This window comes from Chelonia mydas, chromosome 2, assembly GCF_015237465.2.
Source record: "Chelonia mydas isolate rCheMyd1 chromosome 2, rCheMyd1.pri.v2, whole genome shotgun sequence".
Taxonomy (NCBI): Eukaryota; Metazoa; Chordata; order Testudines; family Cheloniidae; genus Chelonia; species Chelonia mydas.
The window spans coordinates 19,760,426-19,832,514 of record NC_057850.1 but is presented as its reverse complement, the minus strand read 5'-3'; the positions used below and the strand labels follow the sequence as shown (position 1 = coordinate 19,832,514).

Here is a 72,089-nt window from a genome sequence, read left to right as displayed (position 1 = left end):
AGAGACACCACCTTCCACATTTGTCCAGGTGAATCCCTTGCTAGAGTTAAATTTTCTGCTTCTGTATTATCGCTTTATCTTCTGCATCCTGTCCTACAAATCCTCTCACCATCAGTTTAGTCTTTAGCCTCCAAGCATCACTCCAACTGTCCCGGTTTATCAAATATTTCAGGCTCCTAACTGATGCATCTTCCTGCCAATCAGTACTGGCCTAAGGGCAGCACTTGCTCTAATGCTGTCTTCTGACACGACAGGAACATACCTGGCACATAGCCAGGCGCAGCACAGTAGGGGTCATTCTACCTTGGCCCATAGGTACCTGGAAAGTTTGGCTGCAGTCAGCTGGTTAATATTTATTGTTTGATATTGATTTTATTTTTCTTTAATAGTCAAATAAGGAGCCCCATTGTGGGCTGCTGTGACTCTGTGACCTTCCAGGAAATTGTAAGGTTAGCCCAGAAGGTCATCTCACCTTTCAGCACTGGACACCTAATCAAAGAACAGGTAGGGGAAAGCAATATCTGACATTTATCTTGGAGGCTCGGCTAGTCTTGGAAATGAAATAGAATAGTCATCGATTTGCACCTGGCTTCATTAAATTAACTGTCTCTCTCCAAAAGCAAAGGTTAAGCAAGGAATGAAAACATTTTTAGAGCTACTTAGCATGCCAAGAATAGCTACAAACAAAAGAAGGGGATGGTTCTGCCTGTGGGGCACTGCTCCACTCAGGACACGAGAAAAACAAAATCATCCTCCCCATGCTGTGTGCCATTCACAACTGCTCATGTACCAGCACTGCACTTCCATCTCCCGAATGATGGAGCCCCCGTCGGACAGCTGCATCAGGCACCCAAACCAGGTCATTCATACACATTGTAATAGAGGGCATCCCAGCATTTGTGTTGCTCAGGGAGAACCTCACCGAGCAGCTCAGAAGCCACAGTGCAGCAGTGAGGGGAACTTTCTAGCGTGCCCCTAAATACAGGCCAAACTATGCTATCCTGGGGCAAATCCTATGGGAGACTGGGAGTTTCAGTTCTCAGGGTTCCTGTCATTATCTGTCCCAGGAAGGAAGGCTGGGACTAGATGACCCATAGATGGGGCAGGTAACAAGTTGTATAATTCTACGGAGGACAGCATAACCATCAGAGGCACAGAGTAGCTCTAGGGAGCCACTAATAGATGATCCAGAGAGGGGCAGGTGAGCGGAGCACTGGAGGGAAATGGCATCCCCTGCCCAAAGGCAGTGATACTATAGGGGCACATGAAGCCCTCCTGAAGTAGCCTACAGCTCATTTCTCAAAGAGATTTGGTTAACTTAATGCTGACAATCTTATCCACTGTTTACCGGTATAGCTTAGTGTACTTTGCTGGGGAATGGGCACCTACAGGGCCTCATAGAGGCACACATAGGTGCCCAGCAGTGACCGCACTATGGAGATGACGCATCCGGTAGGGGCTTCACAGATTCAGGGAGAAAAGCAGAAACGAGGCCACTTAGTGACAAAAAAATTCTCCTCAGAGCCTTCAAAGCAAAGTTATGGGGTGTTCTTTCGGTGCCCTGCCTGAGAGCATTTAAAACACAACCAAACACGTCAAGGGATGCTGCTGTTTGTAAAAGCATTTAGCAGGAACCATGGAACATTTTAAAATTAAGTTTTGAGGTAACACTAGACACTATGAGCCTAGTTATGCAATCCTTCCACACATGCGTCAATAGGACTCCTCACTTGGACAGGGACTCGGGTAAGGAAAGGTGGCAATGGCCCTCAATGGCATATGTTCACATATCTCTGGGGAATTATTAGGAATTCTACACACTAAATGTAATACTAACGGCGACAGGCGCACCATTGTGCTAGGTGCTGTACAAACATATCCTAAGAGCCTGCACCATTCCAGGAGTTATTCTAAATCAGGGGTCGGCAACCTTTTAGAAGTGGTGTGCTGAGTCTTCATTTATTCACTTTAATTTAAGGTTTCGCGTGCCAGTAATACATTTTAACGTTTTTAGAAGATCTCTCTCTATAAGTCTATATATTATATAACTAAACTATTGTCGTATGTAAACAAGGTTTTCAAAATGTTTAAGAAGCTTCATTTAAAATTAAATTAAAATGCTGCTCTTACACCGCTGGCCCGCTCAGCCCGCTGCCGGCCTGGGGTTCTGTTCACCTAGGCTGGCAGCGGGCTGAGCGGAGCCTGCAGCCAGGACCCCAGCTGGCAAGGGGCCAGCAGCCAGAACCCCAGACCGGCAGCGGGCTGAGTGGGGCTGGCAGCCGGGACCCCAGACCAGCAGTGGGCTGAGTGGCTCAACTCGCTGCCGGTCAGGGGTTCCATCCGCCGGCTCCTGCCAGCCAGGGTCCCGGCTGCCAGCCCCGCTCAGTCTGCTGCCGGTCTGGGGTCCCGGCCCTGTCCACACAGAGTAGGTACCTACTTTCTCCCTGGTTCTAGCCCATTCTCTTCCTCTCTCTGCACTGAGATGAGGGTGGGAGTGCACTGAGCACAGGGCTGGGGGTGACGGAGCAGGCTGGGGACTGGGGTGCAGGGTCTGGCCAGGAGCGAGAATGAGGGAGGAGGCTCAGGGTTGGATCTGGAGGTTTGGGTGTGGAGCGCTTACCTGGGCAGTTCCCATTTGGCGCAAGGGGTGCAGGTGGGAATGTGGGTGTGTGTGTGCAGGAGCTCCCATTTGGTGCTCAGGGTGGGGGTGGGGATGTGAATGTGGGGGGTGCAAGAGTCAGGGCAGGGGGCTGGGGGGGGGGCTGGGTATGTGTGAGGGGTGCCAGAGTCAGGGCTGGGGTTGTGGGGGGGTGCAGGGGTGAGGGCAGGGGGCTGGGGTTTGTGGGGGGTTCAGGGGTCAAGGCAGAGGGCTGAGGGTGTGTGAGGGGGGTGCGGCGGCTCACGGCAGGGGGCTGGAGAGGATATGCCAATTCCACCCCCTTCCCCAAGGTCTCCGGAGCAGAGAGCGCGCTGCGGCTCCGCTTTTACCTCTCCCCTCTGTAGCAAGGGCCATCAGCTGATCAGCCGCAGGGAGGGAAGAGAAGGAAGGGAAGGAACCCTGCATGCTGGGGGAAGAGGCGGGGGGAGGAGGAAGCTTGCCTGCCCTGCGAGTAAAGAGCGGTGGGCAGAGAAGAGTGGGCTGGGCCAGGCAGGATTTTTAATTGCACACTGCTGTCCCCGGCAGACAGCAGCATGCCATTAAAAATTGGCTCGCGTGCAGTCTGTTCTAAACAGACAAGATAGACCAAAACAAGGATTATCATCCCCATTTTACAGCTAAGAACTCAGGCACAGAGAGATTAAATGACTTGCCCATGGTCACAGAACAAATCAGTGGCAGATTTTGCAACAGAACTGATTCCCAGGCCCTTGCTCAAAACGTTTGGTTGCATTCAGCAGTACTTTGTGGTCTTTTCTTTCCATTTGTGTATGTAAATCCTATTGAGGAGTCTTACATGTACCACTAGACAGACTAGACCCCTTCTGCGTGCCAGATTAGATGCACACTTCCCATCATCAATCAATGTTATTTACCCTACAGAGTACAAGAATTAGCCCAAAGGGCTAAAATCTGCCCCAATTTACTCCTGTGTGACTTTGTTGGAACTACAGGGAAGTACATGGAGGCAGAATTTCTCACTGTGTGTTAACGTTTAAATAAACGAGGCCATCCGAACAGTTTAGAATTAGTTTAAAATTAACTTAAAAGTACCTTTCTTTTATTTTCACTTTTGTTTTGAATGAGTGACAAAGCCAGCATGACAAGGCAGGTAATTCAGTTTTATCTGACTGTTCAATTAACAGCAGTGAAATAAATGTATTATCTTGCAATTTACAAGAAAGCAGGTGCAAGTAAGGTCATGATAATGGATAGTTCCCAGAATACTGTGCCTCCTTATTTAAGCAGTAAGTTTAACTGAATTGAATTGAACTGGTGAAGCCAATTGAGTTCAAATCCATAAATCTGGCCCTTTAGGTCTACCCACAAGAGAGGTTTCACTAGGATGGGTTTATAAATTAAACTTTAAAGATTTACATAGCTGACTTTATTTTTAATGAAACTCTTATTCTTGGCTTTATTCCTGCTCTTTTGGAATAGGGGAACCTTAGACATGCCATGTAAATGTGAAGCAGTGATCTGTCTATGAATCTATTTTTAATTTTTTTTCCAAGAAAGCAGACTAAATTCATATTTTGGCACCTGTGAAAATATCTTATTTCTTGTGAATCTTGAATAGCACTGATTCACTTTTTTCCCATTCCAAACCCGACAATTCTGCCATTTTTCTAAACTGTTCTCAAACAATTCAACTTCTCTCAACGTTCCAGTTTTTGAATTTTCTAAATGAAGTTCTTCTTCCTTTTTTTTTTCGTTTTTGGGAGAAGGGGGGAGGGAATGGCACCCTGCCAATTGTGGTGGGCTTTTTTTCCCCCTAAAACTGAGATGATTTTTTTTCCCCACCCACCTTTGAAAATGTTCAATTTCAGTTTGAAAAAATTTAAAAAGTCCAATTTCCAAAGATGAGAGGGGAAAAAACACTTTAAGAAATATCAGGGGAAGTTTAGGGGTGAGGAAGTGGTTACTTTTCTCTTTTCCTTCACGCAGGCAGAGCTAGAGCAAGAGGGAATGAAGCTGATGGGAGGTCTGACTAACCCTCTTGCAGAAATCTTTCAACTGGTTGTGAAAGAAAGAACATGCCAAGACCTGAACTACTAAATGACCTGAGAAAGTAGTAATCGTTAAGGAGGAAATGCTCCAAGACAGCCTGCAGCAGCAGCTGAGCAGGGAAGATGAACAATGGTAACTGTAGGAAGATTTATCCAGCCTGGCTTTTGGCCCACTGCTGCCTCAGTTTCTCTTCTTCACCAGCTAATCACATGCACGTTGCAGGTGTTTTCTCACTAATCCAGCCCTGTTGGGCATCTGAGTTATCAACTTAAAGTTCACACCACAAAATTCTTCCACCCAGCTTTCCTTGCTGACTCAGACTTCGGTTTCAGATTCTCAGTCCTGTCTCTAGTGAAGCTTCCTCCCTTTCCCCTCCAGCCTTCCTACAGGGATCCAGCTCTGGCTCCCTGCAAACTCCTCTCCCAGACCTTCTAACTAGGAGCCATGGAGAGTTACTCAGCCTAGGCCTCCTCATGGGTCCTTTCCTGGCTGTTCTACCCACTCTTTAATGGAGTACTGTTCCCAAGTCTGCTCACGTGCCCTCATGTCCCTCTCATTCGTAGTCACATGCTCCCAGTCCTGTGATCTTTGTATTGATTTCCTCCACCTGGGAGGGGTGGGCTTCACAGTGACAAATGTGTAAGGTGGGAATGGAGAGACAAACTCTTCCCTTAAATACCATGGTAACCTTATTCAGCATTCCCACTAGCAATGCATTACATTTGGTTATTTTATTGAAGCAGTGTGGCATACACCAGGGGCTCCTTACATTCCTCCATTCCCCCTCAAATTCAATATGAGACACCCTCCTATGCCATTCTACTCCAGGGAGTCCCTTGCTACTCCCCTCACCCTCTCCCTCATGCCAGGGCTCTCTTCCATGTCCCTCTCCACCAACACCATTGCTCCCATTCTCTTCCTCCCCCTCACCATGCCAGGGGCTGTGTGCCCCCCATTTTCCCCACTGCCTCCTTATTCCCCATGCTGGGGTCTCTGTGTTCTGCCCCAGCCCCCCAAATATAGCCGAGGGCCCTGCTATCCATTACCCATCTTCACTCTCCCTCTCGCACCCCATCCCTCTGGTGCTTCCCTTCCCTCTCTAGGTCCCCACTTTCCCCACACACTCCGCTCTTCCCCCCCCACCTAATTGCCTTCTATGATGAGATAACTGGCTCTGTGGATGAGGGGAAAGCAGTGAACGTGTTATTCCTTGACTTTAGCAAAGCTTTTGATACGGTCTCCAGAAGTATTCTTGCCAGCAAGTTAAAGTAGTATGGGCTGGATGAATGGACTATAAGGTGGATAGAAAGCTGGCTAGATCATCGGGTTCAACGGGTAGTGATCAATGGCTCCATGTCTACTTGGCAGCCGGTATCAAGTGGAGTGCCCCAAGGGTCGGTCCTCGGGCTGGTTTTGTTCAATATCTTCATTAACGATCTGGAGGATGGCGTGGATTGTACCCTCAGTAAGTTTGCAGATGACACTAACCTGCGAGGAGTGGTAGATATGCTGGAGGGTAGGGATAGGATACAGAGGGACCTAGACAAATTAGAGGATTGGGCCAAAAGCAATCTGATGAGGTTCAACAAGGACAAGCCAAACTATTCACAGAAATTTGCCCAAAACTCCCAGCCTGAGGCAGAAATTTGGCATGGAAAATTTAGTCCCAAACAGTTAAAGTCTGGCAAAGTTAAAAGCGATTGAATAGAGGATCTCCTTATTGTTGCCCAACACTTCCCATTATAGGTGCTGCTACCAGCCCTGCCTATAGGTCTGAGTATCTACTCTCTGCCCCTCTTACGCCCCAGAAATCTATTACGCACAGTTTTAAGCTATACAGGCAGACACCATGTTGTATTATGCTTCTATTACCAGTTTTGTTCTCTCGTCCTTCATTTCTGGCTTCTTCCTGATGGAGCAGCTCCTCTCCCCTTCCCTCATTGACTCCCCTGACCACAAACCACACCTTTCGCTCCATCCTTAATCCCTCCCACTTCATGTCCCTTCTTTCCTCTGCAGTGAACATTGCCAAAGTCTTCAAAAAGCAAGTTGGCAAAATGCACTTTGATTTGCCCAATCAAAGTTTGAACTACTCAAACTAGCCACCGAATAATCATATTTCTATAGCAGAGATACATATATGAGATATATATACACACACATCTATGTATTTGTGTACATGTGTGTAGAATTTATTTTGTCTCATGGATTACTATATAATATTTTGTAATTAAGGAGCCTAAGTCTGTCTATAAATCATGTATTTAAAAATTTTATATATAAATAAAATGTTAATGTCCTTGCCTTTGTTACTACTACTACCTTGGATGATTAAAGCTGAAAGACTTTTAAATGTAATTTATTTTTAACTCTTGTGATGCTGTTTGTTAACTTTTTGCATTTCTCACAGTTTTAACAATGTAAATAGAAGAGTCAATTTCACTAATGATTCTAGTTAATTTCTAGTCAGTTTCACTTTCGGCTTCCCCTGGATCAGGGCAACACTGCATTGTTTGGGCTGCAAACCCTTAAGGGAGCTGTTTCTCTCTCGAAAAAAAAAAAAAGTCTGGAAACACTTCTCTTTTCACTAGGTTCTGTTCAGTCTTGTTTTTAACATGCCTAATTTTGGGGGCAAATTTGAACTGAGATTGGGGATTTCCCTACACGTCCCCTGAATTTCCCCAACAACCCCAGGTTTGGGAACTAGTTACATGCAGTGTTGCCAATTTAGTGATTCTTTGGAAATGTGAATTGAAATTGAAACATTAATACACACTTTAAAAGCATATAAAGGGTATGATAAAAAAAAGTATAATAGATTTGAAAAGTATGAACCAAGACTAGCTTCCTTATACAGCTGTTGTTTTTTATGACAATGTCCATGCATTCATTTCCGTGACGTTGGCCAACCTAATAATTTCAAATGATGATTTGTAAGCAAACTCTAAATGAGCTCTCCCTGACAGCTAGTGATGGGCTGGGGGGAAAAGGCTTCAGGACCAGATTGTATTTACATTCACACCTAATCTACCTAGGTATCCAGCAAACAGAGCTGTGTTGCCCAAGGGATAGATTTTGGCTAGGGTTGGGTTACAAATCACTTGAATGCAGAGGGGTAAAGAAATGTTGTTATTCTTATTGTACGAGTAAAGGGCAGTAGAACTGTACTTAGCCTCTGCTGATTGAGGGCATCAAGAGAGAATATCTTGGAAAATATAGAAGATACACTGGGACTGAAGTTCAAATTAGTCCAACCTGGGAAAACCCTCTGGCTTTCTCATGAGCGATCCTTGGCTGTTGTCTTAAAATTACTCCAGCCATTATTACTGGCTTTGGAAAGTATCTACCAAGATGGGATGGAGCTAAGTAGTGAGGCTCGTGGATTACTTTTGCTACTACATTCAGAGAAGACTATTGCCATTCCCTCTCTTCTAAGTCTATTGTTGAAACCACTTGGGTCATTAAACAATGCCATCCAGGCATCTGCTACAACAGTAGTAGATCTTTGTCCAGCAATAGAAGCTACATTTGGATCAATCAGAGAGGTATCCATTGAAAAAGTACTAGAAGAAGCAAAGACTTCTGTCCAGAAGTTGATTAATGAAGACATTTATACCGAATCCTTAAGTGAAGAGGACAAGAAGTGTTTGTTAAGACAACTGAAAAAGTACACAGACTTGATTCTTAAAAATCTACAACAGCCACTTCTAGATTCTACTCAACCTCTACGTAGCTTTTACAGATCCCTGTCTTATAAAACACTAACAGTTGAGTGAAGCACTACCAGCAAAGGAGGTGCCATGTGCTCAGGACAGAATAGAGAATTTGAACACAGAGTGGAATATCATACGACGACTGAATGAAGATTTGACTTCAACTTCTTTTTTATCATCACTAGTGGCGCGACCCGATCTTTCTGCTGTGTTTCCTGGGCTGAAAGAAGTAGGAATTCATCTCTTGCTACTCCCAGTCACAACAGCTACCGCTGAGCATTCTTTTTCATCATTGAATAGAATTTTGTGTTTTGAAAGAAGTCGCCTTCTGCCTGATCATGTGAATGAACTAATGAGCATATCAGTTGAAGGAATGGAAGTACCGGACACATGAGAAGCCACCGGAGATGAACGCATTGCATTCAAGAAGTTCATTAACAGAGTTGTGCAAAATTATAACAAGAAACCAAGAAGGATGTAGATGTAGTGCTTCATAGAAGGCTTGAGTAACCAACTTTAATTTGTGTGATGATTTTAAAATCTAATAAAATGGTCATGAAACATTTTTCAGTTTTTACTATGGTGCCATACAGTCCACCTTCACCCTCACAGTCTCACCCCTCATCGGCCCTGACACCTCCCCGCCCCCATAAATTTGAACACACCCCTGTGTGTTCAATTCCTGGGGAAAACACTGGCTGAGATAGTGTCATTTTGAAAAAAAGAAAAGGAGTACTTGTGGCACCTTAGAGACTAACAAATTTATTTAAGCATAAGCTTTCTAGAGCTACAGCCGATGAAGTGAGCTGTAGCTCACAATAGCTTACGCTCAAATAAATTTGTTAGTCTCGAAGGTGCCACAAGTACTCCTTTTCTTTTTGCGAATACAGACTAACACGGCTGCTACTCTGAAACCTGTCATTTTGAAGTCACTTTTCTTTGATGCTGGAATGAATGAAATCCAATAAATGACATCTCACAAGAAGTTAAAATACATGGATACACTGTGTACATGCTATGCAGACACACTACCAGTGAAATGCTATATATAAAAATAAAGCATGTATTCCCTCTTTGGAACAAACTTTTGGCTCCTTTTTGTAAGTGAGCACACTTAGATGAATTGCTAAAATCAGAGTGTTGTGAAAAGAACGTTTTCAGAATCAGCACATGTATTTTGGACTAGAACATGGAGCACTGCGTAACAGAACTTTGGAGGTATGTCTGCATCTCTTATCTGAGTGATTCAGTTGATGAGACTGTAAAATTTTGAACAAGATCATATGTATCAGAGAACTTATTGTTATAATTCTTTGCACTTATGTAGTACTATTACTCTGCTCCTTCCTCTTTTAAGAAGCGTGCTGCACATTGGCTGTAAGGGGAACTACTGGGTGAGGCCCAGCGCCAGCAAAGCATTAAGCACATGCTTAACTTTAAACATGTGAATACTCTCTTTGAAGTCAATGGGACTACTAACATGATTAAAGTTAAGAATCTGCTTAAATGTGTGCTAGCATAGAGCCTTAATTCACAACCTTGATGGTATAAGTATGTTGGTTAGCTCTATGCAGCTATATTGAGAGACACCCTGGCATCCAATCTTCCGTCTAGCTAAGTGACACCCATCTCTATTCGTATCCACGTGCATCTGCAAGTAGCCAGCTGCAGCAATCAGCCATCATCTGCAAACCCGCCCTTTAAAGCAAAAACTTTCTCCTTCCGACAAATTTACACCAAACCAGATTTTTACCTTCAAACAATTTCACAGATCACTACCTGACTTCATGCGCATAAAATGATAAATATTCCCTCTCCGACTCCCAACTATTCTAGATCCCACAGTGAATCATTCCTAAAGTAAGACACTGGACTTCAAGACAGCTCCTTCTTTCCATTCCATAAAATGTTATGATTTGTTAATCGTACAACTATTTAAAACAGTCACTCCCAGGACCTGTACCTGAGTTCGGAGCCTATAATTTATAATCTACCCACCCACACACATACATTGAAATCAGATTACTGTTCCCACAGAAAATAAATGAGCTGTAACACAAGTCCCAACATTGTTCCAAACAGTGATAAAAATATTAAAAGGAAAGGTATAAGGTGGTTTGACACAGTTACAGGGTGGCACAGGATAGCTGCTAGATTGTCCTCAACAGGGCAGGGGAGGTAAACATAGAGAGGTGCAAAGATGTGGAGTAATAAGCACTTGCTTTTGATCTCACCCATTACATTTTACAAACCAGCTTCTGTCCTTATATAAATGTGCTTATCTATGCCAAAATGTTTAACAAAGCATTTCAGTTAATGGGACTAGGGCGGGTCGAAAAATTCTGAATGAAACATATCCCTGCCAGAAAATTAATCTAAAATCAAAAAACTCTGTGTGGGGGGGGGGGGCTCAATTTTGGGGGAATTATCCATCAGGAAAATCAAAGCAAAATGTTTTCTTAAGGGTCGACATTAAATTCTGTGTCTACTTGAGCCACTGTGGTGCTTAAGGGTAATTATGGTTCTGGATCCCTTGTGTCCTGATTCTTCCCTATAGGCCTTGTTCTCCAGCTGGACTACATCTCCCATGATGCACCACATTCTCTTCTGCAGTGCATTATAGGATGTTTCTAGTTATAGTTAAGTTTAGCTATTTTGACTTTTTGTCCTGATGTAGGATGGAAATGAATGTCAAAATACTGGAATTTTTTTCATGGTCTAGAAATTCCATTTCTAACAGGGACACTGCCAACTGCAAGCCCAATTATGTTCCATCTTGAAAAAAATGAGCCTTGAAGTATTTGGGCATCCTCTCTCTGGGTACATTCGTATAAAGGACCCCAGCACTGTAATTTCTGAGCACCTCAGACAACATTAATGAATCTATCCTCACAACAATCCTGTGAGATAACACAGCTTTATTATCCCCATTTTACAGACAGGAAACTGAATTTCAAAACAGCTTGCCTAAGGCCACACAGCAATTCTGTGGCTGTGCCAGAAAGTGAGCCCAGGTCACCTGAGTCCTAATCCAGTGCCTATCTTTCCTCCCTGGCCCTTTTACAACAGGCAGACTAGATTTCTTCCTCTTTTAGTAGCCTGTGTTGACCTGTTTCTAAAATAATCTCTTATACACAGTCACAGAATATCCAAATCACACTAAAAAACAAGTTCTTGTGGCCTGTGGGCAGTGAACTGAGCTTCCAGGAAGGGGGCATTGGTTCAATTCCCAGTCTCACTTGCTAGCTTCAGGTTGGCTGCGAACATGCACAGCCAAGCCCCTGGGGAAAAGGAGTGTTCTGTATTGCTCAAACAATGATTGCTCTAGATGATTAAAAAGAGTGGTGTTAATACATTGCAAGGGTGAGCTATCCAATCTTCCTTAGCTAGGAAATGCTGGGCCTCACTTGAGCGTGCTGGAGGATTGGAGAGCCTCCTTGGAAAAAAAGTTTATGTCCACATTTGCACTTTGAGTGCACGTATATTCAATACCCACTTGTCGCACGTTTGGGAGTAAAACTCCACCGTAACATGACATACCAACCTTCCTGAAACACCTCAAAATGCAGATCTCTTCCCATACCACCTTGATACGAAAATTATCAGGAACTTCCTGGGGAGCAGACTCTTCGGTCCTGCATATGTCTACATTGGCCCTGGTGTTTACTCCATCTGAAAACTGTTCTGTGGTTTGGGGGCACAGCCGCCACATTCAGCTTGTCGACACGGACTTGAATTCGGCCACTCATATAATTATTGGCTGTTCAAACGATACACCACTCTCCAGTCTGCATGTGCTAGAGCACGTAGCAATGCTAGACCTTTGACAAGATGCTATTATTGTTAAATCTGTTTGGAGAACTACAACAAATGAAACTAATTTATTTAATCTCCGGCTGGCTGATGCCCCATTCTCAGACAGGAACAACATGCTGCACCATCTCAAAAGGTCTGCTCATATTCAGGGGAGGAATCCCACTCCTGTGGTCCAGGGTTTTACACCAGATCTGATCTCTGAACACCCCTTTTGCTCTGGTAGCTCATACACTCTCGGACAAAAGTGCTACTGACTCTTTACTATGCCTGGGTGATCAGTGCTACCAGGGAGCCAAAAATTATGTCCTTACAGAACGGAAGCATCGGTGAGAAACGGTGTCTCCCCCCCACTAAATAAATTCAAGAGTCCATCGCTGTACCTTCCCTCCTTGTTCACTTGATCACAGATCCTGGACCAAGTTCAACAGACTACTCTGTGGCTCAGCCAGAATTGCCACGACCATGCACCGACTGGGCCTGGCTTTCTCCCCATGCTGTGACTGTAGGGCAAACAATAACTCATCTGGTGGAGGAGTGCCAAACCCAACATCTGGAGGGCAGTCTACAATGTCTAGTCCCCTAGTTATGGAAACTGGGCATTGAGCTCTGTGTCTGCATATGAGAGAGAAAGAGATATTCAGTACCCAACCACATACCAAGTACCCAGTAAGCAGCAGAAGTCTGCACAGCTCAGCCATTATGGTTTGCATGAACTTTGGTTTCAACATCCCCTGAACGTTGCTTTGAATTTCCTGAACTCAAAGACTCAAACTGAAACTCAGCCAAAGCTGCCATGTTTTGCCCAGTCTGGGGCAAAAACTATTGAGTTGCCCATGGGCTCCACCTAAACTGTAACTCTACAGGTTTGCTCAAACTTCAGCCAATATTGCCTCAGAATTCAGCAAACCTGGTCCAAGGTTCAGGTATGTTACAAAATCCACAAGTAGGCAGATGGATCCTGACTAAATGGAAGTTTCCCAGAGCTCTTCCAAACATACACCTGCCCTTGATGCTTATGGGTGCTGCCCAACTTCTGTGACTTAAGGTATTAAAAATATAGGCCAAATTTTTCAAAGTTGGGTGCTGAAATACAGATTTTGGAGCTTAACTTTAGTCATTCAAAACTGAAAATCCTTGTCATAGTCACAAGCTGGTATTTTGGGGAGCTTTCAAGACTTAGTTATTGATATTTTGAAGCAAGAAGATGTGTCTGGGCTTATTAAAAGAGGCAGAAATCAAGTTGATATACAACTGGTCAATGAACTGATCCTCCACTCTTCTGAGCAGACCACACATCTGACAAGTTCAAGAACAAAACCAACTGGAAATGTCTGTAGTTATGACTATCTTTTCCATTCTAGGTACTTACAAGACTCCTGCCACTGTTGTGTCTAAACCTCTCCCAAACATGACTGAGTTTATGACTTTCATTCTTTATGTACTATAATGCCTTTATAAACACAGAAAGGAAAATAATTTCTAAATTATAACCTTAGATCAAATGTCCCCTGTAAAGTGCCTACTGTAGTTGACTAATTTTTTCCATGTACACAATGTTTCAAAGATGCAGAAAGATTCACAGTAATGGTTATGTCACTTGGTTTCTTTTGTCTGGGGCCCAAGATTGGGGCTCACCCAAAAACAAAAATTCTGTATTGCGAAAATGTTTCAAGGCTTTATTATTTGGTTTTATTCCAAATTGGAACAAACCAAAAGCCATTCGAACTCCTGTAGGGGCAGACTGGCTCAGTTTCATTACCAGCCCTAGGCAGTCTATATGGGACAATCCACTCCATAATGCTTAGGTCATATAGATATATTTCTTTGCATACTTATTAATTAAGGTGTAATGAATTAATTAGGTGTAATATGACCCAAAAGCTATGATGTGCCATGGATCTTGTCTGCTAATAGCATGGGAGTATCTAACATAAGTGAATCACCCTTTCTGTTTCCAAAATAAACAATTATGTAGTGCCCTATAGCTGAATACCTTTGATATAAAATATTCCCAGGACTTCTGCTGAGAACATTTGAGACAGCATTTAAAATAGCACTAATTTGCCTTCTCATACTTTACTTGTAACCCTTTAGGAACTCATTTTGAACTATATTGTGATATGTTTGCTCACAGATAATACTTTATTTGTAGATTAGTCCCACTGATTTCAACAGAGCTACTTAAGACGCAGACACTACTCACTGTGAACAAGGACACCTTAATCCAGACCTTTTGAAACAGAACTTTCTGGCAGGTTGAAAAAGCAAATGGTGTTGAAAAACAATTTATAACATGGGCTCATAATGGAAGAGACCATATCCAAACAAGAGGCGATGTTTAGCATGCTTAGAGACATTAAACTTTCAAATACTGTTCGACATTTACATGAATAAGAATGTCACCTGTAATTACACCAGGTAGACTAGGAATGGCATGGGTCCCGCCCCCACCAGCATGACCTCACACACAGGATGTGTGTGAGGTCACATTTCACGGAGGATGCCATTTGCAAGAGCACTCCCGTGACCTCACATGCATGGTGCAAGGTCATGCCGACCAGGGTAGAGCAGCATGCTTTTCAAAATGGTGTCTCCCACGCGCAATACTGGGCAACACCACATCCAGTTTTCTCTCAATACCAAACAGAGAATAAAACCAAAGAAAAAGAGGTCTTCCCAACTTACAACAAGATGAATGGACTGCTTAGGCCATCATGCCTCCAGCCCCAGGAATCAAGAAATCAATGGGGATTACAGTTGCTCAGCAACTCTGAAAATCAGGCCACTTATTTGGGTGCCTTGTTCTGTTTTTAACTGCCTGATGTTAGGCACACCGGTATGAAAATGTTGGCCCCATGTCTGGAAAATCTGACCTGTTTGTTCTTCAGTTTATCCATATTTAAAATGGTTTTAATAATGCTTTCCTCGATGTAGAAATAAAATTTTACCTAAGCAATGGTTATAATCCACTCCTTAGCGAGCACAGGTTTCTTCTGAGGTCATAAATTAACGCATGGAAGGTGCTTTGAGTACCTCTGGTGAAAAGGTGCTATACGAGTGCAAGGTACAATTATGAATAAATCAGTGTCAACTCCATTTGGGAAATTCAGCTCTGCTTTAAAAGAAAAACTGCAACAAGCCAACTGGAGCATCATCTCTGCTGGAATAAGGTAGAGTCAGTCATAAAGCTTAGAATACAGGGAAATGGTGCTGTGAGAGAAATGATCTTCCTTGATCTCTATAACTAAGGTACTTATACGGCCACCATTACTGTAGTCCCTGAACACCTGGCAATCTTTGAGGTATTTGTCCTCCTAACACCTCTGTGAGGCCAGGAATAGCTATTGTCTCCATTTTACAGATGGGGTATTGTGGCACAGAAAGACTAAGTGGCTTGTCCAAGGTCACACAGGAAATCAGTGATGGAGCACGGAATTGAACTAGGTCTCCTGAGTCTCAGGCTAGTGGCCAAATCAGTGAATCATCCTTTCCTTCTGATAGCGAACTTATTCTCACCTGCTGGCCTGCAATGGACTAGGTCATCAACTGGTGTAAACCAGTGTATTTAGACCAGCTGAGAATCCGCTCCTGATGTGCTTTTATTCTTCTTATCCATACATCCAAGCAAAGGCTCTCTATGAAAAGCAGCTGATACAAACAGGCTAATTAACCAGCTTGTAGTCTGTCCAGTGTTTGAAAAAGCTGTGTACATTATTAATCCATCCAGGGCCTTATCCACTGTGGTCAGTGGGAGTCTTTCCATTCACTTCAACGGGGTTTGAATCAGGCCCCTATTGAGAACGGTTACAGGTGTTGGACAGGGTGAACCACCAAAGGAGGGCTACACTTCTAAGCATCCCCCTGCCAACACGGGCCAATGATCTTCCTCATATACAGGTTTTCAACTCTGTTGCTTGGGTGTTTTGTAAACTACCCTGTTCCCTGTGTAGCTCAGTTCCTTTGTTATGAAAACCAAAAACACCTTCTGAGCCAGGAAACCAGGACTCTCCAGAAGTAACCAGGTGTGTTTACACACATTAGACAGAGAAGGAGAGGAATGCATATGGCTAAAGGGTTTAAATCCAGATCTCCCTGGGCCAACAAAGGGTGAGGTAAGCAGCGGAGAAAGAAAGAAAGAGTGAATTGGAGACAATTATGACTTGCAAACTTTAATTTTTTCCCCCATTTTATTAAGTTTAAAAAAAATAAAAAGACTAATACATTAGCTGGACTCAGTCACGTTCACTTATACGTTAAAGCAAAATAAGCATAGAAGTAGAATAGCCCTTAGAACAGAAGTAATCCTGACCCCTCAACCTACCAGAGATCATTAATAATAGTATTTCGCTCTTATGTAACGCTCCCCCTCCAGAGCTCTCAAAGCACTGATACTTTCCTTCCTTTGCACATTCTCATTGTACAGGTAAGGAAAATGAACCAGTCAGTGGCAGAGTTGGGAATAAAACTGAATCCCCACAAACAAAAATAATTTGCATATAATATGAAAGACGCTATTAAAAAGAAGGGGAAAAGAAAAGGAATTCTCAATTAATTACAAAGCTGATTCCAGATTCTGATCCCCTTACTTAATGGGACCATTCATGGAGTAAATTGTCACTCAAAGCAATAGTATCAGAGGATGGCCCCAGATTCTATGTTTTGTCCATTCAAATTTTCATCAGAACCAGTGGCCTGATGTGCTAGAGCATAAACTAGATGTTACATAGATGTTAAAGAGACATAAAATTTGCACTCTTGATTTTGTGTGTAAAATGTTAGTGCGTGTAGGGACTTGCATGCAGTCTGGGATTTTTATGCTTAAATATTTTGCAAAAAACCGTAGACTCAAGTTTGGAGATTGTTTTACACCATCCACCTGTCCCCAAGTTGAGTTTGTGAAGCTGCCAGCTATGGGGGAAAAAAACAACACAAAACCATCTTTTTCTTGCAAACGAAGCAGCTGTGCTCTGAAGGTCACAGTAAAGCCTTTAAAACTGTGGCAGGAAGCTCGAGAGGTGAGAGTCTGGGAAAATTCTAGAGGGAAAATACACAGCAAGTGGGTGAGAAAAAGTGTAGATTACGGGGTAATTCTCTTTTCCTCATTCAAATAAAGTTCCTTGTTCAGTATTAGAGGAAAATTACTCTCTTTTTGTGATTCCTTACCATTGTCACATGACAAACAGCGAACTCCGCAATACCATTTTTTCAGAGTCATTTTAAAGATTAGTCACTCGCTGCTGGAGTGAAAACAAGAGGAAAAGTAAATAGCTAACACTTTTGGCAGAAGTATGCAAGAACCTGTGTGGGAAAGGATGTGATATAAGAGCCTGAGTGATCATACATCCATTCATTAAAAAAATACCTTTCACAACAATTCCCAACATGAATATTTTTAAGTATCACCACTCATTAAACAAAGCTCCGCTGTACAATTATCGAATATGTAAGACATGTGATATCAGGTAGCTCTTATGTGGGTGTATTTCAAGTTGTCATTGTTTAATTATTAACTGATTCAATAGTTTTCTTCTGATATGTGTTCTTTATTCAGGAATATGGACTACAGAATTGAAAGAAAAGCTAAGCTGATTTAATAACCAGCAGAATAAGAAGGAAAATTAGTCTGCAAATGGGTCCCCACCCAACTGTCTTTGATTCAACTTAAAAACAAACATGCACCAGAAGCTAAAGGAAATCACAGTGAGAAGTTCCAGCAACTTAGGAGCTAATGCTGCAAGCTTCAACCCAACATGTTCTCATCCCAACCACTAGCTGGGCTGGACACTAGGAAAGCAGAGATGCTGCCCTATCGAGGTTCAGTGAAGACAAGGCTTGGAACAGAGTTGTCACCTGTCTACAGCTGGTCCTGCTGCCCAAATTACAGCACTACCTCCCTCGGCAACTCCAAAATGCCCAATGAACAGGAGGGGTGGCAGGCTACATACCCAATGGACTCTGCATGAGAAAAGCTTGGGGGTAGATGCATATTTACCCAGTACTGCTCTTTGGAACCTTTCCAGGTAGATGGAACAGACCTACACAAATAGATATATCTAATATTAATAACAGATACACTTCCATCCACATGTCAGTATCAGCAACGGAGTCTCCATAAAGCTTTCTGGATAGGGAGAAGAGTTTTCTGGGAGTGTCTTATTGCACATGCTTACGTCACCTGTTGTGGGGGTTAAAATGCTGCTAGGGTTCCCAATCTATGTCTTTCCTCTTCCCTTCTCTCCTTGCGAGAGACACTTTTGAGTTTTGTTCTTTGACGAGGCTTGTTCTGAGCACCCTGCCCCTACCTGGGTAGCAAGTTCAGATCACCCGTAGCATTATCAAAGCAGTAATGCAGGGGTACTGCATACTGCAGACCACTGACACTTCCATTCTGAACAAAAAGCCTATACACAGCACAAATTACACAATAAATCAGCTAAACTAATTTCCTTTAACTTTGTCCAACCGATTAGAGCCTGGCAATGGAGAAACATTATCTCAAAACGATTAAGGGATAAAATGTATCTCAAAATGATTTTCAGAGGTGCAGAGCAGCTCCCACTGATTTCAGCTAGAGTTGTGGGCAATCAGCCCTCTGCCTTTTGCAGATCACTTTCTCTGGGTCTGACAGGGTAGCACTTTCACTTGGTGGTTTTTGGTTTGTTGGGGTTTTGGGGGGTGGGGTGGTGGTGGTTGTTTTTTGGTCCATCAAATAAAAGTCCCCAGTATGACGACATTTCTCTCTTTACCATCTGGATTGGGGAGCAGCACTTGCATTTGGCACCTCTAACACTTCCATAGAATGAACCCACTACAGGGTTTTGATTCTGAACTCATACTTTCCATTGACGTCCTGATGATTTTTGGTCGCAGGAGAAACTAAAACAATTATCTTTTGTTTAAGTCACTAGACAGGGACTCAAAATATTTGGGTTCAGTTCCTGGCTCTGCCACTGACTTCCTGTGTGACTTTGGACAAGATCTATGCCTCTGTAAAATGGTAATAATAATATTTTATTTATTTCACCTTTTATCTCTCCTGTCTATTTGTACTGTAAGGTCTTCTGAGCAAGGATTATCTCTGCATATTTGTCAGTTGGGCATAACAGGTCCCCAATCTCGGTTGGGGGTCTCTGGGTGCTAACATAATACATCACTGTCCACCATGCTGTCTTATTGTTTCCTTGTGTTCCTGCATCTCTCTGTATCCATCTGTTGTCTATGGTCGTATATGTAGATTTTAAACCCTTTGGGGCAGGGACTATCTTTTTGTTCTGCGTCTGTACAGCTCTTAGCACAGTGGGTTCTCTAGTCCACGATTAGGCCTCCTAGGCACAATGATAATACAAAACATAAATAATAATTGTATTAGTTCTAAATTGCAAATGAGAGATTTCAGTGGTTCAAAGGCCCATCATGAACCAAATACAGGCTCACGACAGAAATACCACTCCCAAACCAACACACATGTGATGCAAAACACTGCTATTGTACCCCCATCTTTTGGTTAACAGACTCCCCAATGCAGATTATCCATACTAAGAGAACAAATAATCTGCATGGATTTAGTGTCCAAAGGGGACATGGATGGATCAAGGAGAGGAAGTGCCTCTGTAGTTCTTGTTGCACAGGGCCTGTATTTCCACTGATTCTCGAGGAGAGATGTGCCAGGATTAAGATGGGCACATTTCTCTCTCTGTATATGGTCATGTTTGTTGGAAAGTGTCTGACAGGATATGCTTGTCACTACTAAAGAGAAGAAAATGAAGAAACAAACTAGTCCTTGCGAAAAGCAACAGGTGATGTTTGGCTGGAAGTCATTGTACATGCCTCTGCCTTGCAGTACAATGCAGAGGGAAGCTCCAACTCATGCTTTCCTGTGCTTTTCTTTCCACTTGTCTTCATTTCACATGACCCGAGGGCTCTCGCATCAGGACAGAATGTTTGTTCTCAAGATGATTCTGCGTTGGTTACACAACTTCAAACCAGAAAAGGATAAATGGGGAACAAAAATAAGGCTTTAATTTGGTGGAAACTTGGTTTGGAGGAAGTTTTTCAATCTTTTTTTTTTTTTCCCCTTGGTGGCGGGGGTGGCTGGACAGCAGAAGAAGCTGAGGTAATTATATTTGGAGTAATTATATTTCAACCAAAACTAGAAAAGGTAAATCAGCACAGCAGTGTTCTTTACAATAGGTTAGAGCCTGCATACCTTAGGGGGTCAAAATTCCTGTAGTCAGGTTTGAAAATTTAGGCCAACATTCTTATGACTACAAGAGCACCAGATTTGAAGAAAGAGGATGGACTTCACTGTAATATTTTTTTTCCTATAAAATAGTCTATTTGCATCAGTTACCATTAAAAGGTCAACATTTATCCCCAGTCTCAGCACCACTACAACATTTGCCACGAACCTTGTTGGTACTACGTTATCTGAGGTACTGCCGTTATTAACTATTTTAAGTATAGGAGAATGCTCTTTTGTATCTGTTAGTAAACAGTGACTTTTTAATGTCAAATCACTATTTGTATTTATTTAAAGAAAGCTCATCTATGCATTACTCTAGGAAGAAGAGGTTACAGTTGTGTGCATCCATTTGTATTGAAAAACTCAATAGGCAGGGAAATAAATAATAAATTAAAGAAATGATAAAGAAATGGAAAGACTCCTATTGGCTTCCATGGGATTTTAATCGGTGCAAATGAAAAATACTGCTGTCACGGGTGAATATGCGCTTTTTAAATCGGAAATATTTTTTTGAGCATTTTTGCAGTGTGAATTATGGGTCTCTCCCTAAGGCTGACCCCTCATAGTTTTGAAGTTCCTCTTTCACATGCTGTGGGAACATATTATTGTATATACTGTGAGATTTCCACTTTCAGTGCATCAAGAGTAAATGGGACCAAAAAAATTAAATTGAAGAGGCCAGTGAATTACATAGCATCTATTTCACAGTGCAATAAAGAAGGGGCATTCTATGCTTTATTTTTATGGGGTAGACCATTCAGGAAATCCTGGTAAATAAATCATTTTTTAAAAAATTATTTGACCATGAATTATTGATACCTGGCTGCCTGAGTGTCTGCTCCTTTCACCATTTGATACAAACTGCATTATGATCAACTGAGTTGCCTGAAATAACTTTCCCCGTTTTAAAGGGAGGTGAGCTGGTGGCAAGACATTTTGTGTTTGGTGGTAGTGGGGTTTTGATTCTGGAGCTCATGCATGTTTGCCCTTTGCTCTGACAGAAGCAGAATTTGTTGACTTTCAGGGCATGCTGAATCTATTCTCTTCATGCTCATCTACTTTCTTGGGATTTTGTTGGAGGAAATGGGTTAAGGGAAATGGAAGGTTAATATTACAATTAGATGGATATGATTTTTTTAATCTGGACCGGTTTGTATGGCCAGTTCCTTTGATCTTGCATACAGATACTTTAAAGAATTATAAATGTAATATTATTGGAATTCACCAAATGGCATTATTGCTGATGGTTTTAGTTCTACTCACCTGAATATATATATAGCAGGTAGATCTTGAAAAAAATTCTTCTTAATAAGCTGTGGTGCAATTCTTTTTACATATTGAGCATATGACTACTCATGTTAGTGCCTATAGGTTATAATGCAAGCAAACAAAATAATACAATAAATTCATATATAAAACAAAGAATTACAGGAAATAACAGTCATATACCTACAGGTATAATGTATATATCTGTAGAGGAGTAAAATTCTGGAGGGTTTTAATTAATTAGGACCATCATGGCTTTTTGGAGGAGTGGGGGAAAATAGGAAAGACGAACATATCTGGGTACTAGCTGAGAGGATTAACAGACCTTTCTAGGGTGACCAGATAGAAAGTGTGAAAAATCAGGACATGGGGTGGGGGGGTAATAGACACCTACATGAGAAAAAGCCCCGAATATCGGGACTGCCCCTATAAAATTTGGGACATCTGGTCACCCTAGACCTTTGAGAGGTTGGAACTAATGGAGGGGGGAATGTGAATGTGTATTTTAACCATTTTTGTAACTAACTATAGTAACATCCATGAACCCTGGATTGTCCCTGCCTCCTCTTTCATGTCCATCCATGAATGAAAGTCCAAGGTCTATAAGTAGACCTCCTGGGATGAGGCTTTTCTCCTATGCTCCTAAAGTAAGAGCCATCAAGTTCTGTCACTATCTGGATAGAAGACTTTTAAGGAAAACTTATGGAGTGCAGGGGGGGAAAAAAAAAAAAGCTTGTGGGTTGGTAATGAGTAGATTTCTGCTCACCCCCAAATAGTTAGGAACGTCGTATAGACAAAACCGATGAATTTCTTTCCAATTGCCCAAGGTTTGCACTTTCAGCTGCTTTTGACTGATAAACAGTCCTCAAATCTCAACACGAATGAGTGCTAGACTCAAAGTGAAACCTGGAGAAAGGCCAGGAAGCAGAACCGGCAAGTTTTGCAAAGTTCTAGAATTGGCTCAACAAGAAATTTAGTTAAGAACATATGAAAGTGCAAATGTCAGATAACTGGAGGGAAAGCCATAAATCAGGCCCCAGTTCATGAACTTTTTGACAAAAGTGGTTTGAGTTTTAAGTTTAATATAACTTCCCACCCCGCAAAAAAATCATCAAGATTTTTGCATTGTGCTGGGTTTTGACTTGCCAGAATTCAGAATGTTTGAAGGAACGCACTGCTGTAGTCCAAGAGTTCTCTCCCCAATGGACACAAACATGGGTTGGGAGGTCACAACCACCCTTCCCATTGTACATTGCTAAATAGGAAGGGGATCCCAGCTAGCTGGGAGGGAGGAGGATGCCTTGGGTGGTCCCAGTACAGAAAAGGTTGAGAACTACCTAGTCATTACTAACCTAGCTCCCCATTACCTGGCACCTCGTGTGGTCATTTATGCCTTTGTGCAGTGCGTTGAAAATACTGCCGTTCTGATTTGCACAGACAGCAGTAACTAGGAAGTTTGATTCAGCGGTTAAGGTACAAAACTTCCCTCTTGGGAGACCTGTGTTCAGTCCCATGTTCTGGCACATCCAGTCCTTTTGGCCCAGATTTTTAAAGGTACATAGGCCTTGCAACAGAGTTGCACCTAAGGGCACGTCTTCACTGGCTCTAAAAAAAACCCCACCTCCACGAGGGGCGCAGCTCCCAGGGCTGGTACATTGTCTATACTGGCATGTTACAACGCTGAAACTTGCTAGGCTCAGGGGGGTGTTTTTTCACACCCGAGTGAGAAAGTTGCAGCGCTGTAAAGTGCCAGTGTAGACAAGCCCTAAGTGATTTAGACAGCTAAATCCCATTTTCAAAAGGGATTTAGGTTCTTAGGTCTAACAGTGAACAAAACAAGGCCTAAATAGTTTTTAAAAGCGGGGTTTTAATCTCTCAGAGCCTCAGTTCTCCATTTGTAAAATGGGAGTAATAGCACTTCTCTGCCTCACAATGGAGGATAAATACATTAAAGACGTGGTAATGAAGATATGTTGTTAATGGGGGCCAAATAAGTAGGACAGCTAGAACTTAGGCAGACAGTGTAAAGCAATGGAGAATTTGGTCCCCTCTGTTTCAGCATGAGAAACAGAAGCTTGCCTGATCTCACAACACTTTTCAGAGCAAGGAGGATTGGGCAATTTGTTGTGAGGTTGCCAGTACTTACAATTTCTGAAAATACTGTGAGGACAAATTCGGTTGTGTTGTTTCAGTTCCTCTCACTTCCAGTCCTGTCCAAAAGGAGGATGTTTAAGAGCCAAAAACTTTACAAACTAAACGCAGCCAAACGTTTGTGTGTCTATTAAAAGATTTTTGGGTTCAGGCTTGGAGTGAAGGGTTGGGGCTAAGTTTTGATTTTGCCCCAGCTGGCTCCCCCACCCCTAATTAGAATCAAGCTCTTTGTACATAAGTAATATTTTTGGGCAGCAGGGTCTTGCACTCTGCTATGCAGTGCCCTTTCATTAGGAATTAGTCAAGCTGATGCTGAGTAAACAGATTGTGTGTGTTGCAAGAGCTCTGATGTGGTCTCTGTTAATAACTCTTTTTAACCTATTGCAATCATGTCCTACTAGCCACACACCCCACAGGACTCCTTGGCAAAGGAAAGGTTTCAGAGTAACAGCCATATTAGTCTGTATTTGCAAAAAGAAAAGGAGAACTTGTGGCACCTTAGAGACGAACCAATTTATTTGAGCATAAGCTTTTGTGAGCTACAGCTCACTTCTGTAGCTCACGAAAGCTTATGCTCAAATTGGTTCGTCTCTAAGGTGCCACAAGTTCTCCTTTTCTTTTTGGAAAAGGAAAGATGACAGGGGAATTGGAGAGAGAAATTTTAAAGGGAAGAGACAGTATAAAGACAAGATTGTTTGAACTTGTGTCAGATACAGTAATGAGTGGGTAACAAACAACAATACTTCTGAGCACTTAGAGAACACTGTGTGTTTGCAAAGTGCTTTGCAAACACGAACCAATCAATCATACAATGCAGCCAGTCTCCTCTCATCTTTCTTGTGTCACCCTCTTACCTCCTCTGTTCCACCAATGCTACCAACCTCATTTGCCTATTTGATAGCTTCTCCGCCTATTCCTTCACAATGCCTCTGATGCACGGAATGCCCTTTCTGAATTTGGCCCCGATTCAGGAAAACATCCCTATTCAGAAAGGGAGCTTAAGTACATACTTACCTGTCAGCAAGTGCTTAAGTGCTTTCCTGAATTGGGGCGTTCATCTTTAGAGCCACTTTTCCTTCAACTCCCTCCTCCAGACCAACATCTGCTGTGAAATCTGCAAGAAATTAGCCAATTCATAACTGTTTGCTTGTGCATTGGTTGAGGACAGTCGTACAATAGCTACCTATGTAACTGCCTGATCCTATTTTCATTGATATCATCTTCCCTTCCCTTCTGTACTATCATACTTGTTTGTCTCTAGATAGAGTGTAAGGGCAGGGACCATCTCTTACTATATATTTAGACAGTGCCTAGACCAATGGGGCTCCAATCCTGGGGGGGGCCTTTAGGCACTACCATAATACAAATACTAATAACAGAATAATGGTGAAAAGACCAAAAATGAAAACAATTTAGGCATAATTGACTTTAATGGGGGATACAAATCCTCAGCACCAGACCACTTTGATCTTGGTGCTTTTGTATGGCTTTTGAGATCAGGGCAATTACGTCTAGTAAATCACATACCCCGTGCTACATCGGTACAACCTGCCTGCACTACCAATTTGCACTAGTGCAACTATATCCTAGTTACAGCAGTACTAATATCCCTAGACAAGCTTCAGCTTTCGGCACACAGCTTTGAAGATGGTGCTAAATCTCTCCATGGCTTGTGTTCCACATTTGTAAAATAGTAAATATTACTATTAACCTCCCTGCTTTAATGTCTGTAAAGCAGAGATTTTTAGATGCAAGATGCTTTATAAGTGTAAGGTATCCTACATGCAGCCATAGACGGCTGATCACATATTAATATCAGAGATATTCTCAAATGCACATACTTAAATAGATCATGCTGATCAGGTTAAACATTGTCATGGGATAATGGACTCCTCCCGCTGCTACATAAATGCGGAGGCATTAGTGGAAAATAAAGATCATGGAAAATCTGAGCTTTTCCCAGTCAGAGCAGGAGACATTAATTCTGTCAAAAAACAAGGTTCAATTGCTGTGACATTACTCTGTTACACCAAATCACCAATGGAGATTGAATCGTTTTATGTGATGGGTATTTGTTCAGTAGAGTGGCAGTTACTCTGTTATTGCCCTGCTCCTTTCCATCAGCAAGCCAGCAGCCAGTTTAGCTGTGAAAATGTAGGGCATTTCCAATGTATCTTTTCAGGATAATTCCACGGCTGGTACAAGTCTTACAGAAGGGGGTGGATCACAAAAGGTTACAGACCCAGTTTAAAGAGTAGCAAGATTCTGAGCCCTTCTGGGGGGTGGGGGTGGGAAGTGATGAACGCTAGGGCGGGGGGGGGGGGGGGGGGGGGGGGGATGATGGAAAATTGAGGTTTTTACTAAACAAAGTTTTTTTGTGGCGCATGTCTGCTGTTCATCAGAAAACCACGAATCCAAAACCTGGGGGGTGGGGAGGGGGGGCAATCATTTTTCAGTTTTGACAAGAAATCAAAATTGATACAAATTTCAGTAAAAAATTATTCTTCTTTCCTTTTTCTATCACAGTTTTCAGCAGAAATCCCTTTTCCTCCTCCTCATTTTCTGGCAAGCTCTAACAAGTACCTTCAGTTCCCTCTGAAGTCAGTGGGAGTGGAGGGTGTTCATAATCTGCCAAAATCTGGCCCATCTAGGGGTCTGAGATTGATCAGTAGCTGGTTGAGGGGCCAAGGGGCAGCTGAGTCTGACAAAGTGTTCCTTGATTTTAATGCAGAACACGAGGTTGGCCAAGGTCCCATACACCCAAAGGGTATTTTCCTGTTAGTTTCCTGCTCATTTACCATGTACACACTGCTGACTTGTGCTTTTTGAATGGGCTTCATGTACATTTCAGTCTAGAAATGAACGTCAAAGGCCAGGATCTCAGCTGGTATAAATGGGTGTAATTCCAATGATTTCAACGTAGCTACCCCAGCTGAGGATGTGGCTCCCTTGGGTTTACTTTACATTAATTTGCCCACTGATAGTTTGTAAACCTGAGAGCTGCCATCACTGCTTGCTAGTCAGGGAACACCACATCAGATTCTGCTATACTCCTGCTTTGGCTCCATCCCTGGTTAGCCGCTAAGGGGATGTCCTCACAGCGGCTGGGAGCATGCCTCCGCTCCTAGCTAGATGGACGCATCCTAGCTCTGCTGGAGCTAGAACGCTAGCAATAGCAGCCTGGCTGCACTGGTCCAAAAGAACTTGGACCCAGGTGGCTAGCCTGACCTCTGCCCATGCCTAAACGGTCACCTGCTATTTTCTTGCATGCTAGCCTTAGCCAAGCTAGCACAAGTCGGGCTACCTGCACCAGGAGGCATGCTCCCAGCTGTAGTACAGAGAGACCCTAAGAGCCTGGGGCCAACCCCCTGGAACGACTCCCAAGGGAGCTGATGCAGGTTTACACTCCCCTTGATTAGCAAATTCAGACCTTTGCATCTTGGCATCCACTCTGCTGTTACTATCTGGTCATTCAAAAACATTTCCCAGTCCCCTCAAGGGAAGGGACTGCATTGTAAGTAGATTGAAACAAACCGTTCAGGGCTTCACAATTCTGCTGTAAAATGTATGAAATGTCAGAGCCCCGCAACCAGGACCAGCAAGAATCTCCTTGGCAGCTCCCTATCCAAGAATCACTTCTACTGCAATGCCTATAGGAAATTAGCCAACTAATAAAAGCTAAGTAGGAGGACAACTGAGGGTCAGCATAAAACATGAAGCAAGCTATTTGCCAATCACCCCCCAGATCACTTTGCTTACATGTTGTGCGCTTTGCAATGGTGCTTTGGTTTTTTAGATTATATAAAGCAAATTCTTGTCATTTTTAGCTGGTGTACTGGTATCATGTTTTGAGTGTTCCTATTAGAATAGAGATTTATTATTGTATCTGCACACCCACTATCCTATAAAACAATACATGTCATCACATTTATCTTCAGCACTGATCTGTGCAACATTTTTTGGATGAACACTTTATTCACTGACAAATGTAGTTTCAGGTCAACTGAAACTATTCATGAATTCAGGTAAAATTCAGCAAATAGTTTTTTTAAATGTTTTATTTTGTCAATGTTTCATTTTAAAATTCCTTTTCATTTCATTTCCAAATTTAGCTAGATGTATTAAAAAAAAAAAAGAGTAACACCCAAAAATGAAAAACAAAACAAAAACTGAAAAAAATTATTTTGGGTTGACAAAATGTTTCATTTGACCTGAAACAAAATTCTTTTGGTTTTTCATTTTGGGAAAAACACCTGGAAAATATCCATTTTGGCTTCACACAAAACAATTTTTTTCCCCAGAGTTTTTGGTTTGGCCACTGAATTCCCCCCCTCCCCCTCCCCACCCTCAAAAAATAAATTATTTGGTCAGCTCTATTCCGCGTTCTATGGAATATGAATCATAAGAAGTCTAACATTGCTGGACTGAATTATATGGAGTTAAAGCGCAATACTACTTAACAGTTTGTACTAGCCTGAAATGTAGTATATGAAGGCAGCATATATTGAGCTTCTGTTGTTCAGACTAGTGGAGCTAATTGATTGCCTACAGCTCTAGCCTAGAAAGCCAGACAGCTGGAACCATGAAGGACTCTTCGGCCTAAATGAATTAAGTAAATAAATTAAGCAATAAGCACAAAGGAGTGGGTGTGCATTTCATGCCGATTAATTGAAGTGCAAGGCACAAGCTATTGGTTGTGTAGTTATTGGAAAACACCACGTATCCTGCTGTTTATATTTGCACAATGTACTGAATGAATAATTGCCAGCTGCAGACACGACATGGGTGAAGACAAATCATTAACACCATTAGTATTAATTATTGGTAATTATTTTCCACACACACACACACACCCCAAGTGTGCTTGACGCTTCAAACAAACTGGAAGACAATTCCTTGGCCTTAAGGGTTTACGCAAGCCAGATTTTGCCACACTGGAGTAGTCCCTTGCTCCACCAATGGAACTACTGACTGTGGGTAAGGAGGCCAGAATCAGGCCCATAATTGGGAATTGACAAGAAAGAGGAGTGGACAGGAAGTAGAAAGATTATTTTGGCTGCTTGAAGACCTGCACAAAGAAATCCCATTGTTTTAATAGGCTGTTTAATATATTGTAAAATGATGCAGGGGTTAAGAGTAGGTGAGGAAGAGACAGAGATCAGACAGAGGGTCACGGCAATTTGGGAACCTCGATGATGAACTGAGATGGTAACATCAGAGAACGAAAGCACTTCAGGCTCCAAACACGCTGCCCAGAGGAGCTGGGATCTGAAACAGCCCCGTATAAACTTCTGCAGCCCTTGTGATTGGTGGGATTTGAAAGAGGAAATGGTAGCAGCCTTCTAGAGCAGCTCAGGAGTAACGTTTCACGCGTAAGGGAAGGCATGGAATAAAGCATGGAAACAGTTGTGGGAGAAACCAGAGCATGACAACTGGCATCACTGGCAGGGTAGAATGGGATGGTCGACACGATGAGACAGTGGAATATACTGAACAAACAAGGTGTATGAAATAAAAGTGAAAATGAAAAAAAGTGTGTATATTTTGGTTTACACATCTAGGACCCAATCCAATTCCCACTGAAGTCTCTCCACTGACTTCAATGGGAATTGGATCAGGCCCACAGACATTTGAACTGAATATGAAGCATCATGTTGATATGTCGTGCTTTGCTGAACACCTGCAGGACAGTTTCTCTGGAAAACAGTTACTGTTTTTGCCATATGGAAATTCTCCTATACTCTCAATACACAGAAGCACAGTTTCATTGGATAGTTTATGGTGTTTCCTATAGACAGAAGGTACAGACCGAACAGGTTAGGAAGTGTCGTAGCTTCACTCACAAAGCCATTGTTTTTAAAGTGCAGCTTGCCTGCAGATATTTCCCATAAGTTGCTTTGAGACTGTATCCTCTTAATTGTATTTAATGTAAATGGTTAGGAAAGACCCAACTCACCTGAACAGTACATTTCAGACTGCCAAATGACACTAAAATCCCTTATTTAAGGACCTCTCTGTCTGGAGGGGGTCTCGGGACTAGAGCTGGGTGGAATTTTTCAATCAAATAGGATGAAAGACTTAGTTTTGGTCAACCCAAAACTATTCACAGTTTTGATGTGAATCACTTCAGCCAGTCACAAACCAGCCTGGAAAAGGAGGAAATGATAGCATCGCTGCTTCTGCCACAGTCTTTAGCTCTCACCCAGGATGTAGGAGACTCATGATCAAATCCTTACTCTGAAACAGACGTTGGTAACTCACTAAAAATTCTATTTAAAAAAAAAAAATGTATCTCACATTTGTTGCAGCTCAAACCATCTTTGGAAAGAAAAAAAAAAAAAAATCAGTTATCTGCCCAGTTCTCTTCAGGACACTCACACTGAGATTCAGGAGCTCACGCCTCTGAAATTAGTCTCCTTCCCAAATACTATTTTATCCTCGATAGTAGTAGTAATTTACAGTGAGTATTACAGCAATGTCTGCAGCCCCTGGCCAAGATCCGAGCCCCATTTTGACAGGCTCTGTACAACACATAGTAAGAGAAGCTCTCCCCCAAACAGCCTATAACCTAAACAAACATGGCTGACAAAGGGTGAGAGAAAGAGAACATTATCCCCATTTTAAAGACAGGGCTCTGAGGCCAGAAAGCGGCTCGCCCGTGGCTGCGCAGAGTAAATCTATGCCACAATCCGAGGTGTGATTTGCAGCTCTTGTGGGCAATCCCACAGTGGTTTTAGTCTAGCTAGCTCACTAAAAATAGCAGTGAAGATGCAGAGGCAGAAGCCAGCAACATGAGGACGTACCCAGGGTGACCAGGCAGCCTTGTACAACCTGAACTGATGTCCACGTCACCGGGTCTTCGCTGCTATTTTTAGTACTACTAGCTGGATTAAAGCCAGCGCAGAGATGCCTCCATGAGCTGTGAATCGCACCTTCAACCTCACTGTAGACATGGTCTCAGTCTGTAGTCCCATGCTAGGGCTTTAACCGGACATAAATCTTGCTGCCAACCCACCTGGAGTGTAAGTGAACCTGCAGGTTAGAAAGCAGACGGGTTAGGAGGAGCCTGGACTCAATGACAAGGATCTTTGGGACAAGTACAGAGGCGGTCAGGCAAAGAGCACTTGTACTCTGCTGTGGATGTCTAAACAGGTGGGAACGTCTGAGAGGGAGGGTGATGGAAGCACTCTGATTCTAGACAGGAGGCTTCCAAATCCTGATACGGAGGTTGGGAACCCCAGCACAAAGGAGCACTTCGCCTGGGGCTTACATTTCAACATGGATTCTTTCAGTATGAGTTTTCCTACGCTCTTTGATGTTCTGCCAAATCCAAATAAGAACCCAAACATCTCCGGCTTTGCTTAGCCTTTCCTCCCCTCTCTCTAGAGCCAAATAATCATAAAATACAATTAGCTTAGGGCTGAGGAGGGTCTATGTTACAGATGATTATTTTGTGCTCTCTCTAATCCTCCCACTGGGAGCCAGCCTGAGGTGAGAACCAATCTCTCCCAAACCTCCATAGTGCAGGCAGGAATGGTGCTGACCTTGGATGAATGAGGAGAGGAAAATCCAGCACTTCTTGAGGAAAGGGAGAAGTGGAGTTCAGTTTCCAAATGGGTTTTAAATGGGACATTTGTACTAAGGTTGCCAGATATAGGTGGTAAATCATTGCAACGTCCTGTCTCCTCTGAGCACACATACGCATGCTGATAATGGACAATGTCCTTTGGCCAGTTCATCCTCCACTGTTAAAAACTTGTTCTTTGGGTTCAACTGACAGTCAGAAGGGGAGTAAATATTTGCAAGTGAACAGTTTTCTGACAGGGACATTCTCAAAGGTACATTAGCTGGAAAAGAGCAAAGAGAAGCAGGAAATGCTCTGCCACCATCCTCTTTTATTGTACCGGCCTGCCAGCTCAGGCCTGGCAAGACAGTAAAATAAATCAAACACACTCAAGCTGCATGCTCAGCTTTTACAAGGAAAGCACAGGAGAGCCTCTAGAATGGGAGTGCACTGATAAGGTGATCTGACTTCACAGAATTTCAAAAAGAGTCGTCCTTTGAACTTAGGGCTCGTTTGTGAGAGATAACATTGACTAAAAAAAAAGCTTGAAAGAGCAACAAACGCATTGTCACAGAGCGAGGCACTCCTTTGCAGTTCCAAGTAGAGAGCAGTTCAGAAACAAAAAGGGGGCAATGCCCCCTGTGCTGCATCTGTTTGACTTTGATTCTGGTCAAGTTGACATTTTGAGCTTTACTTAAGTGACTTTGATTTATGTTGGAGGCTATGCCCCTGAGGGTGAAGGAACCCATTTCAGACTAGGAATTTACATTTTAGAGGACTTGTCTTTGTAGCGAAGTAAAAACCCCTATTGGGTTCTGAAATAATAATAATCAGTTGCTCTTTGTTATTATTGTACATATTATGGCAGCACCTGAGGCTCCAGCTGAGGTCAGGGCCCTATTGTTTTAAGTAGGGTGATGTCAAGAAAGTCCCTGCCCCAAGAATTTACAATCTAAATAGACAAACAGTGGGTGGGAGAAAGAAAGTGCTATTATCCCCATTTTACAGATAGGGAGCTGATAAGCGATTTGCCCAACATCACACAGTCTGTGTCAGGGCTAGGAAGTGACCGCAGATTTCTGGAGTCCCAGTGTCTTAACTACAAGATCCACTTACCGCTCTAAGAAACCTTAGAGTGTGGCACCTTAGAGACTAACAAATTTATTTGAGCATAAGCTTTCATGAGCTACAGCTCACTTCATCAGATGCATTCAGTGGAAAATACAGTGGGGAGATTTATATACACAGAGAACATGAAACAATGGGTGGAAAGCCGGGGGGAAAAACCTTTTGTAGTGATAATCAAGGTGGGTCATTTCCAGCAGTTGACAAGAACATCTGAGGAACAGTGGGAGGTGAGGGGAGGAATAAACATGGGGAAATAGTTTTACTTTGTGTAATGACCAATCCACTCCCAGTCTCTGTTGAAGCCTAAGTTAATTGTATCCAGTTTGCAAATTAATTCCAATTCAGCAGTCTCTGGTTGGAGTCTGTTTTTGAAGTGTTTTTGTTGAAGAATTGCCACTTTTAGGTCTGTAATCGAGTGACTAGAGAGATTGAAGTGTTCTCCGACTGGTTTTTGAATGTTATAATTCTTGACGTCTGATTTGTGTCCATTTATTCTTTTACGTAGAGACTGTCCAGTTTGACCAATGTACATGGTAGAAGGGCATTGCTGGCACATGATGGCATATATCACATTGATAGATGTGCAGGTGAACAAGCCTCTGATAGTGTGGCTGATGTGATTAGGCCCTATGATGGTGTCCCCTGAATAGATATGTGGACACAGTTGGCAACGGGCTTTGTTGCAAGGATAGGTTCTTGGGTTAGTGGTTCTGTTGTGAGGTGTGTGGTTGCTGGCGAGTATTTGTTTCAGGTTGGGGGGCTGTCTGTAAGCAAGGACTGGCTTGTCTCCCAAGATCTGTGAGAGTGATGGGCTGTCCTTCAGGATAGGTTGTAGATCCTTGATGATGCGTTGGAGAGGTTTTAGTTGGGGGCTGAAGGTGATGGCTAGTGGCATTCTGTTATTTTCTTTGTTGGGCCTGTCCTGTAGTAGGTGACTTCTGGGTACTCTTCTGGCTCTGTCAACCTGTTTCTTCTCTTCAGCAGGTGGGTATTGTAGTTGTAAGAATGCTTGATAGAGATCTTGTAGGTATTTGTCTCTGAATGAGGGGTTGGAGCAAATGCGGTTGTACCGTAGAGCTTGGCTGTAGACAATGGATCGTGTGGTGTGGTCTGGATGAAAGCTGGAGGCATATAGGTAGGAATAGCGGTCAGTAGGTTTCCTAGAAATGGCCCACCTTGATTATCACTACAAAAGGTTTCCCCCCACCCCGCTCGCCTGCTGGTAATAGCTCACCTTAAGTGATCACTCTCCTTACAGTGTGTATGGTAACACCCGTTGTTTCATGTTCCCTATGTATATAAATCTCCCCACTGTATTTTCCACTGAATGCATCCGATGAAGTGAGCTGTAGCTCATGAAAGCTTATGCTCAAATAAATTTGTTAGTCTCTAAGGTGCCACAAGTCCTCCTTTTCTTTTTGCGAATACAGACTAACACGGCTGCTACTCTGAAACTTACCGCTCTGACATTCAGCTCAGTCATCTACGCAACAAAGAGAGAGATACTGGAGCTGGAAAAATACCGGGGGGGGGGGGGGGGAGAGGGGGGAATTGTAAATACTCTATTTGTTTGATTATTTTCTAGATTTTTTTTTTTTTTACTCTCATAAAAAGGGTGGAAATGGAATATAAACTGTGAATTCACTTCTGCAGTCTTCATAGCCCTTTCTATTCTTTTTCTGTGAACATTTCCATGAATGTTTTCATTTTCTTCTACAGAACTTTAAAAGTCCAATATATAATCATGGACAGGTTCACATAGCCATCTTAAAATCTTTTTCATTTTCCTTCTGTTTATAAAAGTTATCAACCAATCAAAGAGCAGAAATAACAGCAGATCATTTAGATTATCAAACACTATGACTAGAGCTGGGCAGGAAACGGTTTGCAAACAAGTTTAGAGCTACTGAAAAATTTGCATGCCCTGAATCAGGACAAAAAAATTGAAATCTTAAACTTTCACAAACCAAACCTCCAAAAAAATTTTTGATGAGGGTCAATCAAAATATTATATCAAAAATTTTGAAATGTTTCACTTGTATTTTCAATTTTCTTTAACCTTTAATCCACATTTGCTAACATTTCAACACAAAAAAGTAAAAAATAAATAAATAAACTTTTTGTCTAGAAAACAATGAAATGGAGATTGACAATTTCTAACCTTTGTTTTCCCTCCAAATAACTTTTTTCAGTCAGGAGATTCATCAAAACCGACCCCGTTTCATGAACAGTTTGGATTTTAATGAATCCGAATATTTCACTATAAAAAGGGTGTGTCGAAAAATTCCTAAACAGCCCTAACTACAACAAATAGTCAAAGTCAAAGCTCATAGCCTGTGAGCAACCCATGGACTGAAATTTTCTTGTGCAAAATATGCAACAAACAAATTCTAAAATGGCAGACAAATACACAGAAATCCAACACTGCTTGTGGATAACAGGCAAAGAGGAAAAGGAGCTAAATTCACAAAATAGATTTGATGTGAATATTTTGCCTGGCTCTGAAAGATCTGACTCCTGACCGAAGGAGGGCAGGGCATGGCTCTAATGCAGGGGTGGGCAAACTTTTTGGGCTGAGGGCCACATTGCGGTTCCAAAACTGTATGGAGGGCTGGGTAGGGAAGGCTGTGCTTCACCAAACAGCCTGGCCCCCACCCCCTATCCGTCCCCTCCCACTTCCCGCCCCTTGACTGCCCCTCTCAGAACTCCCGACCCATCTAACCCCCCTCCCTGCTCCCGGTCCCCTGACTGCCCCAACCCCTATCCACTCCCCCACCCCGTGACAGGCCCCCCGGGACTTCCACACCTATCCAACCCCCCCTGTTCCCCGTCCTGTGACCACCACCCCCAGAACCTCCACCCCATCCAACCGCCCCCTACTTCCTGTCCCGACTGCCCCCCCGCACGCACCTCTGCTCTAATGTATGATCATATAGCAAACTCCCAAATGGGGCTTTTAGGCACAACCAGAATATAAACATGTAACAGTAATAAAGAGGAGTTGACAGTTGAATGAACAATCAAGATTTTGCTGAGTGACGCAGCAGGATGGGGAAGTGGTTTTGCCTATGTACACAGAAGTTGTGAGGTTGATCTTGGAATACTGCATACTGTTCTGGGGTCCACATTGTAAAAAGGATGTTGAAAAATTGGAAAGGATGTAGAGAAGAGTCACAAAAATGATTTGAGAGCTGGAGAAAATGCCTTACATTGAGACACTGAAGGATCTCATCTGATGAAGTGAGCTGTAGCTCACGAAAGCTTATGCTCAAAAAATTGGTTAGTCTCTAAGGTGCCACAAGTACTCCTTTTCTTTTTGAAGGATCTCAATTTGTTAAGCTTGTCAAAAGAGGATCAAGAGGTGATTATGGTGTATAAATACCTTCCTGGGGAAAAAAAGGATACTAAAGGGGTATTTAACCTATGGAGACAGGTATAATAAGATCCAATGGCTGGAAGTTAAAACCAGACAAATTCAAATGAGAAACAAGGCATAATTTTTTAATAGAGGAACAAACTACCTAGGGAAGTGGTAGATTCTACATCTCTCCAAATTAAGGTTCAATGTCTTTCTGGAAGATGTACTTTAGTCAAATACAAGTTACTGGACTCAATGCAGGCATCACCGAGTGAAATTCTGTGGCCTGTGATACACAGGAGGTCAGATTAGATGTTCCAGTGGTTCCTTCTGACTTTAAAATCTATTAATGGACAACATAAGTGCTTTGGGTGTTGTTTAATAAAAGTGAGTGTTTAAGCAGAGGTTTTCAAAGCTGCCAAAGAGATTTTGACACTCAGTTCCCATTGGGTGTCCTGTAAACCAGCAGCTGAAAGTCTTGCAGAAGGAGGATTTAAAAGAAAAGGTAGCAGCATGGCACACAAGGTTATGAAGATTGTTCTAGGCATAGGAATCAGGATGGAAGAAAGCCCTGTATTAATAGTATTAGGCCCAGAGCTCTGGAGCACTGGAATTCCATGTGCTCTCTCTCTCACCGGAGCAGGCATTAATTCATTGCACATTCTCATTAAACCGGCAGCTGATCACTGAAGACTTTGCTTTCTGATTACATCACACAAGCTCTTTGTTCTACTGACCTAGAGAGCTAGGAATGCAAGAGATGGCAAAGCTGCCAGACCACCACCCTGTATTCCCAGAGAAAAATGTCACCACCACGTAGTTATGTCCCTAGATTACTACTGTTACTGCTGCTATGTCTGTCCTTAGAAACTCAAACAAACAGATGGATTTGTCAAAATAAACCTACTCATTTTTTAAAACCACATTCGTCTGCAGTTCTTTTCCCTGCAGACACATCTTGGGCATATCTACAAATGTTAACTACCTGCCTTCTCAGATGAGGAAGGAAAGGTATTTGCAGACCAACTCAAACTTTTAAACTATCCAGTGGTTGAGTTTGGATTTTCAAAAGTGCCTAGAGAGTAGAGCTGGGTGACATTTTCTGACCAAAACTTTTTGAGTGAAAAATATATATTCAGGTTAAAAAACATTTTACAAATTCATGGGGGTTTTTTTAAATTGTTTTTTTTGAAAAAATATTTTTTAATTCCAAAAAAGTTGGAACATTTTTGTCTTGGAATTTTTCAAGTGAAATGTTTTGACTTTTTCAATTCAAAATTACTGTTTTTATTTCCCTTTTTAATTAAAAAAAGGGGTAATTTTGAAAGCTCAAAATCAAAATGAAATGCTGTGTTTTGGGTTAAACATTTACTTTTTCAGAAACAACTAAGTGACTTGGGAGCACAAATTTGCCCACTACTTAGATTATAAGCTTTTGTGGGCAGAAACCATTGTTTGTTATGTGTTTGTACAGTGCCTAGCACAATGGGGTCCAAATTCATTAGTGGGGCTTTAAGGCATTACTGTAATGCAAATCATTATAAATATAGTTTATTATTAATAGGTTGACTTTCAATGGGACTTTATAACTGGCAATATCCATTGTGTCACTGCTTGTATAAATGGTCTGGACATCTATAACTGGTCCAAAGCCCTAACTTTCACCATTTTCTTTTTCTAATTACCTTCCCTATCCTTTTTCCCTTTGCCTGACTTGTGTATAAAAATATCCTTCAATATGACTTTTTTGGGGGGCGGGGGGAGGGGGAAATCCTTTTAAAAGTAACCATTGAATCTATTTCATCTGTGTAATTCTCAAATAATAATGATACAGATAACCTTATTCTCTTCCTACATGTGATGAGAAGCTTTCATTTAACTAGTGTGAGGTTACCGCTCAGATGTAATACAGTAGCTCTAAAAGTGAAATCACTTTGCACATTGCAAGTAAGAGGTGGTCAAAAATTGGAATTTCCATCATCTGTGAAATTCCTAAGTTTTGACATTTGTTTCCTTCCCGAATTGGAAGGAAAAGTTGAAATATCGAAACTGTCTGAGGAACAAAAAGGTTTAAAATGTTGTCATAGAAATGTTAAATTGTTTCTTTTGGGTTTGTTGAACCAAATCAAAACATTTGGTTTCATCTTGGCTTGACTTTGAACTGTGTCTGCCTAAGCTGTCCTTGTGCTTCATAGGAGTTATAGTGTGGGTGTCTCATGCCCCCATTTTCCTCAATAGTCTGATCTCCCATGATCCACCACGGTCACAAACTCCCATGGTACACCATGGCAGTTCAGCCAGAAGGAAAACAGGAGCTTTACACATTATTTCATGGTTTCCCTGTCCTCCCACCATACCCTCGTTTGTTTCTTCCACCAGTTGCATCTTGACATATCCCAAATTGTGAGCTCAGACTCTCTTTTAACTCATTTTATGGTGCCTAGGACAATAGGATCCGTAGGCACAAGTGTAATACAGACAACAAATAAAATGACAAGCACTGCTGATCATCTGTGGAGGCCATTTTGTTGAAGACTGTTCACACAATCATAATGTGAGCTCCCCGGGCAGAACGTGAGCCGATTCGAAATGAACTAATTCTACCAAATGGACAGCTGAATGTATCAGCGCCATAGAGTCAACCTGCTCTGCCATATTACCACATAGTGTGGTGATCTTTTTAAGGCTGGGGGACCTTGTATTTATCACTGCATAACTCTTAATGCTTAACAGAGCAGCAACCAGAGCCTAGTGTTAACTGCAGCCTACAGCTCCCTGGAGACCAGCGCCTCTACTTTCAAAATGGTGGAGCTCCTCGTCACACAACAGCAGCCTCTTTCTGCATGTTCATGTTATCCATCCATCCCGCCCATGAGGCAGCGATGCCATCAAAGCAGCTGCCTCCTGGAAACAGGGCTGGCTCTAGGATTTTTGCCGCCCCAAGCAAAAAAATTTTTGGCCGCCCTGCTTTTTTTTCGTGCCCCCTCGCCCCTGGCTCCGCCCCAACCCCGCCCCTTCCCAACCCCTTCCCCAAATCCCCAGGCCCGCCCCCTCCGCCGGGTGTGCCGCATTTCCCGCCCCCCCCATCGCTTCCTGCGGCTCCCCCACCCGCAACCCCCCACCCTCGCTCACCTCCGCTCCGCCTGCTCCCCTGAACACACCGCCACTCTGCTTCTCCCCCCTCCCTCTCAGGTGAGGGAGAGGCGGCGCGTTCAGGGAAGCAGGCGGAGCGGAGGTGGGGGGGGGGGAGAGTGCAGGAAGTAACGGGGGGTAGAGGAACTGCTCCCCGCCCCAACTCACCCCTGCTCCACCACCGCCACCTCCCCCAAGCGCGCCCCTGCTCGGCTTCTCTCCCTCCCTCCCAGGATTGCCACGCCAAACAGCTGTTTTGCGCACGGCAAGCTGGGGGGGAAGCAGCAGAGCGGCGGCGGCACGCTCAGGGGAGCAGGCAGAGACGAGCTGGGGCAGCGGGGGCACATTTCTGGGTGCAGCATGGCCGCTGGCGGAACGCCTCCCCTAGAAATGTGCTGCCCCAGGCACCTGCTTGTTTTGCTGGTGCCTAGAGCTGGCCCTGCCTGGAAAGAAGATAACCAGATTTGCTCTCTTTTACAGAAAGTGTGTTTAATCTTAAATATTGGAAGTCTGATTCTGATTTCACACTATTTTAACCACTGGTGCAACTCTGTAAACTTAAGAGATTTCAGAGTAGCAGCCATGTTAGTCTGTATCCGCAAAATAAAAAAAAAAAAAAAAAAAGAACAGGAGTACTTGTGGCACCTTAGAGACTAACAAATTTATTAGAGCATAAGCTTTCGTGGGTTACAGCCCACTTCATCGGATACACTGAATGGAACATATAGTAAGAAGATATAGATATAAATATACACATACAGAGAAGGTGGAATTTGCCATACAAACTGTAAGAGGCTAATTAATTAAGATGAGCTGTTATCAGCAGGAGAAAAAAAACTTTTGTAGTGATAATCAAGATGGCCCATTTAGACAATTGACAAGAAGGTGTGAGGATACTTAACATGTGGAAATAGATTCAATATGTGTAATTACCCAGCCACTCCCAGTTTTTATTCAAACCCAAGTTAATGGTATCTAGTTTGCATATTAATTCAAGCTCAGCAGTTTCTCGTTGGAGTCAGTTATTGAAGCTTTTCTGTTGCAGAATTGTGACCCTTAAGTCTTTTACTGAGTGGCCAGAGAGATGTTACTCACAATGTACAACAGTAGCAGCAAAATCAGATCCAGCCCTTAGATATCTTTATTGAAAGTAATTGCTACTGACTAGTTCCATGTAAGTTGGCCATTCCTAGATTTACATTGACTACAGAACCCAAAACACAGGAAGAGTTGCTAGGAATAAACTAAAAAGTACGTTATACATGATGATAAACTACCCAGGGTGATTTGGAGAAATTAAATACTTTGAGCCTTCAGTCTCCCAAATGATTTGTAAATGAAACAGCCGTGATTTATGGCTCTAGCAGATATGTCAAGCCTGACGTTTATTCTGTGAAAAATACATTTGAATTCTTCTCTAAATAAATCATTTTAAAAATCCACATTGCTCTCAAACATTGCTTAAGATACGTGAGTGATAAATTAGAATCCGTAACACTGGGTGGTGCAGTCTCAAGGATTAATGTGTTTCTATCTAGGGAAAATATGGATTCAAATTTACATCAGGGCAAAAGTGAAACACTAAGTGGCTTCCATCCAGTCCTCTGCAAGTGGTTAAGGTCACGATTTTTATGAAAAAAATCTCCTGTCAAGGACCTTCGTCCCAACCTCAAAAAGAGTTAAATTTCTGGGAATAACTTATACCTGATCATTCCTGCACTGAGGACTTAGGCTCCCATACAGCTATCATCTCCTAAGTTATAATTATGTGGTTGGTTAGGGCTGCCTCCCATCCTGAGAAGTCAGAGGATGGCCCCACTTTTGCATTATAAGTGGTGCCTACATAGCTTCAAAGATACATAAAACAAGAGAGAAAAGCCGTTGACAAGCTTTGGGTGCAATCCTGCAATAATGCTGGATATAGAGCTTCCCACTGGAAATACATGAGTGTTTACAGTACAGATCTGGGGTTAGATTCAAGCCCTTAATAGTACTGCCAACATGAACACTCTGTTGCCCCCTGTCCACAGTGCACCCATCCGGTAGACATTATTTGGTACTGTGATTATTAACATAGCAGGTGAACTTAGATACAGAGCTTTATCTATGAGAGACAGTGTAGTCCAGTGGACAGGATACAGGAATTAAACTCAGACCTAGATTTTAGTCGCAATAATGCCACTAGCCTGCTGTGTAACCTTGGCACAGTCATTTCGCCTCTCTGTGCCTCTGTTTACCCTCCCACTCTTTGTCCTATTTAGATTGTAAGCTCTATAGGGAAGAGACCCTCTTATTCTGCATTTGTACAGTGCCTCACACAATGGCACCCCAATCTTGATTGGAGCCTATAGTACCATAATACAAATAAACAAACAAGTAAATGAAATGTTTATACCTTGGTGTACATGTCTACCTACACGTAGAGTTATGCATGCACTGGCCAAATAGTGCTCTCAGTTTCACGAGTGAATATAAGAACGGCAATACTGAGTTAGATTAAAGGTCCATCTAGCTCAGTATTCTGGATTTCTAAATAGACTGCTTCCGCCGACGTGCACGGGCTGAAATTGTGGAAAAGAAGCATCACTTGCCCCATAACCTCAGCCGTGCAGAACACAATGCCATCCACAGCCTCAGAAACAACTCTGACTTCATAATCAAAAAGGCTGACAAAGGAGGTGCTGTCATCATCATGAATAGGTCGGAATATGAACAAGAGGCTGCTAGGCAGCTCTCCAACACCACTTTCTACAAGCCATTACCCTCTGATCCCACTGAGGACTACCAAAAGAAACTACACCATTTGCTCAAGAAACTCCCTGAAAAAGCACAAGAACAAATCCGCACAGACACACCCCTGGAATCCCAGCCAGGGGTATTCTATCTGCTACCCAAGATCCATAAACCTGGAAATCCTGGACGCCCCATCATCTCAGGCATTTGGCACCCTGACAGCAGGATTGTCTGGCTATGTAGACTCTCTCCTCAGGCCCTACGTTACTAGCACTCCCAGCTATATTCAAGACACCACTGACTTCCTGAGTGATCTTCCTGAAAACACCATCCTAGCCACTATGGATGTAGAAGCCCTCTACACCAACATTCCACACAAAGATGGACTACAAGCCGTCAGGAACAGTATCCCCGAGAATGTCACGGCAAACCTGGTGGCTGAACTTTGTGAATCTGTCCTCACCCACAACTATTTCACATTTGGGGACAATGTATACCTTCAAATCAGCGGCACTGCTATGGGTACCCGCATGGCCCCACAGTATGCCAACATTTTTATGGCTGACTTAGAACAACGCTTCCTCAGCTCTCGTCCCCTAATGCCCCTACTCTACTTGCGCTATATTGATGACATCTTCATCATCTGGACCCATGGAAAAGAAGCCCTTGAGGAATTCCACTATGATTTCAACAATTTCCATCCCACCATCAACCTCAGCCTGGATCAGTCCACACAAGAGATCCACTTCCTGGACACTATGGTGCTAATAAGCGATGGTCACATAAACACTACCCTATACCGGAAACCTACTGACCGCTATGCCTACCTACATGCCTCCAGCTTTCGTCCAGACCACACCACACGATCCATTGTTTACAGCCAAGCTCTACGATACAACCGCATTTCCTCCAACCCCTCAGATAGAGACAAACACCTACAAGATCTCTATCAAGCATTCTTACAACTACAATACCCACCTGCTGAAGAGAAGAAACAGATTGACAGAGCCAGAAGAGTACCCAGAAGTTACCTACTACAGGACAGGCCCAACAAAGAAAATAACAGAATGCCACTAGCCATCACCTTCAGCCCCCAACTAAAACTTCTCCAACGCATCATCAAGGATCTACAACCTATCCTGAAGGACAACCCATCACTCTCACAGATCTTGGGAGACAGGCCAGTCCTTGCTTACAGACAGCCCCCCAACCTGAAGCAAATACTCACCAGCAACCACACACCACACAACAGAGCTACTAACCCAGGAACCTATCCTTGCAACAAAGCCCGTTGCCAACTGTGTCCACATATCTATTCAGGGGACACCATCATAGGGCCTAATCACATCAGCCACACTATCAGAGGCTCGTTCACCTGCACATCTACCAATGTGATATATGCCATCATGTGCCAGCAATGCCTCTCTGCCATGTACATTGGTCAAACTGGACGGTCTCTACGTAAAAGAATAAATGGACACAAATCAGATGTCAAGAATTATAACATTCAAAAATCAGTCGGAGAACACTTCAATCTCTCTGGTCAATTGATTACAGACCTAAAAGTGGCAATTCTTCAACAAAAAACTTCAAAAACAGACTCCAACGAGAGACTGCTGAATTGGAATTAGTTTGCAAACTGGATACAATTAACTTAGGCTTCAACAGAGACTGGGAGTGGATGGGTTATTACACAAAGTAAAACTATTTCCCCATGTTTATTCCTCCCCTCACCTCCCACTGTTCCTCAGACGTTCTTGTCAACTGCTGGAAATGGCCCATCTTGATTATCGCTACAAAAGGTTCCCCCCCACCCCCACCCCCCGCTCTCCTGCTGGTAATAGCTCACCTTAAGTGATCATTCTCGTTACAGTGTGTATGATAACACCCATTGTTTCATGTTCTCTGTGTATATAAATCTCCCCACTGTATTTTCCACTGAATGCATCTCATGAAGTGAGCTGTAGCTCACGAAAGCTTATGCTCAAATAAATTTGTTAGTCTCTAAGGTGCCACAAGTACTCCTTTTCTTTTTGTCTTCTGGCAGTGGCCAATGCCAGGTGCCCCAGAGTGAATGAATGAACATGAATGAATGAATGAATGAATGAATGAACAGAACAGGTAATCATCAGGTGATCCGTCCCTTATCACCCATTCCCAGCTTCTGGCAAACAGAGGCTACAGACCTCATCCCTGCCCGTCCTGGCTAACAGCCATTGATGGACCTATCCTCCATGAACTTATCTAGTTCTTTTTTGAACCTTGTTATAGTCTTGGCCTTCACAACATCCTCTGGCAAGGAGTTCCACAGGTTGACTGTGCATTTTGTGAAGAAATATTTCCATTTGTTTGTTGTAAACTTGCTGCCTATTAATTTCCTTTGGTGACCCTTAGTTCTTGTGTTATGAGAAGGAGTAAATAACTCTTCCCTATTTACGTTCTCCACACCTATCATGATTTTATAAACCTCTATCATATCGCCCGTTAGTCGTCTCTTTTCCAAGCTAAAAAGTCCCAATCTCTCCTCATATGGAAGCTGTTCCATACCACTAATAATTTTTGTTGCCCTTTTCTGAACCGTTTCCAATCTCAATATATCTTTTTTGAGATGGGGTAACGACCTCTGCACACAGTGTTCAAGATGTGGGCGTACCATTGATTTATATAGAGGCAACATGATATTTTCTGTCCTACTTTCTATCCCTTTCTTAATTATTCCCACCATTCTGTTCGCTTTTTTTGACTGCTGCTGCACATTGAGTGGATGTTTTCAGAGAACTATCCACAGTGACTCCAAGATCTTTCTTGAGTGGTAACAGCTAATTTAGATCCCATCATTTTATACGTATAGTTGGGATTATGTTTTCCAATGTGCATTACTTTGCATTTATCAACATTGAATTTCAGCTGCCATTTTGTTGCTCAGTCACCCAGTTTTGTGAGATCCTTTTGTAGATTTTTCAATGAAAAAATTCAAACCAAAAAGGAAATCTCTTGTTTCATTTCAATTTTCAAAACACAGAAGTGTTGGGTTTGGGGTTCTTTGCTCCTCCAGTTCAGCTTTCTTTCTTTTTTCACCCCACCTCCCTCCCTTTCCTCCAGTGGAAAATAAGGGGTGGGGAAAGTGTAAAAAAAAAAAAAAAAAGTGGGAAGAAAATATTTTTTTCATTTTTTCCTCCCACTTTCTCTGCCTTTTCTTGTTATCCAAAATGAAGCAAGATCTCCATTTTTCTTTCACAGAATCATAGAAATGTAGGCCTGGAAGGAAACTCGAGAGATCCTCTAGTCCAGCTCCCTGAGCTGAGGAGGACTATTCTCAAAAACTGGAATGAAAGATCATTTTATTTTGTTTTGAATTTTTTTCATTGAAAAAAATCAAAATTAATCTATAACTTTTGGCCAACTCCTAGCCAATTGTTGGGAGAGAGAATATGGCATTGTACTATATCTTTGTTTTAGATTTTTTAATTGAAAAATATCCATGGTAATTTTTAAACAAAGTCATAAGCTTGAACAAAGTGGAGAGCAATATAAAAGGCCTAAGGGGCTGATCCTGCCCCACCGGGTTCAATGGGCGCTCCATCACTGACTTCCAGGAATGCAGGATCAAGCATAAAACACTAAGCATCTACCACATCATATCTCAGGGAAAACTGACAGCTTCTTTATTAGAAATGTTTCGAGACAGTTTCAGTAATGAAACTCTACTCTCATCATGATGAGAAGCTTATAATGTAAAGTTGTACCCAAACCTGGAAAAGATCAATTGTTATGCTTTTCTTACTAGCTTATTTCATTAATAAGCAGAGATGCTAAAATCTTGGCCAAGATAATGGCAGTAATATCAGCTAAATTACTCCCACACTTACCAGCTATAGACCAAGTGGGATTTGTATATGGGCATAAAGCCACTGTTGAGCCAAGGAGACTATTTAGCCTTCTGCATTACACAAAGCATTATAGCCATCCAGATTTAATAGACTGATGGAGAGCAAGAAGGCATTTATTTGTATGGAATGGGCTTCTGTGTTCATAGTGGTACAAAAATAAATCTGGGAGAACAATTTATTGGCTCGATTATAACTCCCCGCGCTGTAATGATTAAGGGACAGGCTTCATCCCCATTCATGTTTTCTAGGAAAAGCTCACCCACCATTACTATCTGATGCAGTGATCATTTACAGCATAGTTTTTAGGACCTCAGATAGCATCAAAGGAAAAAAAGAAGTGAATAGAGAGGAAGGTGCATTGCATTGCAATGCTCTCTTCGCTTTTATTCCCTCTCCTGAGGAATCAGCATCAGAATTTATGATTATTGATATTTGTGGGCTCATTCTGGCTACTTAATTCATTATGTCAAATCAGAATATTTATGCAGGCTCTTTGGTTCCCCTCTATATTCCTTAAATAACTCTTTACAAAGAGCACAAAGGAAAAATAAAGGGAGATGGGTGGCAACCAATTTGAGGGATACCCACAATATGTATTATTGGTCATGCCTAGTGGGCACAACAAAGAGCAAGGCCCCAGTGTGCTAAGCACCATATAACACACAATTTGGGTATGTCTACACTAGAAGGTGTAATTTCCAGTTCAAACAGACATATCCAAGCCAACTCTGATCAAACTAGCATGCTAAAAATAGAAGTTTAGCCGTGGCTGTATGAGCGATGGGAGGGCCTAGCCACTTGAGATCGTACGTAGGGTCTTGGATGGGATCGTACCTGCGGAGGCTAGCTCATTCTGCCACTCACGTCGTAACAGCTACGCTTCTATATCTAGCACACTAGCTGGCTCAGAACTAGGGTGGGTATGTCTGCTCAAGCTGAAAGTTACATCTTCCAACTCCAGTGTAGACATACCCACAGAGTTTACATTCTAAACAGAGAAGACTGACAAAGAATGGGAGGGAGAACAGAGAAGTGAAGCAGCATGCCCAGTCAGTGGTAAAGCTGGGAACAAAACCCAGCTCATGACTCTCTGTCCATTCCCATAGCCTCACTGCCTTTCACGTGTGTGCATATAACACCTATTCTCAGTGCTACAGTGGAAGATTTAAGAGGGTGTAAAAAAATCTGTCATTGCCTTATTAGGCACAGACACAGTCATTAAGATTAAAACATTACCCAGACTCAAATTCCCTATAGTAATATTTGCTTTTGCTTTGTCAGATCAGCTGCTTAGTAAGCCAAACAGAACAACTGTCAGATTTTAGTAGAAGGATCAGATGTGCAGGATTGCACTGAAAAAAGGAATCTTACAGAGAAAGATAGCAGCTTGAGAAATACATGAGGGCCACACAGAGTACATGACGAACTGGGCACAGTAGCCAATGCAGAGCAGTTTGTGAAAAACGGAGCGTCCCATTCAATGTTCCCTCTAATTTTTGACAGGCCGTGTACGCAAAAAATTTCTTCTGTGCAAATTATTGTGCTTTGTGCAAATTTTTGTGCGTGCGGTGTTTGCCATGTGTGCAGGGTTCAGGATCTGTGTGCGCGCACACACACAGCTTAGAGGGAACAGTGGTCTCGTTGCTGTACCGGTCACCATGGTAAACACCACCCTATCCTCAGCTGGTGTAAATTGGGGCACCACCATTAAAGTCAATGAAGCACCAGTGAATTACAGCAGCTGAAGAGGTGACCCAATAGTGGTCTGCCTTTTTAGGTACGAACATGGCACCAGCGCTGCAGTAGGTGAGTGCCAGGTTGTGCCATTAGGGTTCAGCCCTCAGTGAGGCCGATACAGAGCAGGACTAACACCAGCAGGAGCACCGCTGTGGCTCCTGGCACTCCCTAGCATGCCAGGGGAATGTACCTTCCTCCAATGCTCTTCAGGACACGCAACATACACTGTCCTGCACACCCAGCCAGCTCCACTGCAGAGGAGGGACAGGGCAAACTCACCCCTCCCTGCCCCCATTTGGGGCAGCATGCACCTCTCCATTCTTTGCACACCCTAGGCATCATCCTGCAAGATGCTGAGCACTTAAGCAAGACGTTCAATGCCTTCATCACCCCGTAAAGCCAGGGAGAGCTCAGGCTGCTCTGCAGCTTACAGCCATGCCGGGTCAGGCCCTAAGCAGGGGCTTAGTCCTCAGCATGGTCTAATGTTTGCAAACGCTGACTGTCTGGTCCACTCAAAGGCCAATGGATTACAGAGGGCACATTTAACAAAATGACAAGGGTTATAGCATTCACGATAACACGAATGCTAATGACCTTCTATAGTCATCCTAAATCACCATAAGAAATATCACATCCTAGATTTGGGGCTTTGTTTCAGGAGACGCTTACATTTCCATATACACAAATCACAAATTATAAACATTATCTGCCTCAGACAACAAGCTATCTCTGAGAGCAATGGATATATTTTGCACCAAGAATGTGCTTCCTACACTATTCCTAGAGTTGGGTGGGAAATGGTTTCTCCTGCAAAAAATTTCAAGCTTCTCATATATTTTCCCCAGGATAAACCTGAGCCCTTTAAAAAATTTTCACAGGGGTGACTCAATAGCATCCTGCTTCTGTTTTCCCTTTCTTAAACAAACAGCACACTGTCCAAAGGAAATCAAGCATTCTTCACCTACCGTCTACTTTACTTGGTCCTCAGGTCACTGCCCCAAGCCCAGTTCAGCGTCTTTCTCCTGATAATCCAAAATAACACAAAGTCTTTCAAAACAGAATGCAAACTCCCCCAGCTGGGCACAGTCTCTCCTCCCTGAGGGTCCGTTTTTCTGCCTCCCAGCTCCCCGAACCTGGAGTTTGTCCTGCACAAGCCTTGCCTGCTGGTATATTCCCCTCTGCTGACTCAAGGACCTGAAGAAGCCTTCTTACTCTCTGCAGGCATAACCACAGTTTCCTGGATGCCCCCACATCCTCCATGCTGGAATCACCTGATTCTTCTCAGGTGGGGCTCATTCTGTAATCATGGTTAGCTAGCCCCAGTCCTCCAGCTGTTAAGGAACAAGCCACTCAATTACAGAGAGAGAGAAAGCAAGTGAGTGCTCCCAGAAAAGGCCATTACCCAGTGGATCGGGCACTGCTATGGATGACACAGGTTCAAGTCTCCACTCTGCCTGATTCAGGCTTAGCAAAGGGACACCCCACGTTTTGTAACCTCGGTCTCTCACATCTTAGGGAATGCCTTCACCACTGGGCTATTTTGGGGGTTTTTTTCCTCTATGACCAGAAATTCCATCCTGGATCTAAGAAAACTTCCTATCAAAACAGATACAGAAAAATAATGCAGGAAGTTTTGGTTTTCATGAATCAGCATTTTCCAACCAAAAAATATTTTGTCAAAAAATTCCCAACCAGCTCTACTTCCTACTAAGCAATGTTCAAGTGAAATATATCCAACAGGGAGAGCTCTTGAGACCGGTAACCTACAAAGGGTACAACCTGATTATCTGTAGAACAGTTTGAACTCTCAAAAGTAAATATTGCAAATGTCTTACAGCAGGGGAACTGAGACCTTGAACTAGAACTAGTCAAGAGGAATGGTCAGAAGGAGCCATAAAACAGATGTAAAAAAAATAATACATTTCCTGTAAACAGACATTCTCTCTCATATGATATTTCATGAGTGAAAGTATCAATAGGCACCACTTGATGTTCTGGAAACGTCAAATAATACAAGTAGAGCTGCCTGGAAATTTTCCAACAGGACGTTTTTTCCACTGGAAAATGCCAATTAGCTGAAAGTCCAATGTTTCACGGAAACGTCCATTTCAACCAAATTTCATTTTTAAAAAATGGAACAGAACTTTTCAATTTTCCATTTTGAAATGACTTTTCCTTTCAATTTTTTAAAAATATGATAGTTTATTTAACACAATATAAAATAAAAAAAGTCAAAATCAGAATGAAACGCTTCCATTTTATCAAAATGAAACATTTCAATCAAGCCAAAAAGATTTTTTTCCAGGGGAAACGTTGACTGTTTTTTGGTTTTGTTCATTTTTGGAATGGAAAACATTTAGAAATCATGGAATTTCCTATGAAACAGAAAATCCAGTGCCCTCCCGCCTCTAAATACAAGTGTTTGGGATTTAAAAAGATATTATTCCCATAATGTTAGAGACTGTAGCCCAGATCCTCAGCCCTTCATCTGCCTCCCTGTGTACCACTGTAGCAGTACAGGATTTCCTGTTGTAGCTATCCTTACACCACTTACACCTCACCACTACACTACGGGATGGCTCAGTGCAGGCTCTAGCATGATGGGCTCTGGTGATCTTGGCTGCTGGAGTAACTATCTGCCAGTACACATTAGAGCAGCCCTAAAGCTGCTTTAACTTGTGCCAGGAAGCAGTGTAGACCCTGGCACTCCTAGGATGAGTCCAGGGACACAAAGGTGGCCTAAAGCCACTTATGCCCCCTCACTTGCCCCAGGTGTGCTAGCAGCTGCTTTGGCACATCTGGCGATAGAGTCCTGAGCACTGGCCAATGCCCTAACTATTCATATTGGGTATGAAAACTGCAAATGAAACAAACCAAGATCAGAGTCCCATTGAGCAAGGCACTGTGCAAGCACATAGTAAAAGATTGTAAGCTCTTCAGGGCAAGGGCTATCTCAATAGACAAGCCAGGCAAAGAGTGGGAGGAGAAATTGAGGGGTGAAGCGATTTGCCCACGATCAAAAAACAGGTGAGTGGCAGAGCCAGTAATAGCAACTAGTTCTCTTGAGTCCCACTCTAGTACCCTGTCCACTGAGCCATACAGCTATGGTCCAGGCTGATATCAAACAGCTGCTGTGTTTCCCCCACAGAGGTGGCTTCCTATCACTAGTGGATGAGCGTCTGCAGCTTGAGATTTTTCTGGGATGAAAATCATAAGACTCATTCTGCTGATTTTAGTGGTAAAACCCTTGCTAATGAACTGATTCAGATCTAAGGAATCCCTTGTAGCACAGCAGGCTCGTCTGCCAGTGAAACACCGTTTGAAACTCAGGGCTTGTACACACAGGGAAAACTGCCAGCATAGCTATGCCAGTAAAACTCCCATGTGGACACTCTTGTGTCAGTATAAACTAAACTGGAAAAAAAAGCACTCTTATTCCGGGAAAAGAGTGCCTACAGGGAGAGTTTTACTGGCATACCTACGCTAGTATACTTATACTGGGATAGCTGGACTGGTAATTCCCCCCATATGCAAGCTCTTAGAGGGTGCAGGAGTCCGGGATTGTATCTCCCTGATGAACACCTGGGGCCTAAATGTTTTCATTTTACTGAAGTCAGAACAAAGAATGATAAAAAAGAATATTCCTGCCCAGGAAGGCTCAGTAACACAAGCTGATAAGCACCTCTCTTTTCTCCACAAATTACCGAGCTTGTCTCATTAGACAACAGAAGAGGGTTCAAAGCTGTGAAGTATGTTGGGCCAGATGGATCTTCCTACCTCTAACATGTCTAAAGGAAATGCCTTGACATTTGTTATTGCCCTTGGCACTACTCTCTAAAGCAGTGGTGTCTAACTCTATGGCCTGGGGGGCCACTTCTAGCCCTCAAGGCTCTCGTGGTGGCACTTGAGGGCAATTGTATTTGATTTTGAACTGAAAGTGTGTGCTGGGAACCGCTCTGGCCATATTTCAATGGACGTGCTTAACTCTGCCTCAGAGAGGTAGTCGGCACACTGTCTCCCCGGGTGTATCCTACCACTGCCCCCAAAAGCAGCTCTGGTGTGAGCCTGGAGCTCTCTGAGCGTCTGACCTTCCCTGCTGCAGCTGGTTGGCAGCGCCCCATGCTGGGGGAATCCGGCACAAACGGAGTGGAACATAGCAAAGTACCTGCCCCACAGTACGGATTGTGGCCCCTCGGCCTTTCTTAAATGGTATGCTTGGGCCCTGCTGAAGAAGTTGGATACCACTGGTAGTATCTTGGAGGGGAAATCAGAGTCTACCAGTCTGAATGTGAAAATGATATGAAATATTTCTTAGTGATAGAAACTAAGGGCTCAACCCATGGGAGGTGCTCAGCTCCTTGCCAGACTAGTCCCCAAAAGTTCATTTTGTAATCTACGTGCAAGACTTCCACAATGTAATGTTTCCTGGCAGTATACTACTCAGCCACTAGATGTCTCTGTCTGCTTCATAGAGCTGCAAGCAGGGTGTGACCCCTATTAAATATAGACACAAAGCTGGAACTCAAGCTGTGTGGAAGCCCGCCTATTTGTGTCTCAGGTTTCTAGTTGTTTTAAATAAATGCCTCCTGTTTAAGATGGACTGTGGGTCCATGTATCAGGATACAGGGTGATTTATTGTGAGTGTCTTTCCAATGCAGTAACAAATATATGTTAGTTGGATGATTAACTGTTTTCACTAGCTGACAAACTGGGTCCTTGTGAACTATACACCTTGAAGAACATCCGATCTGCAACACCCAGCTTGAGTTATTTAGCTGGGCACTGGGGACCACCACAGGGGGAAAGGGAGAAGAAATCCCTTCTGATTGGCCACAGAATGGCAGAAGAGATGCTATCCAGAGTTGCTCCATAGTAGCTTTTCTAACTTAATAGTTGTCATGTATTCTCCACCATTCTTGCATCCCCCTCTAGGGTGGAAGGAGAAGAAGGTCCACAAAGCAAAGAGTTTTCTGGCTTCACCACTTCATCCCAGACCCTCCGGTATGTAGTTGTGCAGAGCGCCCCATATTAGTCCCTTTCTGAACAACATCATTGACCACAATTCAGGGCCTGATCCTGCACTAAGTTCATTGGGAGTTTTGAACATGTAGGATCAGGGCCAACAAGGTCAGGTCACACAAATCAAAGGGTTTGAAACAAATTCCAACCTCTGGCCTAACAACACACAGTTTGGAAGTCAATAGATCAGAAAGGTGTTTAAATGAGTGAAGGAAACCTTTTCCTCTATCACCTAGCTGAGAAACAAGTTGTTTGGCCCACGGTAAAAACTCTAGAGACCCTCAGTTCACACACACAGGCTCTGCAAAAAAAAATATATATATGTTTGTCTGAGTTGGTTTCCAGACATTTTGCTGTGGCCCCAGTTTTTCTCATTGCATCCTGCTTTGTGTCTACAAGCACAGCACTCAGCACCTGTACTGTATGAACGAGCCCTGCACAGACATGAAGGCCAAGATTTTCAAAAGTGACTCATGATTTTGGGTACCCAGCTGAGGGCTTGAGGCTTGATTTTCAGAATGTAGGAGCCTGACAAGTGTTTCAAGTTGGGCATCCAAACCCTGAAACACCACAAATCATGACAAAGGTTTCAGAGTAGCAGCCGTGTTAGTTTGTATCCGCAAAAAGAAAAGGAGGACTTGTGGCACCTTAGAGACTAACAAATTTATTTGAGCATAAGCTTTCGTGAGCTACAGCTCACTTCATCGGATGCATTCAGTGGAAAATCCTCCTTTGTTTTAGCTGTGACACTCTGCGTATCTTTCCCACACCTGAAGAAGAGCTCTGTGTAAGCTCAAAATCTTGTCTCTTTCACCAAAAGAAGTTGGTCCAATAAAAAAATATTACCTCACCTACCTTGTTTTTCTTATGTTATAGATGTTAATTCAAATAGGAGAAAAATGGCAAAGATGTATGTGGCTAAATTATCAGAGAGAGAATTAAGACCAGCTCATTTCTATGTCTGCCCCAAACTGCAAAACAGCCAGAGTGTTTTGCAGTTTGGGGCAGACATAGAAATGAGCTGGTCTTAATTCTCTCTCTGATAATTTAGAATCATAGAATATCAGGGTTGGAAGGGACCTCAGCAGATCATCTAGTCCAAACCCCTGCTCAAAGCAGGACCAATCCCCAATTTTTGCCCCAGATCCCTAAATGGCCCCCTCAAGGATTGAACTCACAACCCTGGGTTTAGCAGGCCAATGCTCAAACCACTGAGCTATCCCTCCACAAACATCTTTGCCATTTTTCTCCTATTTGAATTAACATCTATAACATAAGAAAAACAAGGTGGGTGACGTAATATTTTTTTATTGGACCAACTTCTTTTGGTGAAAGAGACAAGATTTTGAGCTTACACAGAGCTCTTCTTCAGGTGTGGGAAAGATATGCAGAGTGTCACAGCTAAAACAAAGGTGGATTTTCCACTGAATGCATCCGATGAAGCAAGCTGTAGCTCACGAAAGCATATGCTCAAATAAATTGGTTAGTCTCTAAGGTGCCACAAGTCCTCCTTTTCTTTTCACATATCATGAGTCACTTTTGAAAGTCCTGGCCAAAGGACTTGATCCTCCTTTCCTTGCCACCCAAAAACTGCATTTGTACCCATAGGTTTGTGAATGCCAATGCAGTCCACCAGAGATCTGATTTGCAAGCAAGGGTACATTGGATTTGCAAACCACACTTGTAGCAAAAAAAGTTGCGCAATGCTACAAGACCACCACATTTAACAGAAAGCTCTGTGTGTGTGTGTGTGTGTGTGTGTAGTTTGTTCTTTACAGGACGCTTCCAAAGGTACATCCTCTTACTCACCACTGATTCAGCTTGGTAATGTAAAGTCAATGAAAAAAGGTGCCAACATTCCTCTGTGCTACAATCATTAAAGAGCAACCGCCAGCGTTCCCACACATTTACAAAATTGTTGTTCTTTGTCCTATACTGCATATGTGTTTCATAACCAAATGGTGTGCAGCTTGTCAACACCTTTTTACGCCATACATTCTTCCCTCCAGGGCTTTGTTTTGTGTGTCATCTTAAGGAGCACAATGTCCTCTTTTTGTAACATGCAAGAGAGGGTTAGTAATGAACATATTTCTCTCAAACACAAGCATCAAAGGAAAAGGAAGGGCCCCGCACACCTGTCTGTCTACCAGTGGGTATTATGCAGTGCCCTCTGTGCTTGATCCACAGAGGATATGAATCTGCTATAGCTGTCAACTAACGGAGTTTGGCCCAGGTCCTTTAAGGACTTAGGCCTCTGCCCTTTAGTTCAAGCTTGTAGAGCTTATGCTCTTAGCTCTGAAGGTCCTGAATTCAGTCCCCTGTGACAGTCAAGAGGACAGTTGTTATATATGAATTTGAGATGGCTGTTGATGCCTCAAACTCTGAAATACATTCTCAGTAAAACTATCCATGGAAACTCATGTACCACTCCCATTAAGTTCTGCCATGAGTGTGCATCTGATGGATCCATTTGGGCTTTACTTACAAGCAACCCCGTGTATGTTTCATAGTATCTAGTAGGTCTCTGTTGCTTCCTGCTTTATTTACCTTTTACTGTTACTCAGGCCATTTTCATGGAGTCAGGGAGCCAAGCTAAATTCCCCTCTTGTTGACACCAGTGCAATGAGGGTGGACAGTGTGACTGAGAGGAGAGTTTGGCTCACTGGGGCAGCTGGTGTGTAACTAAGAGTGGATCTAGATCAGGATCTTTACTACTTAGAAATTTACTGTAGTTTTGTTCTTTACTGACCTCCTGATGTTCTAAGATTCTCATTTCACATCAGAGCTGTGTGAAACTGCAATTGGACAGAGGATATAATCCAGGTAAAGAATAAACAGAGTGGAGGGACCATTTTAAAAATCTAAGACATCTGCTTTGTGCCAAACAGAATCCCACATACACTTTAACCTATGGAACAGGCTATTTCTGAAACCGTCTTTTTTTTTTTTTTCCCCCCGTTCCTTAAACCCAAGATCACCTGCCAAATACACTGGAGTGTTCTCTCGTGAAGAACTCCCCCAAAATCCTTTGGAACTTTAAAAGGTCAGGTTGACTGCTCCTGATTCAAGAGAATGCCTGGTTCTTTGCTTCCTGCTTTACATGAAAGCAATGACGTGTGACTGGATGTGCTATTATACTGATTACCTTGGATGCGTTTATAAGAAGAAAGCAGGTTGTAGGCTAAGTGCCGTCACCCATACAAGCACTCCAGGGAGTTGGTAGAATTACACTGCTTAGAGGATGGTTTTGCTCTGACCAAATGTTTTCCATCATGTTTTTGCAACAATTGCCTATTTATTTCAATCTGTAGGCACAACTAGAATTGACACCAACCAAATCACATTCCTCCTTTCTTTATGCTCATTTTATCAATGTATTTAGATATGGAATTAATATTAATGATGGACCTGGACCCAAACTTGGAAATGGAGTTGAATTGTAGTTTGTGATTCAGACCCCTGTAGCAGGCTAAATATGCAGCCACATGTCTGAACATACCAACCTTGAGAAAAGTTCAGATTCAGAGCCAGAGTCAAAACCCACATGTTCAGGAATGGTAGGGTTTTTGTTACCACCAATTGCAGAGATAAGGAATCTGATTCTGCTCTGAGTTACACTGGTGCAAACCTGGTCTGACTCTGTGGCAGCCTCTAATGTTACGCTTGATTTCTATCCTATTCTCTAAAAGGTTCTTATATCATGCTTCTCACCCCAGTATCCGAGTGTCTTCCCATAGTAGCAAGCAATGTGACAGCACAAATGCCATGTGTTTGTTTGTTCTCAACGTCTGGTCCTTGGGATTTGTTTCAGACCCATCTCTGGGTTAATATTTATAACATATGGGTAAAAATCATGCAATGCACCAGTAATATTTTATATACAGTTGTTCAAAGGTATATTTAAAAAAAACGAAAATAGGCTGAAATTAAAATGGAACCGTATCCCATAGCAATTAATGTGCCAGCTCTGTGCTACCCACTACTCGAGCGGGCAAAAGAGCTGCTTCCAACAACTAGGCCAACCTGCTAATTATCTGCACATAAATTATTTTAAACTTCCAGACAATCTCATTGCATTCTGCCAGGTTCCCTGTAGCTTATTATTTCAGGACTTGGCCCTGACAGGCTGTGGCATGATATAATTCAGAGCGACACTACCAAATGTGCTGTAACACAATGTGAAGCAGGGAAAAAAAACACTCTCAGCACGTCATTATTTCAGATAGCAGAACTGCAGGCAAAGTCTGACTTTTATTAACTATGACCACGCATATCTGGTGGATCAACTATTCAAATGCTGATGATCATTTAAAATGAGGAAGGTTATTTAGCTTAGGGTTTCTCAACTTGTTTGATACCAGGGACTGGCTTGCTGCCTTCCTAAACTGTGTCAGGGAGATTTCCGGGACCAGCACTGGTCCACACACTGGTTGTTGAGAAACACTGGTCTAGTGGCTAGAGCAGAGGTCTGAGTTTAGTTCTAGGTTCTAATACTGACTCATAATGACCTTAAGCAACTCACCTAACCTCACTGCGCCTCAGTTTCCTATCTGTAAAGTTCAGATAAAACACCTCCCAGGGGTGTTGCAAGGCTTGATTCATTAACACTGCTAATGTCGCTGAGCTCTAGGAATAAAACATGCTATTTAAGTGCTAAGAATTCTGATGTGTCGCCCCTACCCCCTTTCCCTTTTAACTCCTGATATGCACATGTGGCTCTCTCCTTCTCAACCCTTACAATATTGACCTGGCCTGGAGGTTTCTCCCACATCTCCATTAGTTCTGGGGATCACAAGCAACAGAACCGGTGGGATGGAACTGGGGTTCTGTGGGTGTAGGAAAGTTATAGCATCCTCCCCAAATTAAATCATTTCCTTATCTTATTCCTTCTCTCACCTCCCTTGTTCCTCACTCCCGTCTCCCCAGTGTTGGCGTTCTTACAGAAAATCCCTCTACTCCCAAATAAAATATCCTACTGCTGGAACCCATCTTCTGGGCCCTTCTTTAGACCAGCTAGTTGGAGACGATCAAAATATTAGGAATCCCTGCACTCATGTACAACATTCTCATTCAAATACACCATTGTCCAAACTCCACCCGAAGGACAGAACCTACCTTTGGTATTTAGGAAGAATGTCATGTGACCACTTCAACCCTACAGGACAATCTGGGAGAATATCATATTTGTGCTTGAAAAAAAATTGAAAACCAAGGTCTTCCTACTCAGTGGTTGTGGAGATATGGATATATGAAATTTCCAGGTTGGGCTAAAAGTTCATTTCCTGCTGATCACTGGAATGTTTTCAGATATATCAGGCCAGTTCTTCCATCAGAGCTTCATTATGTTTATTCCTATCCGTAACTACTAGTAGGTGCTACTAAATGCAGACAATGCACCACTCAGCCAATAGACCAAAAGAGATTTTGCACCAATCAGGGGGCCCACAGAGGTTTTTAGGATTCCAGGGCAAAATCTGAAACTGAGACCCCCACACACCCTTCCAAAAATTGTCTCTGAGGAGACACCTGATATTGGAGAGTGAGCCTGCCCCACACTCACACCACAGTGGTGGCTCGGCTCCTGTCCCGCAGGCCTGGACCCAGCTCCCTGCTCCAGGCATTGTGACCTGGCACACAGGATTGTAGCAACATTCAGGTTTGGCCCGGATGCCCCTCCAGCATGAAGGAGAGGCAGCTGAGCCAAATTGCAGGGTCATGCTATGACCCCACATGCCGCTTCACAACAACGTTCCGTTTGGGGGTGTTCCTAAAAGGGGAGGGCTGGGGCAAACTGTCCCTTTTGCTCCTCCAGCCCCGGGCTGCCCTGGTGCCAATGTACAAAAACAGAGAGATTAGATGGCTCAGGACCTTGGCAAAGGGAGCGGGTTCCTTACAGCTACAGGGAACCAATTCAGCTAAGTGCAGTGAAGTTCAGTAATGATCAAAAGTCACCTCGGACTGGTAGTGTTAATCTAATTCTGAATGGGTAGGTAACTTAGCCAAGGTCATAGAACAAGCTATTGGCAAGGCAAGGAACAGAACCCAGGTCTCCCAGCCTGTGTCCTTTGCCCTTACTCAGGCAGAATGCTCACTAGCAATGCCAGCATAAAGACTTCAGGATAGTAGTAGTTGTCTCTGATAACACCAGCAATAATAATGGAGATAAAAACAAACCAACACCCTACACCTGGCTGCCCCAAATTATTAGGAAATTTGGAGCCAGATCTTGACTTGAATCCAAATTTTATAGCTCAGTCACAAAAAGCTACAAAATAACACTTAATAATAGGGAAACTAATGCAAATGTTATAGCATTACAGAATTAGAAGCAGTGTACAAAAGCCAAACATTTGTATTTAAATAGAAAGCACATTGAAAATATACTTACCGTACTATTATATGGGTACAGCATGTATGTAGCTACGGATACAAATGCACTATAAGGCCAAAAGCAGCATCTATTCTGCATATCAAAGTGGGGTATCAGAAGTATTATTATTTGAAAATATTTTTGGGGAAGCACATGCAACTAGAATTTGAATTATATTGGAAACTCTCTCAGTGGATATTTTGTTACAAATCAAAACTAATATGCTAAACACAATATAATTTAACCCCTTCAAATTTAAAAAATATTTTGCAGTATTCAGATATTGCATCCATCAAGGAAAAAGAAGGTTAAACCAGCTGTTCATTAGCTTCCTCCGAATCAGAAGCAGGAATTCAGCAAGCTCTTTAGATTCAATGTTCTCTCTTTCGCCTTTATGTACATGGCTTCTCAATCCCTTGCTATGTTTCTTTTCCCTGCGTATTGCAGGAAAGAACTGTGAAACTCTTTAATTTAACAATATGTTCTTTGTCCTGCAACTGTTCCTGTTTTGCAAGCACACAGATTATATGCATGGGCCTGTAGGAATAGTAGAAGAGTTAATAAGGGAAGGGCTTGGCATGCCTTCACCATGTTCAAATTCTACAGTCAAGTCCAAACAAGAAAGTTTTATATCTCCTATGATTCCCAGTCCTCACTAAAATATGCAAAATGTCACTACTGGGAATTATTCCTATTTCCCAGTGAGCTGTAAGACCAGTTTCTAGTTAGCCATGTGTCGTTGCGCTGTGCTTTGTTTATAGTTTATGCCATTTATTTTCCCAGGCATATGAGGTTTTCAAGAGACACACAGTTCCCTTTGCCTTTTAAAAGATACATAGGTGCAATTTCAATTTGTATTAAGCCCTTAACACAGCATGAATGGGAGAACCATAGAGGGAGTTACACCAAACAATGCTATTAGTCCCCCAGGTTAGCAATCCATCAGCAGGGTTTGTAACTTTTTTGTGATGCACACTCGATAAGAGCTTTGTGCCTTGGGAAAAGCCAGGAATTCACTTTGTGAACTGCATCGCAATGCATGCTCCCCACAGCAAGGCTTCCCAGGCTGAGGTACTATTCTAAAAGATGGCTGGGAAGAATTAATTATTCTGTTCATGATGCAAGGGCCAGAGCAGAATCCATCTGGTTCCCTAGAGGATGTGTAGCTGGGACAAAAGGAAGTAGGGAAAAAATATTTTCATCAAGGAAGTAAGCAGATGACACTCTGAATATGCATAGGGGAAGGCCTGTAGAGTAAGATGGAAACATTTTTGTGTAGTCACTTTTCAGAGAAGAAATGCCCTTCCCCTGGAGCTTAACTAGACTTTAAAAGGAGTACCGTGCTTGCAGGTTCACTGAGCTGGGTCTGGAGATGGAGTTTAAAAGGGCATTTTCTAACCTGTACAAGCTGCCTAGTGATGGTAGAAATTCCAAAGATTTGGAGATCAGGCTCACATCAGAGATGAGTCCAAAAGTCTGGTTATGTGTTCACACCTCTGGAACTTAAGTTGAAAATCTTCAGCTGGAAATTTAACAGGAGCAAGCGTTCTCTTGAGACTTCTGACAAGTCCCACCCCACCCAGAAACGAGAAGCGAGCAAGCATATCCAAACACTTTAGAGCAATAAAAAGTTGAGTTTCAGTCTAAAAATAGGGGATAATTCGGAGTACTCTATATATGGTAGCATATAGCAGCTTCAACCAAAGTAAGAGACCAAATGTAGTAAGAGTCAGTCCCTGCCCCAGAGAACATACCATCTAGGCAGGCAATGCGTGGGAAGAGAAATAGTAAGTGCCTTGACCAAGGTCACAGAGCAGGTCAGTGGCAAAGATGGGAATACAACCTAGGATTCTGGCTCCCAGCCTAGGGCCTTAACTACTAGATACACTGCCTCTCCAGGTAGATTACTTTCCTCTTCAAATCAATTTACCTTCTCCCGAATCATCTGAGCATCCTCCTTTTGTCCAGAGTTGGTCAGGAACCAAAATTTCTGTTCCACAGAAAATTACATTTCCAACTAAACATTTTGAACTTTCCCATAGAAAAATTTAATAAAAAATTGACACATTTCCCTGAAACTTTTCAATTTTGACAAGACTGCATTTTTCAACTAAAAACCGTTGGTTAAAAATTTTTCAACCAGCTCTAATTTGTCACCATAATTATTAATTAAATTTGCTGGGGTCTTTTACAGGGATACAGGAACCACCAACTACTGAAACCTTGAAGAACACATATTTAGAGCACAGAATGCTTAACATTGATTCTGTTTTCTAAAAATCACTCCCATGCTCTCAAATAACTCTCCCAGGAGGGACAGCCAGGAAATGGGACTGTCCTAGAGAAAATAGGACAGCTGGTCACTTTAACACAATGGCTAGTGGCTAGTAGCAGGCAGGGAAGCCCTCATTACACGAGCCTAGGAGCAGGGGCAGCTGTGGGGGAGTGCTGTTTCCCCAAGCCAGGGAGAAGGGAGCCTAATTTGCTTTTTAGCAAAATGGGGGAGCTGTTCTACCTTGCTGTAAGAGCAAATCCTGCTCATCATCAAAACTTTCTCCAGGAGATTGCAAAGGCAGCAAAACTAGTGTCCAGTTCAGGTCTTCACAATTCAAGAAGGATGTTGACAAATGGAGAGGGTTCAGAGAAGAGCCATGAGAATGATTAAAGGATTAGAAAACGTGCCATATGGTGATTTAGGAGCTCAGACTATTTAGCTTAAAAAGAAAAGGTTAAGGGTGGACTTGATTAGTCTATGAGTACCTACATGGGGCACAAATATTTAATAATGGGCTCCCAGTCTACCCAGGGGTGAAAGTAACTTAAGGGACTTACCGGTACACAGGGCCGGGGTTCTGAGCGGGGGCCTTGGGCGGAAGGGGTGGGGCCTTTAAATCCCAGGACCCTTTAAATCGCCGCCACTACCCTCGGGCTCCGGCAGCGATTTAAAGGGCCTGGGGCTCTGGCTGAGTTGCAGCGGCCAGGAGCCCAGGGCCCTTTTAAATTGCCCACATGGGGAAGCTGCCCACTGCCAGTACAGTCGGCTGTGTACCGGCTCTTGCTGGCACGCCGTACCAGACTGTACTGGCTTACTTTCACCTCTGAATCTACCAGAGAAAGGTCCAGGGGTGAAAGTCAGTTAGAGGACTTACCGGTACACCACAGTCCTGAGCAGGGGGCGTGGCCTCAACTGGAAGAGGCGTGGCCTTAACCGGAAGAGGCAGGGCCTTAAATCCCCGGGCCCTTTAAATCTTGATTTAAAGGGCCAGGGCTCCAGCTGCGGTAGTGGTGGCTGGGAGCCCGGGGCCCTTTAAATCACCCCCAAGCTACCAGCTGCAGAGGAGGCTGGGAACTCTGGGGCTCAGGGGTGATTTAAAGGGCCCAGGCTCCAGCTGCCGCTACCACAGCGGAGCCCCGGGCCCTTTAAATCACTGAGGAGCCCTGGGGGCTCCCGGCTGCTACTGCTACCCCGGGGCTCTGGGCTATGGCAGAGCTTTAAAGGGCCTGGGGCTTCGCTGTGGTAGCGGCTGCCAGAGCCCCGAGCCCTTTAAATCCCCACCTGAGCCCTGCTGCCCAAGCCCTGGGGTAGCGGCGGCCAGGCTCCGTCAGGGATTTAAAGGGCCGTGGGGCTCCAGCCGCCGCTACCGCCCCGGCCCTTTAAATCTCCACCTGAGCCCTGCTGCCAAAGCCAAAGCCAGAGCTCCGGGGCCCTTTAAATCGCCACCAGAACCCCGCCGCTGCTGCCCCAGGGCTTTGGCAGCAGGGCTCAGGTGGAGATTTAAAGGGCCGGGGCGGTAGCCACGGCTGGAACTCCAGCACCCTTTAAATCCCCGCCGCAGCCCCGCCACTGCTACCCCAGGGCTTTAAATTGCCCTCTGGGAAAGACAGTCCCGGTACGGCGCACCGGCTCTTACCGGTAAGCCATACCGGGGCATACCAGCTTACTTTCATGTCTGGAAAGGTCTAACACAATCCAGCGGCTGGAAGTTGAAACTAGGCACATTCAGACTGGAAATAAGGCATATATTTTTGACAGTGAGAGCAATTAACCATTGGAGCAATTTATCGAGGGTTGTGGCGGATTCTCCATCACTGGCCATTTTTAAAATCAAGATTAGAGGTTTCTCTAAAAGATCTGCTCTAGGGACTGCTGTGGGGAAATTCTATGGCATGGAGGTCAGACTGGATGATCCCACAATAGTCCCTTCTGGCCTTGGAATCTAGGAATCTATGAGTGGGCTTCTACTCTGAGGAGGGGGTGTGAGAGGAAAGGGGACTGGTGAGGGAGGGAACAGCTCAAGAATCCTGTGTGCTTGTTCTCCAGGGCCTCTAGCCACTAGCAAGCAAAGCAAAGCGTCTCAGAGGTGGTTCTAAAGCCAGCTCACCTCCCTCCTCACAGTGTGCATGTGTGAGGAGGTAAGGGGAGTGGGGGTGGGGACGTCGAAGGAGATGCATGGCTGCTATGGAGGTTACAGCAACAGGGTGGTTCTGCTAATCCTCTGCCGGCTGGAGAGAAGGATTTTCTCCCCACCCCTGAAAAGCTAAGCCTCTTCCCCTTGGGTTTGGCAGGGGATGTGTATTTGCCACACAACGCATCCTAGAAAACTCCAAACAGCAGGATCTCCAGGCAGTGTCTTCCATGTTGCTAAAGCCACCTACTTCAACTGCTCCACTATTTTGCCATAGGTTGTCTAGGGTCATGAAACCTAACGCCTCCCAAAAGGCTATATCTTCTTCTTCCTACCCTTTTTAGATTCCTTCACTCCAGGGCCCACAGCAGATGGCGGAAGGCTACAACATCTCTGCCTGCTAATCCTGCAACACCAACCATTGTTCTTCAGTGGTGTTTAGTTAGCTAGAATTCCTCTTTCAAAGTTCATTGTTTCCTTCCCCAGAAAGTATCTTTTCCACACAGGGGCATGCACAAGTGAGGGCAAGCAGGGGCCCTCCTCCCCCCCAATATTCATCTAAAAAAAGATGTATTTCTGCTCCAGCCCTGGACCCAGCCTCGGTCACTGCCCCAGCCACCAGCCACTGCTCTAACATGCCCCTCCAAAAGTGGTCAAATTTAAATTCCTGCGCACACTCCTCTGGCTCCACAGATCAATTCATTGGCTCAGAGCAGCGCAAGATATGAATGGGCTGCTTCCATGAGACTTTGTCCTTTCACTCCTTACTATTTAACCACAGCCCTTGGAGTGCAGCAGTCCCTATGTGATCATTATGTACTATAACGAGCCCCAATGTGGTAAGAGCAATGCTCAGCATCACAGCTGCACAGAACCAGCAACATGCCCATTAATAACAACATTTCTAAGAAATTCCGTATAAATTTACTTTGGTCTGAAATTCAGGTCCCAAGTTCTTCATAATTTAAGTATTCTTCCTCTATTCATAATGAAAACATTGTGCTTTTCGTCTGAAAGGGTGATTGAAAAGGGATTAGGCAAATGCCAGACAGACACATGGAGCTATCGGCTTATATTCTCTAAGACTATAAAGAACGGGCCCTGAGTTACAGCACCCTGCGTATTAATTGTGCTTACCCAGCAGGTCCAACTGAGTTCTGGCACCTGCAGTTCTTCCCCTTGGGAGTCTATGGCCAGTGGTGAATATAGTGACCAGACAGCACTGGAATGGGTTACCTAGGGCGGTGGTGGAATCTCCATCCTTAGAGGTTTTTAAGGCCCAGCTTGACAAACCCCTGGCTGGGATGATTTAGTTGGAGTTGGTCCTGCTTTGAGCAGGGGGTTGGACTAGATGACCTCCTGAGGTGTCTTGCAACCCTAATATTCTATGATTCTATGACAGCCTTCTTAAGTCACAGCAGTGTTTATGAAACATAAGAAACAAAGTATTTTGAGAAATAAGGATTTTAAAACAACAGTCTATGCACGTCTATCTTATATAAAGACTTCCCATCCCCTGGTGTTAACTTAGGCAGCCCTAACTTCTCCAGACACCACAGTGGGTGTCTGCATCTCAGTCTCGTTGAACAACTCCCTCCCTCTCTTAAGAGCGTGTTCCTTTTAAAACCTGTCAGAGTTCTTTTGCTCTATGGTTCTCAGGTCTTTTTCCATCCTGGCATTGTCTCTTAACAATCCTAAAGTGTTTGCAAAGAAGTGGTTTATCTTGAGCTATTCTTTCCTTTCTTGTTTGTTCCCTCCCCCCAACACACACTTATTTAACATACACCAATATAATCATACAGCAAACATCCCCATAAGCAGGTCAAAATACAGTATTCATAAATGACTACAAAGGCCCTCAAAATCCACCACAGAGGGGTGCTGTGCAAATGCAGAGCAAGAGGCCATTCCTGCTTCGAAGAGCTTACCATCCGAATAGATCAGAGAGACAAAGTGCGAGAGAAAGGGCAAGCATGGTTTCTGCACATTCATTGATGTGCTCCAAATTTCAGACCATAGAAATCATAGGGCTGGAAGGGACCTTAAGAGTCAATCCCCCCATGCTGAGGGAGGAATAAATATACCATAAAGTGGTGCTTTTAGGTTGAGAGTTGCCTGGAGGCTTAGGAAATTCTGCAGCACCTCCAAAAGCATTGTGATGTCCTAGATTTACATTTTTACTCCTGACTGTGGGCAGGGTGAGGCCATCTGGGAAGGGCTCGGTGGACAGTTCAGGGAGAAATACAAACCCTCCCTGTATAAATTCACTAGACTAACTCCTAAACTCCTTGGCTTGAAAGTTCCTGAGCTGTATTATAGTGTGATGCTGTTTAGGATGTGATGTCATCCCATTGCACTGTGGCATCCATGACACTTCCCCAGAGATGCTTGTGCTCCTAGCCACCCACCCTCGAAGCACAGCTGGCAGGAACAAGCTTGGCAGAATGAGGAAGTAGCTGGTTAAAATGAGCTCGGAGTTCCAGGAAGCCAAACCCAGATAATAAGGAGAAAGGGGTCAGTAGCTTCCCGTCATCACTTCAGGTTGGGGAGCTCACCAACACTGGCATTTGCTGAATATTCTGGGCCAAAGTGATCCGGGGGGTTAGCCCACTGGCCACTGTTTTAAAAAAATGGAAACTGGTAAATGGAAATGGAAAGTGACAAAAACTTACCCTGCTTGTAAGCAGAGACTTCTGCCTTTTGTGTAGACCAATATTGTCTCATGGTTTCCTTGTACATCTCCATCTGCCTGTTTCCAGCTATTGCCGTTTGTCCTACACTTAAGACAAGAGGCAAGTTCTTTGGGGCAGGGATCATCTTTGTATTCTGTGTTTGTACAGCCCCTAGCACAATGGGGTCCTGATCCATGACCAGGGCTCCTAGGCACTATGGTAATACAAATAATAAATAATAATACTTCAAGGTACAGGTTCTGTTTAATGTTTATAATAAACTGACATACAGAATTAAGAATGACAATCACTCACCTCCAATTGGCAATCTGTAAGACCCCATTAAAATCACAGGGGTTGCATGAATGTATTAGAGCAGAATCTGGCTCATTGAGCCCAGTGGTGACAGCACAAAAAGACTGCATTCCTTCCTCTGTTACAAAGATGCAACCCTATGATATGGCCCCCAGCATCTAAAATCACCCCGAGGGTCACATTAGACTTAAGTGCAAATGGTGTTATAGATTTTTGCTTTCAATCACACCCCTAGCGTTTTGGTTTGCATGTGTATTTCTGAGAATGAGCAATCTAATATATATTTGTAGGTGTTCATGCAATAATGGGATTTGATCCTGCTTCCCCCGGAGTCAGATGAAACTCCCATTGACATAATAGGGAGCAGGTTTGGGGCGATTATTGCCTTGTTGATTTCCTGCTAGCATGTTATTGGGTTCCTATGGATTTGCAGCCTGGAAAATATTGCATTTAACTACAGAAAAAGACAAAGTGCAGTCAATGTTTGTTCGTCTGTGATGGATTTCCACTGTATTGATTTTTCCTACTCTCCTCCTTAGCTTTAGGTGTATTCAGAAAGTAACTTTGGTGAAACCTTTCATTACTCCCTAACCAATATTCTTTTCCATTTTATGAACAAATTAACAACAAATAACTAACTTCCTTCCAATCCCACAAAACACTCACAAGCCAGAGGTGATGCCGCAGGCAGTTCTAGGAAAGATGTCTTTATTAAACATGTCGAGAATATTTCTGTCTGGAAAATATTTTGTCTAAATGATTTTCTGATGAAAAATGCCCTTATTGCAAAACTTCCACAACCATTTTTGATGTTTCATCCCAATTTGGGACACGTTTTTTTTTTTTAAATGAAAAAAGTTTTTGCAGAAAGGAATTCCCTATTTGGCTGGCTCTAGTTGAGAATCTAGCATTACATGCTGGGGCTTTAAAGTGTGTTCTAGTTGCCTGACATATTCCTCCCACCCCCACCCCATCACTTGCATTCCTAAACCCCCGTGACCCACTGAACAAGATCCCTCCTGAAACTCTACCCTCTTGCTCCACTTTCACATACCACCCTGCAAATACTGCCTTCTGTACCATTTACATGACAACCTGGCAGGAGCCACCCCCTTGCTGAATACCTGATAGAACTGCTAAGCTCTTCTGTATTCATAATGGTGGCGAACTCTTTAACTTCCCCCAGGAAACCCAATTGATGAAGCTGGTATTTTTACAAAAAACTAAAGAAATCTTTAACTGCCGCCAAAGCACTCAGTTCAGAGTCCAATAACGGGAGCAGAGAGAAATTCAGAGGTGTATAATAAACAAATGGTAAAAAGACATACAAGCGGATGAGATCCAAGGTGGTTCAAGTTCTGATGGCAGGTCAAAGCAGCAGTGAGAAATTCAGGGAGGCCATGCAAGGAGCAGCAGGGGACAAGGCTCCTACACCAACAGTATCAAGATTGGATGAAGGAACAAAGAGGCAGATGGTGCTCCCACTTAGGGATAAATTGCACCCATTTTGGCAAAGCTCTGCACTGCAGGCTGTACCAGCCCGGAAGGGAGCTGGGTGGGCCGGGGAGGGGGGAGATTAGGGATGGATTGTACACAATTCTCCATGATTGCCCTGGAATACAGGGAATCTATGGAGCCTTCTCCTTGCAGTGCACCCAACCCTCTCTCTGGGTCACGGCAGGGGGCTGGCATGTTCCTGTCTTCTCCAGGACACCCCTTCCCTCTGTCTTGGGAATGGACTCTCCCACGCTTGGGGTCTTGAATTCTTGGAGTCTTTCCAATCACTTAATGGGATTTGGGTCAGACTCTTCATTTCTAATGAGAGGTGCTACCTGTTAAGCAATGAAGAACTGAGCAGGGAAAAATAAGAAACAAACGACAAACAGCAATGAGCCCAGGGGGGGTAGCAGCTGTCTAAATGAGGGGAGAGGCATGCAGAAAGTTAGGATCCTATGGTAATTTGCAACTGATAGAATATATCCTTAGCCAACCCCAGTTTAACCCAGATTTCTTCTAGAACAAAACCTCTCTACAGTATTGTCAACTCCAGGTGATGCTGTAAAGTCATCAGGTTTAATGCAGATTGTGTAATGGGGTTGCATAAGATAACTTCCACGGAGTCAGCTTTTTCTGAGGTGTTATGTATGTGTCAGGTTAATTTGAGCTAGATGAAAGATGGATTTTTTTTAAGAGCACACAGCTCCTGTAATATTAAATGCTAACATCTACCAGATTGGTCATTAATAAGGTGTAATTGTATATAATAAGGGGTGTATGAAACACTTAAATAAAGTACCAGGGAGAGCCAGGGCACTGTCATCCAGCAGTGTCAGAAATGTAAACTTGACGCAACCAAACAAATGCTGACAAATGTATTAAGAGATATAAAAACTTTGCTGAGGGATGAGAACAATCTTGGTTACATCTGAAATGTGTCTAATGGTAAGAGACACTCGGGGACATTAATGAATCTCTTCCTTCCATATAATGGAATTTTGGGGATGATGATGAGAGGTAAGATTCTGAGGAGGGCAACCCAGGAGAAAATTAAGACTGAAGGGAATGGGAGACAGCTTGAATGGTCCAGAGGGATAGAGTTCATTTGCAAGCCAGAAGGGCTTCAAGTGCCTTGTACATGAGGTAAAAACCTTGCTGCATCCCTCTATGAGAGGCTAAATAATACAGCCGTAGGGAAGGTTGGCCCAAGGCACTATTCTGCCATGATCGCTTAGGGGGAGATCCTCAAAGGCACAAAGGGCAGACAGGCAGACAGCCTCCCCCCACCTCAACTAAAGGTCAATGGAAGTTGAGTGTTGTGACACTTCCCAGGGTACCCAAGGTTGTGAGGCACCTCACTACCACCTGCCCTTAGCATGAGGAAGACTTGTCTGTAACTACCGTGGGTCAGCACCCCAGCTCCACCGGCCCTGGGGAACACAAGCACTCCCCTCTAGGCCTGCGCAGGTCCCACTGTCCCTCTGCAGGTTAGCAACAGGCACACTCCAGTCGCTGTTCCATTGGACACTAGTAGTAGTCACAGATTCACAGCTTTCAAAAAGACAGTATCCCCAGCCTACAGATTTCGCCTCAGATCACCATTCTGCTTAACACACAGTGCTTAGATATGTTTACAGTGAAAACAAGTAGGGGTTATTGAAGAGAGAGAAGAAATTCAATGATAGCAAGTAGAAGTATTGGAAACAAATTGCTGCATATAAAATTATAACACACATTTTAGAGCCTAGTCTTAATTAACAAGACACTCTTATGTCTGAAGCATTACTCACCTGCACTTTCCAGCCAGGCTATGATCGTCCATTCATGAGACAATCACACTGTCAGCGTGCCTCGTCTGGGAATGGCCCAGGGTTTGCATCCCCAGATATTTCAGAAAAATCCACTGTCCTTATTCATAAGCAGCAACCTGCTGGTTGTTTTTTTCCTGCATACTCTTTTTTTTGTAGCTTTCACCATCTTTTAATCAGTATCTGGCTCAGTGTCCAAATAGGCCTCCACTGGGAAGCAGACAACACACAATCCACCTATAACCACACAGGGAGATAGGTGTCAGTTACCGTCTGCCTGAAAGGAACCTGTCTGAGGTACTTCACCTCCTGGTGACCCATCTTACCTCAAGAATATAATTTTCTATAGATACATAACTTCTTAAGTAGTATCTGTATGTACATTTTGCAACAATTATGACAACCAGTGGGCTACTGGCTCTCAGTAGAGATCTCACATGCAGCCCTACTATGTATACACCTGACGCAGGAGATCCATGTAAAACTTTATGCATCCCCTGTGCCTTCTGACAGTTGGCATCGAGAGGCCCCTGGGTCACAGGTGTCTAGCTACTGTTCGTGCCTTTGACAAGCTCCTCCTGGAGGCGTTTGTGGGAGAGTCTTGAGGTTTTTTCCCAATCTATGTGAACTGAGAGAACAGTTCATGTAAGTGATGGATATTTGGCCAAGGTCTTTCAGAGGAGCATGCCTGCAGTGCCAAGGGGTCTGAGGGCAATATACATTTGTAAGGTTGCAGTTCTACTCGTCAGCCACAATGGAGTCTCCCCATCATGCACATTTATCAAAGAGGGATGCCAGCTGTGACAGGTCAGAACTGGGTTCAATAGAACATAATTAAAGAGGAGAGAACAGATTACATTAAAGAGAGATTAAAATAACTAAGTCCCTCAGAAAGATCCACCCTGGTCCTCTCACCTGGCTGACATCTTTTCTTCACAGAATCACAGAAATGTAGGACTGGAAGGGACATTTAGTCATTTAGTCCAGTCATTAGGTCATTTAGTCCAGTCCCCTGCGCTGAGGCAGGACTAAGTATTATCTAGACCATCCCTGACAGATGTTTGTCTAACCTGCTCTTAAAAATCTCCAATGACTGAGATTCCACAACCGCCCGAGGCAATTTGTTCCAGTGCTTAACCACCCTGACAATTAGGAAGTTTTTCCTAATGGTCATGGTTTCTAGACCAACCAAGACAAACTTCTTACTGCTTCAGGTTCATAGAGTCATAAATGTTAAGGCCAGAAGGGACCATTGTGATCATCTAGTCTGACCTCCAGGCTCTGGGATTGCACTCAGATGCCTGTCCCTGAACAGCCATCCTTTGTGCCACTCATTAGGTTCATACCAATATATGGTGAATGGGAATCTGAGGCTGCGACTTCATTACAAGCAAGGGGCGTGGTTCCCTTGCTTGTGTACGCATACGCATGCTAGCTGTCATGGAGCTAGGCCCGAGTCTAAATAGCTGTGTGGCCGTGGTAGCCAGGCAGCAGAGGCACGGCTGAACAACACCAAGTACAAACCGGCCTGAAAACGGTGGGCATGTACTCAGTAGGGTGGCCACTGCCACATCCCCAGAATACTGGACATTCCGGTACTTCTGGGAATGGCATGGGCCCGCCCCCACCAGCGTGACCTCACATGCACCGTGTGTGTCAGACCACACTGTACGGAGGATGCCATTTTGAAGAGAGCACTTCCCCACCCCTGGTTGCCCCGCGGGGGGCAGAGCAGCACTCTCTTCAGAATGATCTCACCCATCTGGGATACCAGACGAAACCACGACCAGTTATCTCTCAGTACTGGACAGGGATCAAAACCATCGAAAATGGGGACTGTCCAGCTTGAAAATGGATGAATGGCCTGCCTAGTACTTGTCACATCTCAGCCATTCCTCCACTGCCACTACCTGTGATAATGCGGCTACTTTATTATTGATACTTGCATTAGCTCTCATCAAGCTACCGTAAGTACACGAGCAGGGGATTCACACCCCTAGCTTGTCGCATAGACATAGCCAGTGGTTAGCATCTGTAATGCCAGAGGGTGATTATCATACATGGGCCTTACAAACTGTCTGAAAACAGCCCACCAGGATAGTGATAAGGTCAGAACGCCAGCCTGAGAAGTTTAGCTGTGATGGGACAGGGCTGCCAGATTCATAGCTTAAGAGAGAAAAAATGCATCTCAAGCAATTTTCCCATATGCAAACTGAAGGCAGTTTAAGCAAGCAAGCAGATTAACTTTAAGAATTTAATTTAAACAATGTAATCCCAAATGGGCCCAGCCCAAGAGTTCTGCTATATCACCAAAACGGGATAGGGGGCAGAGGATTTAGGATTCAGCTGGTACAAAAGTGCCTTTGGATGCTGTATTGGAGACAATGTCCCATTGCAGCATGCTGGCATTTTTCTGCATTCGTTTGTTTAAACAAATAATTGCCAAATTCCAGCGCTGCCAGAGAACAGCATGTGAAAGAACCTTTCCAAACCCAGCTCCAAAAGACAAGCTAGACTTCAATCTGTCACCATAAACCTAGAAGTCAGCTGGGTTCACATAGCACACTCCCTTCCTTCTAGTCTCTGCTTGATGTTTTCCAAGG

General features: G+C 43.4%; 1 long non-coding RNA gene across 3 annotated transcripts; it reads right to left on the bottom strand.

The window, feature by feature from the left end:
- Positions 1-16,209: 16,209 nt before the first annotated feature.
- LOC114018507 lies at positions 16,210-67,662 on the bottom strand. Of its 3 annotated transcripts, none has more exons than XR_006288355.1 (5): positions 67,510-67,662; positions 24,872-24,971; positions 23,853-23,916; positions 21,704-21,805; positions 16,210-19,523 (listed from the first exon to the last, which is right to left on the bottom strand). It is a non-coding gene; the product is annotated as an uncharacterized LOC114018507 (long non-coding RNA). The 3 variants fall into 3 exon arrangements; XR_006288354.1 differs by having other exon boundaries at positions 16,210-20,173; positions 67,510-67,650; XR_005224242.2 differs by lacking the exon at positions 67,510-67,662 and adding an exon at positions 48,365-48,421 and having other exon boundaries at positions 16,210-20,173.
- Positions 67,663-72,089: the final 4,427 nt, after the last annotated feature.